Source organism: Phoxinus phoxinus (genome assembly GCF_949152265.1).
Source record: "Phoxinus phoxinus genome assembly, chromosome: 9".
Lineage (NCBI taxonomy): Eukaryota > Metazoa > Chordata > Actinopteri > Cypriniformes > Leuciscidae > Phoxinus > Phoxinus phoxinus.
The window spans coordinates 25,324,601-25,396,689 of NC_136884.1; the positions used below are offsets into that span (position 1 = coordinate 25,324,601).

Consider the following 72,089-nt stretch of genomic DNA (forward strand, 5'->3'; position numbering starts at 1 on the left):
TTCTAGTCTGGTTTCCTTAAAGTTTTTCACCTATTTAGAACCGATGTGTGCAGTGTACTGCTGTGAAGTGTGCCTCATTTGAAATAGCTCAATGAGCATGGGTGCCGTTGTTGTGCGGGCTGAGTTTGTACTGTTTGTTCTACTCTAAAGTGGTGTGCCTTTGCTCACGTGTGGTATTGAAACCAAGGCCTGGTCAAACTGGTAAATTGGTGGCCCACCCACCCATGGCTTGTTCCTATGTTAAGTGATGGATTTGTGTGTTATTTATTGACAACCAAAAGCGACTCATTGTTTTACTGAAACAAAAAAAATAAAGATTGTATTTTTTTACTTTGCTAAGCCAAGCCTGGGGGTACTTCTTTGTGAACTAGTCCCCTTGCACTTACCAGTCATTTGCAGGGGGTGGCGTAGTCAACACCGCTATAGCCAGCAGGGGCTACAATAATAAGAATAATAAGTTGAATAATAAGTTCCAAACTTTGTTGATATCTAAAAAACCAAGCTTTCTGTAAGATTTTGTTTGGACGCAGTCCCAGATTTTCCATTAGATGCAGCAAAATTCCACTGGGACACAGTACAGTAGAGTTTTTCGCTCTCAAATATTACACACACACACACAAAAGTTGTTATAAACTTTACATAAGGGATGTTTTGTCGTATACAACACAATTTAGTCATTTTCTTTTGTGACTCTTCAAACATTTGCCGCAATATTTATGTTTTGTTTGTATTAGTAGACAGAGGACTACTAACAAACAACAGAAACAAACTTTCTCTTTGGAGCTCAGTCTTGCAGCATAGAAGTAAAAACATTTTAAATATAGAACAAGAGCGGAGGGCTTTTGGTAACTGGCTGTGCTATGGACCACCTTAGTAAGACCCTGTTCAGTAGGTTAAAGAGAGAGAGTGGGGAAGCTGAGGGGTAGGGAGAGTATGATAGAAAGAGTGGGGATAAGAGGTCTGATAAACAATATGGTAAAACAAATGTAAAAACAACAGCAAACAATGTGACATGGTTTATGTCATCCCAAACTCTGTAGCCTGTAATATCCCACTGCACATGCGGTTGCAGAACTCCTCGTAGCTCCAATGTATCGGTAGCCGGAGGACTACGTCACACGTGTTAGCTTCTGAGAATTTGCGGTCTGTGTGTATAAAGTCAAGGATTGGCTGGTTCTTGAATCCCAGTGGGGCAACTCCTCCAGCCCGGAAGCAAAGGACAAGACCTCTTGCAGAGCAAGGTTTTTACTTTGATCCACTTGCATTTCTCCACCTGTGGCAAATAAGGTAAATATCTTAAATAAAAATACCCCAAACTAGATATTTGCTATATAGCTTTGCTTACTATTGACATCATACCTTCCACATCTAGCAAGAAATCACGGAACCAGGCATAGATTCTAATTTCATTGTGCCTGCGGTTGATTCCCTCCTCTGCGAAGTGTGGGCTGAAGACATCAATGAGGTCCTTGGCAGTTAGCGGGGTCCTCTTTGGCCAGGGACAGATACCTAAGATGTTTAGGATTTGCCTTCAATGCGGCATGCAACCCTAAACATCCCAGACCATCACAAAACCTACAGAGTATAACAATGAGATAATTATTTTAAAATGTCACAATTTAAGTTCACCTTACTTCATCTAAAAACTCCTACATTCAAGACAGCACAATGGATGCAATGCTCATTAATATGACATTTTTCACTCAACTGTTCCATTGCAGCATTAAGTCATCCCTCCAGGTAAAACTTTGCTGCACACTGGACAACTGTCTCCCTGTCTTGAAGAGTCCGACACTGAATGTTTAATGACCCAAGGAGAGAAAGGCTATTTGAAGCCTCTTCTAAAGCCTCCTCAATTGTTATGGCATCTTGGATCTAAAAATGAAAAGTTCTTAGTAACATATCAACTTACTTAAGCAAAAACTGTGAATTATCCAGGACTTAGCATCAGCATTAACAAAAACACATGCCTTCTGCAGCTGGCTCCTGAACTCCTCATCAACAATTTCTGTCAGGTCCATCTTCTGTAGCCTCACCCACAACAAGACTGAACAGTCGTGGGGCAAAAAAGTAGGGTGCAACGCCACCATGGATCAGGCAGATACTGATCAATTTGTAATCCCCTTTTGTGAGATAGCTGAAAAAAAAGCAAATAGAAAAAAGTTTCAAATAGACATTTGTATTCACATTTGTTAAAATTTCATTGTTGACATATTTCCAACATGGTTTGGACCCTTGAATAAATGTGAACATAACTAAATGCAAACACCACTCCCAGTGGGCTCAAACAGGCATCTAGCGAATGCACGTCGTGCAGAGCCATAAATGTCATCTCTGCATGCATTAATCATATTTGACGAGTATCGATTCTCCGAATTAATTTTGCTTGTGAGCTCTGTGAGGATCTCTATGGCATGTTGCCTGAAGGGGAGCAAATATTATAAATATTCAGTAGTGAATCAACTTTACTGAGGTATAACATTTGTGAGAAGGTTGTAAGGAATCACTAGAAGATAATTAAATGAGTAGGGGAAGCGGCTTACTTGATGTTTACTGATGAGTCTATTTGCTCAATGAGGTCCTCGTCTGGCCATTCATCCACGTTTGGTTCAGGATTTGGGGCGTTCAAATGTATTTCCTGTATTTCAGACAGTAAATTATTTCAGTAATCTTCAAATAACAGAGCTTGCATCAAGTGGAGGTAAGCTGCGACTTCGAAATCATAAAGGTCCATTATTATCTTTTACGGTAAGACTGTTTTGTAGAGCAACAGTAATACATAACTGACTGTATTAGCACTACACACAACCATAATAGGATTGTTTTTTCAACTCAAGGAAACAACACAATGAATGACTTACTTCCACCTCCTCTCCTTCCAACCACTGAACAAATAACGTGCAAGGTGTATTCAAGGTATGTTCTTCAAGGGTTCCAGTCATAGTGCTTGATAGCCTTGTGCCTTGGCATGCTCAACCAGAATATTTCACTGGCTGAATCGTCATTGCCAGCGTAATCCATAAGGTTCTGTTTAAGAAAAACAAAACAAAAAACACAGGTAACAGGAAAAACATACACAAATTTAGCCAATATATAGAGGTTCACGTACAGTGTCAGTAAAAAGTTTGGACACACTTTCCCATTCCATTGAAATTGAGAACAAATTGAGAAATAACATGCTTGTTAATCTTTAGATCTGAGAGTACAGTAGTAAACACCTGCAATGAATGTGTAGGTAGGAACCTCCATGACTTCATGGAACCATCGCAATATTTGAGTTGGATTCTGAAGCCATTTAACACTAGAACTACCGGAATTCCACAACTACTAGAACGACCATAGCGGTCATTCTGACCGTTCATACTTTGATGTTCATATGGCCGTACTGAACGTAATTTTTGTCATGTCATATCTACATTTGAACCTTTTGTTTAAGTTTTTCAATGAAGCACAAAAGAAAGATTGCCCCGACAGGTCCTGCCTCTCTGTGAGGAAAGTTTTGCGTCAAACATATTTTTTTCACCGCACTCACCACGTGAATAGACGTGCAAAAAAGTTAGGAAACGTCAAAGCTTCATGCCGTTTAGTAGCTACAGCCCTGTTTGTAAATAAGTTAAATAATCAATACAAAATCTACAAATATGATCTACAATGTTCCGATAGGTAGCCTAATAATAAAGATCTGGACAAAATTTTAATTCAAATACAAATGAATGTGAAAATGTATTTTCCAGCCTAATTGATAAATATTTTCTTATTTCCTTTGTACAATAAAAACAAATCATATGATACAATAACAAAAACACTACCTATATACATTTGAATACATTGTAAAAACGTTCATGGACACGTATGCAGCACAATACAATACACACAAAAACAGGCTAAGAAAAAACATGAACATTAGCTAAACAAGAAAACAAACTGCTTTAGAACGATTAGTTTCAGTGAACAAAAAATATTAACGAACAAAAATTAGGTTAACACGTTTTCCTCAAGTGGGCTCAATTGAACGGCGCAAACACTGACACTGCGCTTACGCACAGTCCACACAGGTAAACAGCTCCCACACACTACTTTGTGACATTTGGCTCATGTCTCCTTGGTTTTATTTTAGTTTGCAGTCCCTCCTTACTTGGCACTGCCTTCTCTCCATCTGCGTCTGCTCCTGACCGGGTCCTGGCTCTCGCACCACCAGTTGTGTGGCTTTTGATTTCATGTGGTCAGAGCGAGTTCGCTCGCCAGTCACGTGATGAAGTCTCTCCGTGAACCTTGCTCATTTATGCACTTATTGTACAATATAATATGCTATGCAACGGGGACACTCATTACCAATGGCGGGAAATGTAGCGGACTTATGATATATCTATAATGCGTGCGGTCAAAATGACCGCCATGGCCATTCTAGGTAGAAATAGTCAGAACTGTTTTGTGGTTTGTGATTTTAATAAAATAACAGTGTCAGAATCAAATATACACATATTTAGGAAAAATCAGAGTCCTACAGCCACATTGATTTTATTTTAACAAAGTTATTACACTGTACATTTTAAAAACGGTCAAAATGACCGCCTTGGAAGTTCTAGTGTTAAAGGTTCAGGGCACAGACGTCCGCGTCTTTCCATTAAGGCCTTGTGGAAACATAACAACACAGCTTTGATAATCATCAAAGAAGTACTGGTGAGATTTATATGCAGTCCCAAAAAGCTGTCAGTGGGTGGTAAGCAATGGGAGATTCGCAAGCTCTCAATTCCATTCAAATTTGATTTCGATTCCCGATTCGACTCAATGAATATGGATTTAATACAAATCCTATAATTGTAAAAAAAGAACAGTGAACATACGATTACAAGTGGTTAATTAATAAAAAGAAATTAAGACAAGCCTGTATATTAAACTCTTTTTATTTTAGGTACACTGGGGTACATTAAAACAGAACCCAACTTTATTTTACATGTAGCGCTCCCCTCAGTATGTATATTGATGAGGGCAGGGCTTTTGGGTTCTTTAAAGATATTTATCAAATGTGTCTTAACCCTGATTAACTCAGTTTTAAATGTTATCTTGGATCTCTCTTTTAAAGTACACACATGAAATGTTTTCTAACCTACCTATGAATTCACCTTTCTTAAGTTATAGTTTTAATAAAGATTTTTAACCATATGTGTCTCTCAGAATAAAATGATAAACTCTGTCCAGGTAGCTTAAGTAATAAAGTAACACAACACAAGGTGTTAGAAAAATATATCTCAATTATTTACTCAATAAAGAAATTATTATCTCCAATGAAGTAATACAATTAAATAAGAAAATAAAATACAGATATGATTGTTCTGTTTTAAACCTTCAACATAAAATGTCCCTCTTTTTAAAGGAAAATACTGTCAATACTGTACCATATATAAATGCACAGAAAACAATTTAAATCCTATTAACCTTCAACTGGATTAATTCAGAAAACATAAATGAACCAACTTCAACATCACTTAAACCAACATACTTTGTGGGCCCACACACACCTTAAAGCAATCTAAAGCCGGCAACCAAATTAATATTAAACCAAAATACCATAGCAGGCCTGATGCGGTGCTTGTGTTCGTTGTGGCCCAAAACGTAATGGCCGTTTCACTCGTCAGCGAGCAAACAAAATTAAGGATACCTTGAGTTAATGTTTCTGTCCAGTTCTTTCTCCAACAGTCACAGGAGAAGGCTCAACATCCGATCAGCGTTTCAACACGAACTCCGTTGGTTTCTCTTTTCTCCACGTTTCCAGTAAAACTCCCGAGAGAAGTCCTGGTTGCTCCAAGCTCTGTCTGAGTCTCTTTCTGTCTTCAGGTCGAAAGCAGCAGATAAACCCCTCGAACTGACTTAGGTAAAGTTGGTTTTATATTCGCACATTCACACTTTTTTGCTTAAAAAGTGTCTCAATAACATATGCAATAAAGCATATATTTGCAAAATAAAAGCAGCTACATGATCTTTAGGACAAGGATGGTGAACTACAACATTTTCCACAATCGATCAAAATGGGCAAGTATTGTTTTAATGGCATACAAACTTGCGAATGTTCACTGAATGTCCAATGTAGTGCGGTGAACAAGATAGGGACCGTCTAAAAAGTTGTCTTTTTTTTTCATTGTGTGCAAACAGACAACTACATTTTTGCAAACTACAGATGTACCAGCAAATATCTCTCACATTGTGTGTTCTAATGCTATTGATTGTACTTTAGCAACAATAAAAAGTGCATTATAATGATTGTATTTAGGAAACCTGCCTCACTGTACATAATTTACATAAGTACTTTTTAGAATAAAATTACATTAATTCACCAAAGGGATTTTTTACTATCCGAAGTTTGTAGCATGTTCCCAGTGACCAGTCTGACTTACTACAGGTGATATTTTTTACAAAAACTCCCTTACTGTACGTACAATTGACAAATATGTTTTTTTTTAAATTACAGTAATTCACAGTAAGTTTTTTTTTCGTGTTCAAAAGGCTGTAGTGCTTTCCTACGGACCAGACTGACTTACTACAGGTGAAATTTTGACAATACCTCACTTACTGTACAATTATCAAATATGTTTATGTAATAAACATATTTTTATTGCATATGTTTGTGAAATAAACTGTAATTCACCTATAGTGATTTTTTTTTAATATTCCAAAGGTTGTAGTACTTTCCTAGTGAAAGGACTGACTTACTACAGGTGAAATTGTGACAATACCTCGCTTACTGTACGTACAATTATCAAATATGTTTATGAAAGAATTACTGTAATTCACCGTAAGTATTTTTTCATGTTCCAAAGGTTGTAGTACTTTCCTAGTGACCCGACTGACTTACTACAGGTGACATTTTGACAATACCACCCTTACTGTACGTACAATTGACAAATAAGTTTATGAAAAAATTACTGTAATTCATTGTAAGTATTTTTTCGTGTTTCAAAGGTTGTAGTACTTTCCTAGTGACCAGACTGACTTACTACAGGTCAAATTGACAATACCTCCCTTACTGTACAATCATCAAATGTTTATGTAATACACATTATTACATGTTTATTACATATGTTTATGTAATAAACTGTAATTCGCCTATAATGGGTTTTTTTTTATATTCCAAAGGTTGTAGTACTTTCCTAGTGATTAGACTGACTTACTACAGTTTAAATATTGCCAATATCGGCCTTACTGTAAGTACCCTACATACATATTATTATGAAAAATTACTGTAATTTCAGCTTCCATGTTCCAAAGGTTATAGTATGTTCCTAGTGATCACTCTACTCAATTCATTTTGATAAATGTTTTAGATAAAAGTAAGTATTAGAACTGCTGTTCCTTGTACAACACATTTCTTTCATTGATTAAAATAACGGTAAAGATTTTAGCTTAATCATATTTTCAACATTATAAATAAGCAACACCCTTAGTGTAATGATTCAAGTTTAGCTTTTGTTATGAAGTCCCGAAGAAGTGGATTCTAGAATCCACTGCTGCTTCAATGTATATCTAATGAGTGATTTTAATCAAGGTGTTTATCAATAGTTTTCCTTCTAAATATCAAATGAGTTGAATGACTTCTCTAGGCTTATGAGATTTTACTTTGTTATAGAAATTACCAGTGTGATTATCGAAAATGTTATTTAATGTATCCTTTAAATGTCTGTATTTGATATCTGAGGTGTGACTGAAGGGTCTGGCCCATGCCAGGAATGCAGTAACAGTGCTTGCTCATTTAGCCCGGATTCCAGAGATGAAATATGGACTTCTTTAACAGGTGTTACTACATCCATCTGCTTTTCTAGGGTACCCTGATAGCAATGGTCTCAGCAGGGGTCATTGAAGTCTATAGTTGAGAGACCATTTCTTAGTTAAAGTCTTTACTTTACAGTTGATTTAAAGTGTTCTCTCCTTGAGAGAAAGAACATGTTATCTTGATGTTTTGAGAAGACTCTCCTGTTTATTGTTAAAGCCTGGCCAAATCCAATCTTGAAGAAACTGTGTCTGTGTGTGTTAGTATTCTTGGTTACAGGTTAAGGAACAAGTGGAAATATAGCTGCAAGCAGCGATACAGGGCCAAGCCCCTGAAGCAGCAGCAAGAGCAGGAAGAGTAAAAACAGCAGAAATTGAACATACATGAAAAAACAGCTGGTTCAGAAGTACAGGTGAAAATTAACTCAAAATGAACAGAAGTTCAGATGAGAATGAACACATAATGAACAAGACAAACTTATAGCAACTCAAAATGATACATTTTTATATACATTTGCTGCATGTTGGTATTTATTGAGTTCCTTCACATATAGACACCATATCTGGAAAAGAAGCAACTTTACCACCACTTAAGGCCACAGTACCTCTTGCGGTCTGGGCATGTGCCACACAGGATTCGAACCCACAACCAGAATGGTTCGGGGATCGTGGTACGTGGTTTAGCAGCTTGTGCCACTCAGTTGACACTGTCTTACTAAACTGCCGAGGAGAGGCTTCAATGTAAGAATGAGAACACAAAAGCATGTTAACCAGATTAGCAAGCTAAATTAGCTTAATGCTAATGTAGCTTATGGTTAGCCTGAATGTTTGTGTACTGTATGTACAGTAAGGGAGTTATTGGCAAAATTTCACCTGTAGTAAGTCAGTCAGGTCATTAGGAAAGCACTACGCCCTTAGGAACACGAAAAAATACTTTAGGTGAATTACAGTAATTTTTCACAAACATTTGTCAATTGTACGTACAGTAAGGGTGGTATTGTCACAATTTGACCTGTAGTAAGTCAGTCTGGTCACTAGGAAAGTACTACAACCTTTGAAACGCGAAAAAATACTTACAGTGAATTACAGTAATTTTTTCATAAACATATTTGTCAATTGTACGTACAGTAAGGGAGGTATTGTCAATTTGACCTGTAGTAAGTCAATCTGGTCACTAGGAAAGTACTACAACCTTTGGAACATGAAAAAATCCATTTGGTGAATTACTGTAAGTTTTACATAAAAATATTTGCGTACTGTATGTAGAATACACAAAAGTAAACTAAAGCAGTCTAGGTGAATACGCATCAAATATCAAACCTAAAACTATGTTTACCCTGTTTGGCAACTTTTTTTTTGAAAACTTGACTATGTTCGTGGCGCTGTCCACGTATGTGGTACTGAAGGTCATGATCCAGTCTGAACCTTGAGTAAATTTGGTTTTATATTCATATATTCACCGAGATGTACAGATTCAATATCTCGTGAGCTGAATATTGTTCCTACACAAATAACATTGTTTCAATATTTTAATCTTCCTCAAAACGAGCTTTCCTTCAGGTTTGCACTTTGCAGATGGTCCCTTCTTAGAAGCCTGCGCATAGAGATCAATGTATTTTGTCCACTGCGAAGGAAAGATCGTTTTGAGGAAAAATAGGTTGTAGCTTCTGGTGTTATATGTGTAGTTATATGTGATAGGTGTTTTGTGTAGCAACAACGTTTAGTTCACGAGTTATTGAACGCGGAAGTCCGCAAATGTGCGAATATAAAACCAACTTTACCTAAGTCTCGAACTGTTCAACTGAGGGAGTCCAACTTTAACTAGAAAATAACCGTTCACTTGTAATGAACGGACTCCAGCCTATATATCAAGGTGGCTAATCGCTAGCATTAGCAGTTCACAAAAGTAAACAGTGTCCGAACTTCGTGTAGAAATTCCTCCCGTTACTCAATATGCAGCGTGTCCTGGTTGTCGTGGAAACAATCATAAAACACAATTTACACACTAGTTTGTGCACTACTAATTCACAAATTAACTCAGAAAACCTCTGTGTCACGCTCACTCTTCTGCTTCACTCTCCTGCCTCGTCGGTGCTGAACAGAAAACAAAACAAAAACCCCGCCCTGACGGCCAATCGCTATTAACCCCATACATGCTGGTTTAAACAGTTTTTAGAAATACATTATCTTTTACATAAAACAATAAACCTATAATAATTTTTAAACTGCTTTTAACATTTTTATAATAACTTTTTGAATGAATTTCAACCTTTTCAAATCACACTATTTATATGCTCTGACTATTAAATGATAGACCTATTACAAGTATCACTTATAACCAAATGCTTTTTTAACCGGGTTACATACAAATGCATAAATTTGAATAGACAGGATTTTGATGCAAGATGAAAAATGTATGCTGAAAATTGGACAAGTCAGAACATATGCCTTGATCAAACAGGATCAGGTTATTTAAGATAAAAATAAAAAAAAAATCTCACAGCATTAGCTGTAACATGAACACTGAAGGAAAACTATTACTGGCTTTTGGGCAGTGACGGACTGGCCATTGGGCAATGTGGGCAAATGCCACTGCGGCCGCCTAGTCTCATCACTTGTTGTGGCCGCATCACAAACAAATAAATAGGCTAAATAAAGCGAGGAAGCGGCCGCCTATTGGCGCAATGGCTGCAAGCGGCAGCACCACCAGCGGCTCGCTCGCCGCTCATCACAACTTGTGGCGCACAACCATATAAAAAGGCTAAATAAATAAATAAAGCGGAGATGCGGCCGCCTTTTGGTGGATTGGCCACCCGCAACCGGCAGCACAGCCAGCGGCTCGCTCGGCGCTCATCACAACTATATAAAAAGGCTAAATAAATAAATAAAGTATAATATATGAACTGACAAAATGTAAAAATGTGTAGGCCTACCTTGAATGCAATGTAAGTCGCTTTGGATAAAAGCGTCTGCCAAATGCATAAATGTAAATGTAAATAAAATAATAATAAATTAAGCGGAGCTGCAGGCGGCCACAAAAAAACAAGAAAAAAAGCAAACAAACAAACACCCTGGCCTATCTCTGAAAAATAATAGTCCTATGAACTAAATAATAATAATGACTTTTTATTTCTATTTTTCCTGTGAAGTACAAATAGCCTAAATGTATGTAATCTCTCTATTTATAAGGTATTTTGAATTTAAATTAAAATGGACTCCCTCATAATGCAAATGCCTCATTCCATTTGATGAAGATGCAACAGTTGAACATTTCCAGTCTGAGTTGTGCAGTCTGGCCCTCCACTGGAACACTATTAAAAAGTCCCCTCTCAGTGAGTACACAACCAGAGAGTCACAGTCTCTTACCTCTGAGGAAGAAGACAATCAGGAGGACATGGAGGAAATTTATCTAGTTAGCAAAAGATGCACAGCCTGCAGGAACTGTGCTGTGTGTTGCTACTTCCTCCTCCAGCAGCTGAAGTTTTTTTCACATGCATACCACAAAATACAGTTGGCCTACACATTTTTGTTGACCCTGTCCTGCACACAAGTGGCATGTGAAAGAAGCTTCTCGACACTGAAGTTCATCAAGAGTCGTCTAAGGAGCAGAATGCGAGAGGAAAATTTGGAAGCCTTCATGTTGATGGCAACAGAGAAGGAGATCCTCATGAGACTGGATACAGATGATGTGATTGACAGAGTGGCAGAGAAAAGCAAATTATTGCGCAACCTGCTACTGTAACCACATGAAGGTAAAACATTTATTTTTCATGTCTTGGTTAAGCTATTATTGGAGTGTGTTGTTTGTGTAATGTTTTGTTTCTTTGTTGGTTGCAGATGACTTGAGAAGACAAATGTGGCCTCTCTGCTAAAATTGCCAGGGCCTCTTTTTGGTGCCAGTCCGCCACTGGCTGCTTTTGGGTTATGGATAAATAAATATGGAAAAAATCTATTCTTGGCCTTTGAGAATCGATTTTGAATCGACAACATTTTAAAAAACGATTATTCGAAAAATCAATTTCTTTGCCCAGAGGCCAGTCCTCAGTAATGCTGAGCCGAAACTTAAGACATCAGTGAACTTTCCTTGCCTCTTGTCCAGCTCACTGATAAATCCCCCTAAAGGATCAAATTTACTTACATTCAATCTCCTCTCTTCCATCATCTGTGCAGCTTCCTCTCTACGCTCCAAAGCCAGCCTCTGTGCTTCCTAATAAAAGAGAAGTGTATTACAGCCAGAGTTTGCTTAAAATACACTGTATTACAGTTAAACCCAAATTTACAGCCCAACTATAAATCTAAGATGGAATGGTGTCTATCCAGTAAACATAACCTCTTCATTATCTCCCTCACCTAAAAGATACGTTTAACCAAAAGGTAGTAAAACCAAAAGTAAATCTCTTAGTAAAACAAATGGTTTTGCATCATTTTGGACTTGCCCTCTCTTGGTCCCTTTGTCTGTCTCTGTTGAGGGCCTCCAGGCATTCTATGTCCTGGCTTCTCCTTAGTGCTCGTGTCTGTTATACAGTCTTTATAGCAAGACACATAACAAATTATGTGGCAACACAGACTTACGCCCGTTTCACACATACTCCGTTTGCAGTGCGTTTGCGGTGCGTATTTTTTTCCGTACCCATGTTAACAGGTTAGAGCTTTCGCACTGCACGCAGATGCAGTCCGGCGATCCGTTCCAGTTGCGGTGCGTATACAGCAGTGCAGAGATCGTTTCCGCACCGAGTCTATTTTTGCTGTGCTGCACGCGCTGAATTAAAGTGACAGCACATGTTTCGTGGTCAAAATGAACACAAATTGACATGAAAATGTAGTAATTTAATCATAAATGCACTTGATTAAATTGAATGTAGTAATCTCACCATAAATGCATTTAATTAAATACTACTATTTTTCACAGTATCTTTTTACTTAATAATTATTTCAACAAGATCATAATGAACGACACTCGTCTCATTCGTGGAGGTGGAAAAGCAAGTTCTTTGTGACATGCAAGATTTATTGTATAAGGATTTAAATTATGCAAAAGAAAAAGGTATGAGTCTGCCGTTTTTGTCAATTTTAAGTTTTAATTTAAAATGTCTGCTATTTTAATATACAAGTAAGGTTAAATATGTTACCACTTGTTTAAGCAACATATTATATAATCTATATAGAAGTAATGCATTGAATAACACGTTGTTTAAATTGTGTTTAAAAGTGAATACACCTATTAAAGAGTGTATATGTGTACAAAGAGAATCGCAATGCTGACAACTTTCTTTTGTTAAATAAAAGTTGCTGATAACTTTGAAATACAATTTGAAATACAAATAGTGTGAGACTGTGAGTAAATGTGTTTGTGGTACAGCCGCGGATCAGTTGCGCACTGCAAACTCACGCAGCATATGTGAAAGCACTATAGCGCGTGCTGCTCCCGTACTGCATACGCACCGCAACACGCACCGCATACGCACTGCACACGGAGTATGTGTGAAACGGGCGTTAGACCCAAAATTAAGTGCAGTGTGGCATTTCTGCACTGGATATGCCCAAAGCAAACTATAAAGTTCGAATGATTGCATATATACATTTATTAAATTAACATATATGAAACTAACTTCCACTATCTGTTCAAAAGATGGAACCTCTGGAACTTGCCCTCTGGCCTCTGCCAGCAGTGTGTCCTGAATTAAGGGGAAACAAATAAAATCACGAAGGCATACACAACACAAGAGTACGTTTCATTAAAAAAAAGATCCCCATAAAGAGTTGTGAACACCTGAGAAAATTATAAATCTGTTAAATTGGAACCAAAACATTGTATGCTTTTAAGGAAAAGTTTTAACCTCAGTCACCCTCCCTTGTGACTTGGAGGCTAATCTTCATCGCCTCCTTTTAAATCATGATTGGAACAGATTTGTGATTCCAAATAGTGACAATTTATCAAAAGTTCATCTTACCACCACAAACACACAGTCTGAATCCACACCACTGACATCATTATGCACCTGACGAGACAATCTGCTTGAGCTATTTCTAATCCGCTGTGCAGTGCTTAAGGGCATCCTTCCTGGTGATAGGGAAACATGTCTTTCTTCTGTGGGGGGCTGCATACGGCTGTTGTCAGGTGACAGAGAGTCTAACAGTCTCGGCATGGTAGAAGGAGGGGGATTTGGCGTTTCAAGTGAGGGTGGCTGGTTGGGCACAGTAACAGGAGGTTGGTCCTCACCCTGTGGGTATAAATGACAGGTAAGTAGTATTGCATACCAACGTCCAAATAAAGTTCAAGTTTATTGTCAAGAATAGCAAAACAAACTTGTGTGTGTGTGTGTGTGTGGGTGTGTGTGTGTGGGTGTGTGGGTGGGTGGGTGTGAGTGGGTGTGTTATGAGGGCGAAGAGTCACAGTTCAGCGCATTTAAGGGAAGGGCTAAGAGTTAAGAGGGAGGAGAATTCAACTTCCTGACAGCCTGGTGGATGAAGCTGTTAGTTCTTCAGTCTGGTAGTTCGGGCCAGCAGGCTCCAAAACCTCCTCCCAGATGGCAGAAGACTAAAGAAACTGTGTGAGGGGTGGGTCGGATAACCCACTATGCTTATAGCTTTTCTGCCTAAACAGGGATTTTGTAAATTACATAATGCTACATCTATACAAAATTGGTTACCTTGATTCTGGCAAAAACCGCAGACCTATTCAATTCAAGGCATCCTTTTATGTCACGTGGTGTGATGCCAGGCAAATTCAGGACGATGATGTTGTGCTGGGCATCCATCCGAAAGAGCTCGAATGGCCTATCACCAAGCCCTGGGAAAACACGCCTTATTTCACTGACAAACTCCTCCTCTGTCTGGTCCACAGGAACATACAGATTTACAATCCCCTGGCTCTCTGCAATTAAAATAAAAAATAAAATAACACTTAACAATCCTGTGTCACAACACCTATGGCCAAGTCAAACGCTGATTAAAAAACAACAACAATACAGCTAGCTAGTGAACTTTTTAAAACTGGCTAAAGTTTTCTACAACTTAACTCCTTATCTGTCAAACTCTCTTTTTTCGCAGAACATGAAAATGCATTATCCAAGCTTATGGTTGTAATTCAAGAATGTGTTGGAATACAGACGGTTGGTCTTGTTTGAAAGAAGACACTTGGCAGATTATTGTGTTCATAATAAATTACGATAATACTTACGTCGAGTAACTGGTCGATTGTTTCCCTCATCTATGAATCCCACGTGTACCCTTAACGTCCGTGGGGTGTGGACTACCCTCCTCCTTGGCGGCCTTGGATTTGTCTAATTTCTGAACTCTCGCAACCTACAAGTACAAAAATCACACAAAATAGGACATTTTGTTTTAGAATATCGTTATTGTCAACGCAGTAACCCTTCAGTTATGCTCACATGATTGACATTTCTTTTAGCAACAGCCAGATGTCTTGCAAAAAAGTGATCGTCCGTCAAAAACTAAAATGCCCTGGGAGTGCGTGCAGCATGTTCAATGAATTAATATAATTTACTGCTAGGTTATACATAAAATAAACTAATTATCTCTCTTGCAACTATACTTTACTTGACACCAAATTACCTTTCAACAAGACTGCCTTCTTGGTCCTCGTTTCCCATAATTGCTTGCCCTATCAATCTATCAAAATTAGCATTTATTTGAGATCTTAAACTTAAGAGACGTGATCTGTACCTCTGATCCGACATGTCTTGTAGAACAGGCTGAGCTCTGATCTTACTCCACGATGACCTATTAGCTAGCTAATGTGCTCGGTTTATGCAGAACAAGTTTTCCCATCATCCTGTTGGTTCGGTGGGGTTTCCCAGTCTCACGTAAATGTCACGTCAAACATTTAATTTGCACGCAATAATATGGTTGTTATTTTTGCTATATATTATACCTATTATAAAACATCACATTCCACTTTAGTTAATTAAAATATTATACGATGTCTATCATATTAAACCAAAGGTCTAGAAACGCATTGATGAAATCTTTATAAATGAAGTAGATCAGTAACACTTCACAATAAGGTTCATTAGTTTACATTAGTTCATATATTAACTAACATGAACTAACCATGAGCAATACATTTGTTACTGTATTTGTTAATCAGTGATAACGTTAGTAAATAACAAATAATAAAAAATGCAGTTAGTGCAGTTCATTATTAGTTCTTGCTAATTAATGTAGTTAACTAACGTTAGCTCATGGACCTTATTGTACAGTGTTACCATTGAATCTGTCATGAAACTGCTCCGAGACTCGAAGGTGAGATTCAAATGCAGCTTTATTTATGGGCAATCCAAAGGCGTAATCCAAAGTACAGGTAATGGGTCAAAACACAGGTAGGCAGTCCAAACAAACAAGCAAAGCAAAACAAAACAAAACAGTAAGGATGGCTGACGCGAAACAGTCGTTCCGAAGCTTTGCGAGATCCCGAAGCGCAGATGTTTCGAAACACTGATCCGAAGCGTGATTCAAAACACCCACATGTCACGTGACTATGGCCAAACGAAGCCTCGAAGTGTTTCACTAAGTGTTTCATCAGGTATGATCCATCGAATCAGCGTTTGATTGACACGGTCGGGAACAGACCACACAATCGCACATCTGTATAAAAGTGAAATCGACGCATATTGACCTCGTGGGTTTTTGTGAGAGGAGTTTGGTTTTGAGATAGCGGATTTTTGGTGATATAGTGACAGTGCGATTTGATTAGTATAGGCTATTTAGGCTTACATTTAAATTTACACAACACATTGACTGATAGGCTAGAGACAGACAGAGTATACATATAGTGACACATTAATAGATACATAGATATAAATATATATAGACAGCTATGAATGAATGAATACATTTTCTTTTTCTTTTCTTTTCTTTTTCCTCTTCAGAACATGATCATCATTAGTAACAGAACATATTTTAACAAAAAATAATAAGAACAAAATCTCAGCATGTTCAAAAGAAAAGAAAAAATATAGAAAAAAAAGAGAAGGAAGAAGCTAACTTATATTTGCCTTCCCCTTTTACACATCTAGCTTTGAAACGGCTACTGTTTACTCTTTACAAAATATCATAATTTATCCTTATTGAAAAAAAAACGTAATCATTTGAAGTACATTTATCTGAAAATAAATCACACAATACAATTATAAAATGAGAGAGAGAAACAACAAAAAAATAATATATATAACAATAACAATAATTTAAATATATATAAAATGGCAAGAAACAGACTGTATGGTAATTCAAATCAACCTCTTGAAGAGGAAATGAGACATTTGTCCCAAGTCCACCTTAATTCATATACTTTTCTAATATAGACATTTTAAACCTTCTTTTGAATTGCACAATATGTTTACTTTCCTTAATTGTTACAGATAAATTATTCCACGGCCCTACCCCATTGACAGATATGCACATGCTTTTGAGTGTAGTGCGTGCCATTGATTGAGAGAGATTTCCTCTCCTTCTTAAATTGTATCTACTATCTCTTTCCTTAAACCATTTTTGAATATTACTAGGGAGTACTTTGTTTTTAGCTTTGTACATAATTTGTGTGGTCTTAAGATCTACTATGTCTTTAAATTTTAATGTTTGCAATGTTAAAAATAAATAATTTGTATGTACATAATAGCCAACATTGCAGACTATTCTAATTGCCTTTTTCTGCATAGTGCATATCGTCTTAAGGGTGGTTTTATAGGTATTGCCCCACACTTCTGTACAGTAGTACAAATAAGGAAGAAAAAGCGTGCAGTATAAAATATACATTGCATCTCGGTTCAATGTGTCTCACTTTACAAAATATACCATTGATCTTTGCCAATTTAGAACTAATATAGTTGACTTGTGGTTTCCAGCTTAGCTTATGATCAATTATTACTCCTAAAAAGGAGTTTTCATAGACTCTTTCTAATCTGGTGTTATCACACAGTATTTCAATAGTTAAATCTTCAGGAATTCTACGTTTCCCAAAGATCATAAATTTAGTTTTCTTTATATTAAGAGATAATTTGTTTAAATCAAACCACAATTTAAGCTTAGCTAACTCTTCAGAGACAATCTTTAATAGATGTTGGAGATTCTCTCCTTCACAAAATATATTTGTATCATCTGCAAAGATTACAAATTTCAACAAATCGGAAGTTTTGACAATATAATTTATGTATAATATAAATAATTTTGGTCCTAGAATTGAACCTTGTGGTACACCATATATTGTATTTTGGAGCTTCGACTTTTCCTCCCCCATTTGCACATATTGTTTTATGTTCTGAATAGCTTTTTATCCAATTTAGCCCTATTCCCCTAATTCCATACATTTCCAATTTTGAAGCAAAATATGATGATCTATTGTATCAAAGGTCTTTTTAAGGTAAATAAATACACCTATAGCAAACTTCTTGTCATCAATACTAGTTGTTAATTCTTCCACCAGGTCAATTAGAGCCAGAGATGTAGAATGATTTGATCTAAAACCATATTGACTATCAGTTAAGATCCCATATTTATCAATAAAACTATCCAATCTGATGGAGAATATCTTCTCCAGAATTTTAGAGAATTGGGGAAGCAGTGAAATTGGCCTATAGTTAGTGTAAAGATTCTGTTCACCAGCTTTAAAGATAAGGACAACTTTAGCTATTTTCATATTTGTGGGAAAAGAACCCAATTTCAGAGAGAGATTGGAAATATATACTATGGGATCTACTATTACTGCAATTAATTGTTTAATTAAAAACATATCAATATCATTACAGTCTCTTGATGTTTTATTCTTAAAGTTATTAACAATATCAAGTACTTTGGTTTTATCAGTATCTCTCAAAAAAATTGTTGCTGGATTACTTTCTTCAAAAAATTGTAGGACATCGCCCTCTTGTGGAGGTATTATCTCATCAGCCAAATTAGGGCCTACGTTCACAAAAAATCAATTGAAGCCAGCCACGACTTCATCCATGTTTTTAATTATTTTACCATTATCAATAACTTAGTTTGGAAATCCAATACTTGTTGTTATCCTTCTAATAATTGAATTTAAGGTGTTCCACGTACCATTTATATTGTTTTTATTAGTTTCCAGCAATCTACTATAATAGTCTTTTTTACATTTTCTTAAGATAGCTGTTAATTTATTTTTATATGTCTTATATTTAATTTGTTTCTCTTCAGTTCTATGCTTAAAGTCTTTATATACAGTTTTTTTTTGCAAGCGTTCATCAGACCCCTTGTAACCCAGGGTTTATATGGGCGTTTAGATGTTATCTCTGATTGCTGGATTGGACAATATTTATAATACAAAGTCAAAAAGGTATTTAGAAATGAGTTATAGGCTAAGTCAACATCCCCTTCTTCATACACACTCTTCCAGTCTTGAGCTAACAAGTCATTTTTTTTATTTATTCAGGGTGTGATCTGTTCTTAATCTCCTCTGTATATTTATTTTGCTGGTATCTAAATTATAGTGTTTGCATTCATGGACTACAAATATTGGCAGATGGTCAGTGATATAATTTATTAACAATCCACTTTCTAAATTACTACTCATGTTATTTGTAAAGATAGTATCTATTACTGTTGCTGAGTGGGTGGTAATTCTGGTCGGTTTGGTTATACATGGATATAGGCCTGTACTGTACATTACGTTGCTGAGTGGGTGGTAATTCTGGTCGGTTTGGTTATACATGGATATAGGCCTGTACTGTACATTACGTCTATAAACTCTTCTATTGCAGGTGATTTACTCGGATTTAAAAAATCTATATTTTAAGCCCCACAGAAATAAGCAACCTTCTGCTTGGCATTCAAAACCATGGCCTCAAACACTTCTTTAAAGCTTTCAATGCCAGAGTTGGGTGCTCTATAAACACAACTAACGATAACATTCTTCATATTACCCATATCGATTTCCACCGTTAAACACTCACAAATGTCATCAATAACAGTCGTCATACTTTCAACAATCATATGCTTTAACCTATTATCCACAAACATTGCAACTCCCCCACCTCTTTTGTTTACTCTATTCACAAAATGTAATTGATAGCCTTCTAGTTCAAGGTGAATCCCTTTGTCATGACTGAGCCAACTCTCAGAAATAGCAACTATATTAAATAGCATGGTATTATGTTGCAAATAGTCTCTGATCTTATCAAAGTTTGCATATAGACTCCTGCTGTTAAAATGTACAATTGATATACCATTCTCCAAGTTTAATTTTTCCTTAAATTGGTGTTCAGTATAATAAAAACAATTTCTAGTAACTTGGTCAAAAAAATTACTTTCCGGGTCTATATCTCGTTCCTGCATAGTAATTGTTCAATGTGATAGCACACATTCTTCCCAATCTCACACATCCTGATCGATGCACATACACACCAATGAAAGTGATAATAGAGCAATTCATCCAAGAGAAATCCAACAACAACAAAAATAGTTGTAGAAGTTGTAATATTAAGTTCCGACAGGTAGGCATATTGTAGGAAAGTGGGTTCAATATAAGTCTCTGAAACATAAAGAAAGGCACTTGGAAAAACAGTAAGTCAACCATCAGTCTCAACCAAAAAGGGAAAAAAAATACCTTCATAATTTATAGTAGGGTTGTTCCAAGTAAGTGCTAGATCAATAGATAGATACATATATAGATAGATCAAAGATACATATATAAATACATAGATAGATTATATCTAGATACATATCTAGATACATAGATAGTTTATAGAAACATAGATTATAGATACATATCTAAATACATAGATTATAGACACATATAACTAATTACATAGATATATTATAGATACATATCTAGATGCATATAGATAGATACATAGATAGATAGATAGATAGATAGATAGATAGATAGATAGATAGATAGATAGATTTGGATAGATAGATAAAATGGAGGCTCCCCAGAAGAGGTGGTACATCTGTGGTGTGGGAGCATTTTCATTTAGAAACCCCAAATAAAGTGTGATGTGTATTGTGATTGGCAGCTCGCCTACTGCAACAATACATAATCCATAATGCGCCATTTTGCAGGGTGCAGAGGATGGCATTCCCCCTGTACCTAGGCCTGCTACTGACACTGCTGGGCCATCTAAGCAAGGTATGCATTGTTTGAAACATAATTATAATTTAAATAGTATTGCAAACTTTTGGGACCAATCACAACTGCCAATCATGTTAAAAATAGCTTCAATGTGAATATAATATAATATAATATTGTGTGAATATACATTTTATAGATCTACATATGAGTACCCAATATACTGCCAGTGACGACATAATTTTGGTTTTCCTAATTGTTGTAGTTTTACATTCCATTAAATTTTTCTCTGCATACTGAGCATAAACGTTCATAACCTAAATTTGTTTAGAAAGGTTTCCAAATAATGAACCAGTAGGCTACTTTTAATAGCTGTGCACTATTTAAAGCTGTATTTTTTCAATGTATTTGTCTGAAAGTATGTTTTATCTTCTCTTTTAAAAGGCAGACAGAGGGAATTGGATGAGGCTCTTCTAAACATGGTGGTGAAGGATCTGCAGCCCTTCACCATCGTGGAGGATGAGGGATTCAGGGCCTTTGAACAAGCTTGATCCAAGCTATGTCCTCCCATCCCGGAAGGTGCTTAAAGCAATGGTCAGCGAAAGGTACGACAAAGCCAAGGAGAAGACAATGGAGGACCTACAAAAGGCAGAATTTGTTAGCCTTACGGCTGACATGTGGTCCTCCATTAATATGGACGTATATCTTGGTGTGACTTGCCATTACATAACTCCAGAGGCAAAAATGGCAACTGTTGTACTGGGTGTAAGGAGGTTTTACCAAACCCACACAGCCCAGCATATCATGGAGGCTAAAGCCTTGCTAATGGCTGAGTGGGGAATAACCTCCATGGTTCAGTGCATGGTGACTGCAACGCATCCAACATGGTCCTAAGCACCCATTTACTCCACCTTCGCCGTGTCCCATGTTTTGCTCATAATTTAAATTTGATTGTGACAAAGGCCATAGATGAAACCCCAGTCCTCAATGAAATACGCCAGAAGGCCAGAAAGATAGTGGGGTTGTTCAGATCCAGCTGCAAAGCAAAGGACAAGCTTGTGGAGATGCAGGGCTTGATGGGAAGACCAACTCTGAAACTGATACAGGAGGTTGAGACGAGATGGAACAGCACATTCGACATGCTACAACGCTTGTATGATCAACGTGAACCAGTGGCTGCTGCACTTTCCAACTTAAACAATGATACTGCTCGCCTGACAAACAATCATTGTCACTACTGCAACCATTCAAACTCGCAACAACAGAGATGTCAGAGAAAAAGAGAGTGTCTACTTCAAAGCTAATACCACTGTACAGGATGTTGCAGCACAAGCTTGCACAGAAAAAAGGAAATGCAACGCAGGAATCAACTGTACAATTAGGTAGGCCACAATGACCATACTACCCATGTAATTGGCCATAACTGTCATATTATTGTCATTATTATATTTTTTTCCCTCCGGTTTTGGCTCATAGGCTCACATCTGCAAGAAGGTCTGCAGTCCAGATGTGGAGGTTATGAGAGTTTTAGAGCCTTGGCACTGGCTACGCTGCTGGACCCAAGGTTAAAAAAATGTGGCATTTGGAAATGCTGCCAAAGCCCAGGTCGCTGAAAAGCACATGACACTGGAGTGTGCTTCACTGATGCGTTCATGTGTATTTGCCCAGAACTCATGATCCACTAACTTACTGGAAAGAGAGAGCAGTAATCTTTCCTCATTTCACGAGTTCACACTTACAAATAAGTCAGATGGAATAAATGGTATGCATATTTGGCGTGCTGTCCGAGGAGAGGGCTCCGGGCTCGGTATTCGGCCCGAACCCAGAGTACTCCCCCCGTATTGCTGGTTTAGGAAGTAACCAGGCGAGTGTGAGGAGACGGGTGGTGGAGGGATGCTGAAAAACTGTCGAGGAACGTTGGTGAGTCAAATGAGTATGTATATAGGTCTCCACTCATGCTGATTGGATAGAAATGTTGATTACTGATTGTTGACAGCTGGTTGGAATGATGTGATAATTGGATCAATTATTTGAACGTGCTCCTCCCAAACTTTGTTTATAAAACATCATTTGTATGTCTTAGCTAAAAAATATATTTGCATGCCAGCAACAAGTGTCCCTTGTGAGAGGATTTTTTCAAAGGCTGGAGAAATTATCTGTAAAAAAAAGAAGTAGGCTAAGTCCTTCCATAGCAGAGAAATTATTATTTTTGAATAAAAATCTCTAAAAAAGTGAGACATTGTGGCTTGAGAGACGGGTGTCGGATTGATTCGAAGCCTCGAAACAATATGGCCCATTTGGTTCAGCTGTTTCATTGCTTCACGAAGCCTCGATCTGCCCACCACTACAAAACAGGCCACGGAACAGGCAAGAAATCCAAAAACCAAGCGACAGGAAACCAGGGAAAATGCTCAGAGATGCAGTGTGACACAAACTAAACTTTGCAGTGAGTGAATGAGTGAACAAGGTATAAATAGGCTGAAACTAACAGGGTAATGAGACACAGGTGAATGCAATCAGTGATGATGAGTCCGGGGAGTGAGTTATGGGAAATGTAGTTTGTGAGGGAGTGAATAATAGTCTGATGTGGAGTGCCCTCTGGTGGCTCTCAAGGGCACTCCATCTGGTGACCGTAACAGAATCTATATAAATGAATGTATTACTAATCATATGTTATATGATGGACACATCTACAAAAGAAAGCTATTCTTAATAAATTATTTTTAAATTGTAGCCTAATACTTGTCTTTTTATATATTGTATGAATAATTAACTGGTGATCAATATGCCAGAGGACAGAATAACAAAGAGAGTTCAACTGGTATAAAACACACAATTACCCTTTTAATAAGGAACTCCATACCACATCCAGAAACATATTTACAAATACGCTAATGTGCAATAGAGTCAACATCACACAAACACTAGCTAAACCTATGTAATTGACAGAAATGGCCAACTAGTTTACAGTGGCTTGTACCAAAACACAGTACTTATAAATACTGTTAAAAAAATGTGTCACAAAACTAGACATTTTATCAGAGTCTATGGATGAACGACAGACTGCAGGAACATAATTGTTATCTGAACAAGGTCAACATCCATGCCATCACTGGAGACATCCAGAGGATCCACCAAGCATTGGAGTTGATGAACATCACCTTCATTTAGATTGAGCAGGCTTTCAGGAACATAAATGGCATCTCTCCATAGAAGATCAACATTTTGGTACTCAGGTGTGGCCATGGCTCTCAAGGACCTGTTCTGCATCCGCAGGCATGCTCGGACAAACAGCTGTACTGGAGTGCTAAATCCCTCAGTGCGCAGGCCATTATTATTCTAGCGATGGCGGAAAACTCGGAGATGCCTGTTTATTCTCGGGAGGTAAACATACTGCAAAGCCCACATGTGCAGTTCATTGTCTGGATCAATGATCACCTCCGACTCCAGGAATGTAAAGAGGCCATGGTACACATTGATCATGCCAGTCCAAAGATCACCCCAAAACCTCTCAATCCTCTGATTATGTGTACTTTGACATCTGAGAACACTTCTGGTGCCCACTTTATGGAAGACATTCATGAAGAGACACATCAACGTTCTCTCCACCATAATCACAACACACTTGTGACGGCACACCATACTGGGTGACTGCTGTGTTGAAATGTTGCAAGACTGTACTGCTCCGATTGTTGTTGGATGCAACAAGGAAAACCACAAGCCGGCTGTAGCCATCAATTGATCCATGAACCACAATTCGCCACATTTGAAAACAAAATATGTTTTATGTTTTATATTACCAGGCAGCTTCCTATTCACCTTATTTTCCACGACAACAAGGGTGACGCCATTGCGTTCATTTGTCATCTTACTTCCGGCTGAGAGGGACTTCAACTTCCGGCTGATAGGGACCTACGTTAGTTGCTAGACATAATTCTATAATGTTAGCTGTAAAATATGTAGTGTATTATATCTATGCTCAGTAAGGGGCTGCCATAACAATTAGATTAAGAGGAGAGAACATTTGAACCAAAATGTGTTACGCACACAATGTGAAGCCGTCGGAGTGTTGTGGTGCACTTTGCGATTTTCGCGGCAATGGCGGAAGGCGCTAAACTTGAAGTGCCCAGCCAAGCACCCTTATGTGTGTTCGTACCGGTTCATTGACGGGAAGCCGACTGACGAACACCCTTATCCCGAGATGTTCCGGTAAAGAAGTCACGCCGGGTGCTGAACAGGTTGTCAGATTCAGGTAAGCTAACTTAAGTTACCTAACTGTTAGCTATGTGAAGTCCGTTCTATGAATACATTTCAGATCAGTAACGAGCGGTTAACAAAATACAACGAATCTTGCATGATTACCATTGCCCACCTACATATTTCTTATATTTATTTTACTTTGTGATATGAACCTGATAAGGGTCTGAAATAAAGAATGAATTAAGGAATATTCATTTATTATTATATTAACATTTCCATGAGAACAATTCAGCCTGTGTAACTATGTGGGCAGTGCAGATATAACATTACATTTCATGCAACTGCCATCATTGTGTGGTATTCTGATGAATGCATAATTATCATAACATAAAGGGAAAAAAACTGGGTGTATTTTACTCATGAAAAATGTACAATAGTACAAGATATTATGGTACATTACAGTCTTACAATAGCTCACATTATTCCTGTAAATTACAGAGATTGCCAATGCTAGCAGGCCAGCTAGCCACGTCTCTCATTCAGATATTGATATTGACCTACGTAGAGTTAGGAGATTGTGTGTATACTGTCTTGTTTTTAATGCATCTCTATCTCACACACTGTTCTGTGTAAGTATGGATGCCATCATATATTAATTCTCATGATATATTTTAAGTACTAATGTAAAAATGTTTATGGTTATATTATTTCCATAGATGCACCGATGAGCGTCAGGGATGCAGTGGACAACTGTGAGCACGATCACGTCCAGGGCTTAATTTGAGGCGGAACACGCCGGAACATGTTCCGTCACCTCCGACATTGGATCCGGAACCTTTTTTATTGGATCCGGCACCTCCTGTGTCACTAAAATTAATTGCCTAGATGAAAAAAAATTTTTTTTACTGTTTGTGTGTTCAATGTTTGTGACACATGACTTGCGCGCTTGTTGTACGAGTTGAGATTGCTGTTAGCCTCGATCGTTTCCCTCAGGGGAAAAATGTCAAAAAGACAGGAAAGTTTGCTTAACTTTTTCAAATACGCTGGACAGTCAGATCTCAAACAAGCAAAAATCGTTTCTGCTGATCAAAAAGGAGACCACGGTGGACACAGTAGCCTAGTATCGATATCTCGTTATTTCGACATAAAGGGGACATTCTAATCTGCATTAAGCCACATTAAGCGTTCTTATAGCCTAATGGTTTTCTATGGGAGGAAAATGCTTAACCGTTCATATTATGGGCTCATCTGATTTTTTGTACATAGCCTATTTGTTAGGATTTTAGTATCATAATGATTAGGCTGATAAATGCATGCACAATTATCCGTGAACTTTTTTTTTGAACAAATGCCTTTCAACTTGTGTGTGCAAAATTCCGAATTAAATTAATGTGCAGAAATTTGTACAAATAGAGAGTAGGTTATGTAGGCCTACTATACTGTTGTAGCCATTAAAAAAAGCGCGTTTCATATTTGTTAAAATATTCTAATGTTATTTTTTTTTCCATTTATGTTGATTTATGAAAAGTGAACAGCACGACCGAGATAGGATGCGCAATATGAGAAATGGAGCGGGTCAGACATGATTTTGACCGTTGAAGTTGTTATAGAAAGCCTTTCTTTAAAGTGAATTTCGTGTTGTATAAATTGTATCTTAGGCCACATTTACACATAGCCGGGTATTTAGAGAAACGAATATTTCTCCCCCTCCGTTTTCAATAATAACATCGTGCACACAACCCGCATAAATACGCCGTCGAGCGCCTTTATAACTATGCTAAACCTATGGGCGGCAGTGTAGGGAGAAGGATAAAGCCATGCAAGCCAATCAGAATCATCAGAATCGACAAGAGAGAACCTAAAACCCCGTTTCTCCCAGTTGACACGACAACATATAACCGGCGTTTTCAGAAATCTCCACTTTGGCCGGAGTTTTTAGAAATAATCGTTTTCTGGGATAAAAACGGCGTTTTCGTGTAAATGACAGGCCAAAACGCAGAGAAATATTTCTCTGCGTTTTCCCATCGTGTAAACGGGGCCTTAATTTTAATCAATTTTTCATTAACCAATTGCCTGTATTTAATGAATAGGCCGACGAAACAAATATAACGGAGGCGCCCGCGCGCTCACTTGCGCACGGTAGAGCACATCCTAACTTAACGAAACTCAGTGTATGCCTCACACAGACATGACAAATACATCAAATACACAAAGCTTGAAAAGTCTTTAAACGAAATAATTCAAAACGAAAAAAGAAAAAGGCTACTCTCTGATAATCCATTATTAGACTTATTTATGTGCATTTCTCTCTATAAGCGCGTTCACACGGAGATGGCGATCGTCAACTTCATCTTTGCAGCCGAGTCGACACTTTTAGAGAAAACACTTGTTTATTAATAAAAATCAATACACGTGTCACCGGATTTACAGATACACGCACACATATTATTTCGAAATAACGAGATGTGTTGAAATAACATTATTATTAATAATAGCCTACATCTTTTAGAATAGGCCTATTTGATTGAATGCTGAATGTTGCGCTTGTTCAATTTAATAAAATTAAAACTTTAATTGTGATCATTTAACTGAATATTAAATATTTAGTGACCAAGTTTTGCGCAGCTCCCCTCCCCGTCAATGATCTAGCAGCACCCGCTCAGCACATGCTGTCCCTGCAGAGAAGCTAGGCAGTGTAATTAAAAAAAAAATTTTTTTTTTTTTTCGTTTCCTCCAACCCCCGTTTTGAGTCGCCGGATCCACCCCCCCTCTGCGCTCCGGGACCTCCCACTTTACAAATTAAGCACTGATCACGTCCACATGCCCCAGACCTGTGATGCAGAAACACAATGGGAGGATCCATTTGTCTCTGACCACAACTACACTTCAACATCTCAACTCAACCTGAAGCCACCTACATCTGAAATGGAAACACAATGCGTTGAGCTGGTGCCATTGTACATAACTCTGCTGAGAAACGACCACCTTTGTCAGCTCTACACAGGGTTGACATCGGATGCATTACATTCAGTTGCCGAGCACCTTACCAATTCACACACCGACAGCTGTGACCAGATGTTAGCTGTTGTAAACTGTTATTTGTATAAACCTTTACAGTGTGACCAGATGCTACCTGTTGTGATTTTTATAAACCTTTCCAATGTGACCAGATTTTACCAGTTGTAAACAGTTATTTTTGTAAACCTGGACAATGTGACCAGATGTTACCTATCAGTAATTTATTATAAAACCATGATATCAAGAATTAAATTTCAGCAGGTAAAAACTATATGTAATTGTATTTTCACTAATTAAATGTCACCATAGGCTGACATTCAAATTCAATTGTTGATATCAAGAATTGATTTATTACTAGTTTCTAATTTCACTTATTAGAAATATAATTCTTACTATATGTATATTTTTACCAATATGTTTTAATTTAATCAGTAATTGCAAGTGCAAATGTCTATTCTTGATATCAACAATTGAATTGCTACTATTAAAAATGTTAATTGTCACTACTAGTGACAAAGTTCATTTCTGATATCATGCATGTGATTGTTACTGGTAAGAAAGCCATTTTAGATTGAAATTACTCTCCTAATTGTTGATATTAGAAATAGATTCCTACTGATAAGCATTTATCAAATACTATAAATTGATTTATTTATATAACACAACATAACTTGACCCTTTAATACTAACACCTGTTTTCTATCTCTATTACTGTTGTAACGTAAATGACTCGGACTCTGGGTCCATATGAATTTTAGCTCAAATGATCTATAGGGAATTTTAATAACTAATCATGAATATGATTAATATATTGCATATTACAGTTACATTCAATTATCGAAATTGAAAATAGATAGATTATATGAATATATGAATAATCAATCACTACGTCTTATAATTCCTCATTCATAAATCAATAATCTCATTTCAGATCGATTACGAGATAATCCTTAAGGGAAATTAATGTAATTATCAAATAGGTGTTTGTCCAGCAAACGACTATAAGATCTATCAATTTCTCAATAAAGTTATCCCTTCTTATAAACTCAAAGAAATATTAGCTTTCTGGCCGTGAACCTTAATTTTCCTGTGTTTATAAAATTAAAATACTCAATGTAGTACATAATAAGAGCTGGTAGCTCTTGGGTCGGAAATCTCATTGACTTCGCATTTATGAACCTTCACAGAAACAGTCATGGATATGGTTTTAATAAATGCAAAACTACAGAATATACGGCCTACACAATATACACTGATTATATGTCTATGTACATAACTTACAGTTAAACAATACAAGACAAACGGATAACAGATGAGAGAGGGAGAATGGGAGAGAGAGGATGAGTGAGAGAGAGAGAGAGAGAGAGAGAGAGAGAGAGAGAGAGAAACAGATCACGAATGATCATAGAATAGCAAAATAACAGACCTTTTTGAGAGCCAACAATGAATCAAACCTTAAACATGAAAACTCGTTGAAGTTATACTTGCATAGTTCGTTTGTGTGTGGCTGGGATTCGGAAAGGAAACGCGTGTGCGTGTGTCCTCGGAGCAGAGCGCGGGAGATTTGAAGGCCTTTTGGAAGGGAAGTTGCCGAGGGAATAATTCAGGCTAAGTTCATTTCACTCTTAGGTGGAAGCGAACAAAGGAGAATTTGAAAATGAAAACAAAAGACTAAGACTAAAGAAAATAAAAGAAGGGGACTCCTGCGGAGTTCAGGACCGTAGACTTCACATGACGAAGACGAGAGCGGAAGAGAGTTCTTCAAGAGCTGGAGAGATGGATAGTGTTGGAAAGAGTTGGACAGAGAGAGCGAGACAGGGAAGTTCCGTCTTTTGAGGGAATCCTGTCCCCGCCCCGTTTTTCGGGAAGGGCAAATCATCTGCCGAGATTTGCAAGCAGGAAGATTCCTTTGTTTGCCTGGAACATCCTTCTGGCTTGAGTTACAAAAAGTGTTTGACTTAAACCTTTCGGCTCCAGAAATATGAAATGTGTAAAACAATGTACATTACTGCATTCTGCTATCGGAATTCGACTCCGTTAGATTTAGAGAATTACACAGATATCAAACACGTCATACTAAGATTATAGGAATACAAAGTTTGATTATTATGCATTAGTATAGACATTTGCAGTTCGCTTAATGTTACACTAGGACATATATATGCTTTCCTATGGTTTATAAACACATCTTAACACAAAAATGGATATATTTAGTACATTTAAGAGTGACTATGGGTAGAAGTTCTTTTCTGGGGTCGGTTTCATTCACAGTTCACGCTGCTTCAGATGGCTGCTGGGTGAACTCGCGTTATTATGGAGCTAATATTCTGACAAAATGATTTGAATTTGAATTGTGTAAATTTGAATTATTTGCAAGTGTAATCTAACAAAATTGAATTTTAGGTGGTAGTTTAAATAGTTCTGAATTTGAATTTTTTTAAACGAATATTGAACATTTGAAATTTAACAAATTGAAATGTTTTTATGGCTGAATTTTATAGACATGTATTTTCAAACAGTAATATTCAGTTTAAAAAAATTCAGATTCAAGTTTTCAAGATGAAGAAATTCAGAACTTTAAATTCAGTTTTCTAAAATTCAATGTCAAAAATTCAAGTTCAAAAATTCAGATCTGATAGAAAGTAGGTCACAGGTCATCCACAGGGAAGAGTAGATGATCTCAGAAAAGTCGAACAGATCATTTTGGCCAATTGGGGACTGCGGAAGTTTTCCAGCGCAAACGTGGTGATAGTTCAAGAGGTTGCCACTCTCTGAGGGACATTCTAAAACGCTTAACGTGGCTCACTGTACAAAGACAGTGATATTAAAGGACCAAACCCAGTACAAATCATATTAATAAACCATACTTTGTATAAAAAATCAGATGAGCCCAGAATATTAACGCAATGCGTTTAATTACGCGTTAAGCATGTTCTTACCATAGAAAACCGTTATAAGAAAACGCTTAACGTGGCTTAATAAACCTTAAATGGTCCTTAGTATGGTTTATTAAGGACCATTTAAGGTTTTAACATGCTTAATTAAACGCGTTGCGTTCATATTCTGGGCTCATCTGATTTTTTATAGGTTTATTAATATGATTCTTACTGAGTATGGTCCTTTAATATCACTGTCTTTGTACAGTAAGCCACGTTAAGCGTTTTTTTTATAACGGTTTTCTATGGTAAGGAAATGCTTAACACGTTGCGTTCATATTCTGGGCTCATCTGATTTTTTATACATAGTATGGTTTATTAATATGATGTGTAGGCCTACTTAGTTTGGTCCTTTAATATCACTGTCTTTGTACAGTAAGCCACGTTAAGCGTTTTCTTATACCGGTTTTCTATGGTGAACATGCTTAACGCGGAAACGCATTGCGTTCATATTCTTATTTTTTACACAAAGTATGGTTTATTAATATGATTTGTACTGAGTTTGGTCCTTTAATATCACTGTCTTCGTACAGTGAGCCACGTTACGCGTTTTTTACGTTAAGCGTTTTAGAATGTCCACTCTTGTCATGAATCGCCCAGAGGTAAGTGATTCTTAAACATGAATGATTTTGGACATTTGTCTAAGCGGTCTCTGGTGTTTGTTTTAAAGTATATTTTGTGTAAAATTGATTAGAACGCCACCGTGTCTACTAGACCTAAGTTACACAGACAGGACGCGAGCGGCGCGACGCAACACAGTGCTTGAAGCGACTGTTGCAAAGAGCTGGGACTAGATCAGAAATAGGATGGGGAATTTGTGCGTCTGAAGGGGTTGCAAGCACTCCGGTTTGCATCGTATTCACGATACAGCACACCCTCTCGTAGGCTACCTTATGCTTACATGTAGCCTACGACGCAGAGACCGGACGCGACCCGTGAAATCCCCAACAGCACACGGATTCCCCATCCTATTTCTGATCTAGTCCCAGCTCTTTGCAACAGTCGCTTCAAGCACTGCGTTGCGTCGCGCCGCTCGCTTCCTGTCTGTGTAACTTAGGTCTAGTAGACAAGGTGGCGTTCTAATCAATTTTACACATATACTTTAAAACAAACACCAGAGACCGCTTAGACAAATGTCCCACGTGCTGAGAACGCTAACCTAACATATAAACACTAAATCATTCATGTTTAAGAATCACTTAGCCTACCTCCGGGCGATTCATGACAAGAGTCAGAGAGTGGCAACCTCTTGAACCACCACCACATTCGCGCTGGAAAACTTCCGCAGTCCCCAATTGGCCAAAATGCTCTGTTCGACTTTTCTGAGATCATCTACTCTTCCCTGTGGATGACCTGTGACCTACTTTCTGTCAGATCAGAATTTTTGAACTTGAATTTTTGACATTGAATTTTAGAAAACTGAATTTAAAGTTCTGAATTTCTTCATCTTGAAAACTTGAATCTGATTTTTTTTAAACTGAATATTACAGTTTGAAAATACATGTCTATAAAATTCAGCCATAAAAACATTTCAATTTGTTAAATTTCAAATGTTCAATATTCGTTTAAAAAAATTCAAATTCAGAACTATTTAAACTACCACCTAAAATTCAATTTTGTTAAATTACACTTGCAAATAATTCAAATTTACACAATTCAAATTCAAATAATTTTGTCAGAATATTAGCTCCATACGTTATCCCCCCCTCGGGGGAACATGTGTGGCCTAGACTTGATGAGTTTAACAACCAGTGGACTCTTGTGAACATCTGTTAAACAATGGTGGCTTGTTCGAAGGGCTGGTCAGCAGAACAGTTAAACAAAATGCTTTTGTTTACTCAGGAAGAGATCTGGGTTCTCAGATCAATGATTTACGCAAATGGTAGGCGTGTCACAGTCCTGGGACAACAGAGCCTGTGTTGGTTGATTGGGATTCACTGATCGAAAAGCAGTTGACCGGATGTCATTGTCATTGTTGCTACACTGTACTGCGCTAGACTAAACTGGGAAGGGTCATAGAACCGCTGTTTCTGTTCTTCTCATTTGTAAGTCGCTTTGGATAAAAGCATCTGCTAAATTATTCAATGAAAAACTTAAAGGAATTAAGTCTTCTGGTTAGAAGGAATAAGTCATTTCAAGTTTGCAAATGAATTTCATCTTGGTTTATTACTTATGAAAATTAAATGGTGAAATATTACCTCTACATGAAGGTCAGTAGAATGTGTCTCTAGCTTCCTGAAAACATCAAACACTATTTAATCATTTATATTTTCATAAATCACAAATGTATCTCTTGTTTAACACAACCGATTTAAAATACATCCCACCCAAATTGGAAAAAATACCCTATCCTTAACCCTATTTATTCTATAGTTGTCCCCATAGGTTACCTCTGGCCACTTCATATCGTCCACCCATGTAAACAATGACGATCTATGGGACAATATGAGACCACCTGATCGTCGTAGGAAGTTTTATATGTGCTCACAATTTAAAACATTAACGGTATTAACGTCATTTGTCATTTCGCTTAGGTTATAGCTAGCTTTAAACAATCTTCTAACTACTGCACTAGCTACCGGATGTGCCGTGTCAGTTTAGCCGAAGTCGGATGACAAAATGCGGAAGAACAAAGTATTAAAAGTGGGCGGGGTGGAATAAGGTGAATAGTTTAACCCTCTGGGGTCGGCAAACGCGCCGGCGTGTTTTGCTAATTTTTTTTTAATTAGCAAATTTTTGGTCATACAGACTTAAGAAATATGAAAAAATAAGCTTTTAAATGTCTACTTTTTTATGTGTCCACTTACAATCGAAATAAAACATTGTGATTTTGTAAAATAAAGAAAATAAACAGGGTGTGCTTTCTGCCTCTCTGTCTCCGTGAACTTTTTTCTGGTGCACGTCTCTAAACTTAAACTAAACTCAGCGAATACTATTCACCCAGCCATGAGCTATATATCTTTATAATCATTTAAGTGTGTACTTTTAAATGATCTAATTCAAAACTAAAAAAAATATTCTCTGTTTATGCAATCTATATAAAAAGAGCAGTTCTCATTTCAGCTCATTATAGCTCCTTGTCTTTTAATGTGACCACGCCCACGGAGAGCGCGCGTTATTCAAACGCAAATGATCTGAGGCAATTCATGCAAACATGCAAAACAGCCACATTAGCTCGATAAAACACATCAAGTTTAATCAGATGAATGTACTATGTGTCATCTTGCGAGGCTGTGAGGAATAATCCTGGGAAACTTACCTCAGAAGTGCTGGTTTCACTTCGAGGAGCAATGGATCTAGTTGAGGATTAGTAGTACGTTTTTTATTCTTATATGCTTTGTTCTAATCGCGATATGGAATAGTGTCTGTAAACCACAAAAAGACTGTGTGTGATGAATGAACGCCACATATGCGCGCTGTTGCTACTAGTTGTGACTAGTTTTGGATAGACTATAACGTTTTTACTGTAAAATAGACATCAAATAAGCTATTGTTAGCCAGTTTCTGCTCATATGTTAAATATATAGTATGTTTTGTCAAAAATAAAGTCATCAACTAAGATGGTATAGTGTTTGTTCCAATGTAACGCTAGGCTATATCAAACTAATGAATCCTTAACTTTGAAATATGTATGATATTTAAAAAAAAGAAAGATTACACTTGAAATATTGTTAAAATTGTAATTGTTGTTGATTTACATGTGAACACTTTTTAATAAAATAGCAAAAAACATATTTACAAGGTAGATGTAAAATAATCTTTATAGGTCAATATAAGCCTTCTCATTAAATTATTTATTATTGTTTTTTTATTAGTGACACATTTGGGCAGAGGATATATTCCAAAACTTTCTGAAAATACAGTATGATAATTAACTGCACAATTACTAGAAATGTTTACCTTGGATATTATACAATTTGCGTGTATGATTTATTTTTTGCCAAAAAGACAAGTTTCCAAATCTAACTTTGAACCAATTCTGTAGAATGGCCCATATAGCCTATTTGAACAGGATTTGTTTCCAGGTATATCTATGTACTAAAAATGTGCTTTTGACTTAAATTTATATTTGGATTGCATTATATATATATATATATATATATATATATATATATATATATATATATATATATATATATATATATATATATAGGCTATATATTACCTATGTGAATGATTAGGCAGGATGATTTTCATATAATTTTGAAGGATAAACTCTAGGCGACAACATCCATTACTCAAAAGTATTGTGAACACGTATGTGACCAATCACGGAGAGTAGGGACACAAGTCAGTTCTGGGGCATTTTGAGTTATTCACAGATTCTGATAGTGTAGTCTCCAAGCTTTCCAACGATGTGTAACACATGGAAATCTGATAATATTTGGAGAAGTTGTGGCCATTGGAAGGTAGGCCCTCAAAAAAGCTAAAAGTGGAGAAATCTGCCTCTGAAGATTGTGCAGTTCTCACCTCTCTCCGCTGCTGGGAGTGACAATAGGGCTCATTTATATCTCATTTAGATAAGCCATACCCCCTGTAAAGCTGTAAAGCACAGGGGGGAACAAAAAGGTCAGGAAAATGTGCCATCAAAGAAAAAAAAAAGTTAGCAAAACAGGTCATATATAAATAAATGTCTCTTAGCATCTACCGATAAAACTGTATAGGCAACTCTATTGATATCAGATAGAGCCGGCTAGAGCGCTGCATAATAAGTAGCCACGCTGTAGGGCTGGGCGATATGGACCAAAAGTCATATCCCGATATATTTAGGCTGAATATCGATGTATGATATATATCCCGATATATTTTTCCCGCAAAGTGAGAGCAAATGTTCAGTCAAAGTCAAAGCTAAATATGGACACTGTATAAATTATACATTGATTCCTATTAACAGGGCCGGCCCTGACCAATTTGCTGCCCTAGGCAAGATTTTACCTGGTGCCCCATGCATCACAGCCCATTTCACCCTATCATTGTGTTCATGATATTATTTGGTACATTTTTGTTGTAGAAAAAGTTATTAATTTAGTTCATTTATATATATAGCCTATAGCTGCTCTGGAGAAAAGCTGGAGCTGCTCTGAATGACTTCTGCGTCCAGAAGTCATTCATGCACAAACTATTCATTGAGCACTTAGCAAAAGTGTTTGTTTTCCAGTTGATGGCAGAAATCTTCCACTAAATTATGGCACGTTTCATGTTTTCACCATGAATGAAACTGAGATATTTAGATCTTCTTAAATGTGAATTTTACATAAAATGTTGTTATTTTAAATAAACCTGTGTATAAACATCATTACTAATTTCGGCAAATAGATTTAAAAAATGCCGTATATTCCCCCAAAACTGCACAACTGTTCATTACATCATTTTACCTCAGTCTTTATCTGGTTTTATCCTCTTCTCTTCTTTTTGAAACTATCTATCGCAGACTAATGCTAATTTATAATGTGTCATGTAAATTCTGCCATCCGTCACAATCAAGTAACTTTCACTGTGCCTGGCGTGAGCTGACAGGCCCGTTTCTACTGCGCTGCCCTCAAACGAAAGCAATGCTGTCTACATTGAATGCGACGCGACGCGACACAAGATTCCCAACAGTAAACTAGTTGCGCGCGCTCTGCTTCTGACGCACTTCAAGCACTCGCTGGGTGGAGAAAGATTGAAGCGGCGGACCGGGATGAGTCGGGGGATTTAGTTACGTTTTTGTGGAGGTTTTTTGCCCCTAGCATTTGCCTATTCTGCCTATGCCGTGGGCCGGCCCTGCCTATTAAAGTTACTATTAAAGTTCTCAGTCAAGAGCAGTGTGTGATTTCCTCTGTGTTTTGTTGTTTTATTAACATTAAATGGATAGTTCTCCCCAAATTTTTAATTGTCATCATTTACTCTCTCAAGTTGTTTTAAACCTGAATAAGTTTCTTTCTTCTGTTGAAGTTATTTGGAAGAATGTGGGTAACCAAAAAGTTGATGTTCCCCAGTGACTTCTATATTTATTTCCTATGGAAGTCAATGGGGACCAGCAACTGTCTGGTTACCCACATTCTTCAAAATATCTTCTTTTGTGTTCAGCACAACAAATAAATTAATACAGGTTTGGAACAACATTAGAGTGAGTAAAGAATGACAAAATGTTTATTTTTGGGTGAACAATCCCTTTAAGGACAAGCGGCATCATGTTTACTATTAGGGTTACTGTCTCTTTAAGACCTGAAAGCGACGCGTCTAATGCTGGGCGTACACCAAAGGATTTTAACAGTCCCAGACTAAAGACCGGCAGTTTTTAGGAATCTTACTGGAGTCTCGGCGCGCTCCCGTCGTCTCGATCGTTAAATGTGAGGGGATAATCTGCAGTCGGCGACCCGATTTATGCCAGTCTTTCTCTAGTCTTTCATATCAAACATGTTTGATATTATCGCAAGTCCTAGCGTAGTCATAGTGACGTAAAACAATCAACAACCAATACATTTGTTCTCAGAAAACCGGAAACAGGAAGCCATCAGTCACAACAAAGAAACATGTCAACGGACGTGGAAACACAACGAGCGCCAATGGCGCCAAGTAGGTCAAAATGGACCGTGGATAAAGAGGAGCGCCTTGTCGAGCACGCAAATGCGTCTCTATAGCACGCAGTGTGTTTATAGTGCAATTTATACGCGAAAATGAGTTTTTACGTGGATATGATACGCAGTTTTGCGCGTGCATATGATACGCACAAATTGCGTGATATACACACGCACCCCACACCACTAATCCTATTCAAGCGTATAATACACACGCACCCCACCCTAAACCTTCCCAATGTGCTATCCATGCGTATACTATGCACGTAAAAACTAATTTTCGCGTATATATTACACGATAAACACACTGCGTGCTATATAGATGCATTTGGTGTGATCGGGTTGGGGCAGAGCAGCCGTGTCTTTTTTATGTAAACTGCCATTTATACCACGACAGAGTGGAAAAAGAAAAGAAGTGGACCGATATTGCCGAAGCCATCGACATGCCTGCATTTAAAAGTATACCCTTTCAAGACATTTAGTTCAAACTATTGTTCTCATCATATAATGATATAGATTCATAACCCCCATATACAGTCATGTGAAAAAGTTAGGTCATCCCATGAAATAGGCTAGTTTTTAAGAGATGATCACATAATGTCTAATTTGATTTTTTTCATTCCAGGAAAAGAAAGTGATTTATTGTAATTAAACAACATAAATTAACATATTTTTACTCATCAAACAAAAAATATGCATAAAAAATGCCTATTTTAATGGAGGGAAAAAATTGTTGCAGTCTTGTAAATAGTGTCACTACAAGATTCAGTGTTTGTATAATCTTTAGTCTGAGACTGTGAGTCTGTGAAACCAAGTCTTTAGATGTGAGCTGATAATCTTATAAAGTCTTTTCTAAATCTTTTCAAAGTCTTCCCAGCCAACATTTGTATGTGGGGCCCATATGGGTATGAAATGGGCTGAAAAAATGGGCCACATGTAGGATTGTCCGCAGGTTACGTTATGGCCCCACGTTAATTGCCCAGATGAATTTCATGTAGGATTGCACTTGGTACTAGGTGGGACCCAAGTGGGCAACATGCACAAGACCCATCTCAGTCCCAGCTTAACCCCACGACATTTGTATGTGGGGCCAATGTGGGTTTGAAATGGGCTGAAAAATGGGCTCTATATGGGATTGTCCGTGGGTTACATTATGGCCCCATGTTAATTGCCCACATGGATTGCATGTAGGATGGCAATTATAAACAGGTGGGCCCCAACTGGGCTACATGCACAAGACCCATCTTGGTCCCAGCTTTAGTTTTTTTGTGGGTACTACATGGGCTGAAATATGGGCTGTAAGTGGGTTTGTCCACGGGTTCCATGTTGGCCCCAGCAACTTACTCATTTAGGTTTTATGCAGGATTTCACAGGGCTTTAGGTGGGGCCCAACTAGGAATCATAGGCATGTGGCCCAACTAGGGATCATCTGGGTTCCATCTAAATGAGTAGCAACACCACACAAACAAGTTTTAAAACATTAGAGCACACAGTGAGATTGAAATCTTTTCAAATTTAAACTTTATTAAAATTACCCATCATATTATGCTATATTCTGAAATTCCAGAGACAATATTTAAAGAAGCAGATTTTTGTCAGATTAAAGAGTATCTCTTTAAAGTTATATACCTAATTGTTAAAATACATATTTTTAACCTGTATTTGACCCAGTCTTTACTGAAAGCTTTGAACATTTGAACAGGAAATAAATTGGGGACAGTTAGAAGAAGCAGCAACTATACATTTATCAGTACAGCTTATACTGCAGACAGTCATTTGCGCATTCTAGACACTGTCCTCCTCCATCTCTTGTCCCAAACTATTTTGAGAGTTCCCTCTCAGTTTCTTGTCAGTTGATCTGTGTGCAGTCTTCTTAAGAGCCTCTGCAAAACAAATTTGATTATGATTTTAGAGAAATCATGTTACTTACACATGTCACAACTATTCTTACATTTCCAGGATGGCTCGACTTAAGTGTCACAGTTTTAATAACTTTAAGTTAGAATTAAGTTAAAATGAGAATCCCGATTATTTTAGCGTTTCAGACAGAGATCACGATTCTGAACAGACAACTTAACAACATAACATGTCAGTTCCCTTTCGTAGTCACTTCGAGTTACGTCGAAATGACGACGAATGGGGTTCGCTTAGAAGCCTATCATCTTCGAACAGTAATAAAACGAGCCAATGGCAAGCAAATGCCATGGGTCTGCTGAATTTGCATAGCGTAACTCCGCCCCACAGTGTGGGTATATAAGGAAGTGAGCCGGCAACATGCAGATATGTTTTCGCTTTCGGAGCCAAGAGCATTCTTCACTCCACAAGCCATTCTGAGATCATCTCTCTTCACTCTTCGAGACGAGCTACTCTTCAGAAGTGTTGGTGTGACGGCGAATTCCAGCGAGCTTCATATTGCCTGCCGATCTGCGCAGTGGTCTGCCAGTCGTGTGTCTCTCCCTGGGCGCTTCAGCACTGCTGTTTGAGTTTTATCTCTCTAAAAGAGCTGCACGCGGCGCGTCTTTTTAAAGACGGTTCGCCCGTGTGTTTCTGGGTGCGATACACAGATTAAATCAGCTGATGGGCACGGACGCTGTCTGATGTGTTTGGGCAAACGCACAGACAGCGTTCGTGGATGCGTCATGTTCTCATTGCGGGGACATGACCATCGCAATGTAACGATCGAGACTCGATGACCTCCTCGAGAGAGAGTCCCCTCATCCACACCCCGATCTATTCTCTCCGCAAGAGGGAATACTTCGGCTGGTGGCCAGGGTGATCAGAGGCTGCTGTGTGGAACCAACCCGACGATCTATCCTCGGTCCACACACTCCTCTTCACATTGCAACCCGTGTGGTATCCGGATGAGATCGCTGACCAGTCCCGGCCAGAGGTCGCGGGCTGGTCCAGCATTTCATTCGATGCCCCGGCAGATGAAATCTTGTCTATCGCCGCATCACAAGGTGGGCGTGAGTACGCTGGAGAAGACTCGGCTGTGCTGCCTCCTCCGGGTGTGCCAGCATTGCCCGAGTCTGAACCAGAACTCTGCCATGCTTCCCCGGGCAGTCGCGAGCATTTGGGCTTGTGTGGAACCCTCCGCCATGTCCCAAGTGCTTAAAGCTGATGATCGGTTTTTGGGGACGCACCGGCACACGTCGGCCCGCCCCCAATTCCTTTCTTCCTGGACGTGCATGAAGAGGTCATGAGATTACTCAGCGGCCTCTTCCGCCTTCTCTGCCCTCGATGAGGTCGCGGCCAGTGGGTACACTGGGGTTCCCCCTATGGAGTGTTCTGTGGCAACACAACTGTGTCCCCACAGCGCCTCCACTGGCGTGGCGGCCCTAAGCACCCACCCACCCCAAAGCATGTAGGTTTTTGTCTACTCCGGTGGCAGAGATCTATAGAGCTGCGGGGCTGGCTGCCACCTCACTGCATGCTATGCCCATCCTTCAGGTCTACCAGGCCAGGGGTGCTCATTGCTAATGCACGAGGGTAGGGCTGTACCAGGGCTCTTGCAAGAGCTGCGTGCCGCCACCGACCTCGCTCTACGGGCGACGAAGGTGACCACACGCTCCCTGGGTCAGGTGATGTCCACATATGTGGTCCAGAGACAAAAACTGGCTTAGTCTGGTTGATATGGGCGAGGCTGAGCGAAGCCGCTTCCTCAACTCCCCATATCCCAGACTGGCCTCCTCGGCGGCGCAGTCGAGGACTCTGCCCAGAGTTCTCGGCTGCCCAGAGCGGACTGAGGCTCTGATCCCGCGGCCAGCTGCTCAGCCGCCGGCTCAGCTGCCTCATTCCGCTCGCCGCCGAGGGCGCCCTCCTGCGACACTCCCTGCCGGCCCTAGCAGCACCCTTCACCCAGGCCGTGCCATGGAGGTAGTCGCAGGAAGGCGCCCCAGCCCGTACCAGCCCCGCAGCAATGCGGTGCTCCCGTTACGGGCAGCTCAGAGATGGGTTGCAGTTCTTTCTAGGAGGTGGTTGCAGGGCCACTCCTTCCCCCGGTGGAGGGCCGGGGGAAAACCTCTTTTTCCAAAGAACTGTCTCTCCCATCTCTGAGCACACAGAGTTCTCGGACGACAGTGCGCGCCACCCTCGGGTCCCGCCACTCTCGCCCTCCTCTGTCACAGAGTTCTCGGATGACAGTGCGCACGCTCACGGGCCTCGCCACTCTCGTCCCCCTCTGTCGCCAGACCCCTGCCAGAGCACGCCCCTGTGGAACGCTGGTCCTTCCCTGGCCTCCTCTGGCAGGACGCGGCTAATGACCGTGCCCCCACACCGGGCCGCTATGCCACCCACGTCTGGGCCGGTCATTCCGCTTCGCTGCACCCCCGGGGGGACGTCTGTCGTTCGCATGACCCCGCTGGCACAGTCCGTGGGAGCCTGGTTAGAGCTTCCCCCCTGTCCCGCTGGCTCGCGCGAACCATCAGGCTCGGCTATGCGATTCAGTTCGCACGGTCTCCTCCCCGCTTCAGGGGAGTCCGCTTCACTATGGTCGGTGGCAATGCCCCTGTCATGAGAGTGGAGGTCGCCACCCTGCTGGCGAAGGGTGCGATCGAGACTGTCCCTCCAGCCGCAATGAGGTCCGGCTTCTACAGCCCCTACTTCATTGTCCCCAGGAAATCCGGTGGGTTACGGCCAATCCTGGATCTGCGCGTCTTGAACCGTTCCCTTCACAGGCTTCCGTTCAAGAGGCTCATGGCCAAGCGCATTTTCGAATGTGTGCAGCCACAGGATTGGTTTGCAGCGATCGACCTGAAGGACGCCTACTTTATGTCTCCATTTTTTCTCGACACAGACCGTTCTTGCGGTTTGCTTTCGAGGGGCAGGCATACCAGTACGCAGTTCTCCCATTCGGGTTGGCCCTGTCTCCTCGCGTCTTCACGAAGGTCGTCGAGGCAGCCCTTGTGCCGCTACGGCAGCACAGGGTTCGCATCCTGAATTATCTCGATGACTGGCTAATCCTAGCTCACTCTCGGACCAGGGTTGCGAACACAGGGACCTAGTGCTCCGGCACCTAGCCCGTCTGGGCCTTCGGGTCAACTGGGAGAAGAGCAAACTTTGCCCCGTGCAGAGGATCTCTTTTCTCGGTAGGAAATTCGACTCGGTCGCCATGTGCGCGCAGCTTACGAGCGAGCGCGCGCAGTCACTGCCGACTTGCCTGAGACAATTTGAGGGCAAGAGTGCGGTTCCACTGAAACTTTTTCAGAGGCTCCTGGGGCATATGGCATCTGCAGCCGCGGCAACGCCGCTCGGATTGCTTCATATGAGACCGCTTCAGCACTGGCTTTGCGATCGAGTCCCGAGGTGGGCATGGCGTCAGGGCACGTTCCGAGTACCAGTTACTCCGACCTGCCATCAGACCTTCACCCCGTGGACGAATCTCAGCTTTCTCGGGCCGGAGTGCCCTTAGAACGAGTTTCCAGGCATGTTGTTGTCTCAACGGATGCCTCCTCCACGGGCTGGGGCGCCATGTGCAATGGACATGCTGCCGCGGGCTCCTGGACAGGACCCCACCGCCTATGGCATGTCAATTGCCTCGAGTTGCTGGCAGTACGTCTCGCTCTGCACCGCTTCCGGGCGCTGCTCAAGAACCAGCACGTACTAGTCCCATCAGACAATACCGCGACAGTAGCGTACATCAACCGACAAGGTGGTCTACGCTCCCGCCGTATGTCGCAACTCGCCCGCCACCTCCTCATATGGAGTCAGAAGCATCTGAGGTCGCTTCGAGCCATTTATATTCCGGGAGACCTGAACTGTGCAGCCTACGAGCTCTCACGGCTTCAGCCTCTTCCGAGAGAATGGAGACTCCATCCCCAGGCGGTCCAGCTGATTTGGGATCAGTTCGGGGACGCACAGGTAGACCTGTTTGCCTCCCACGACTCGTCCCACTGCGCCCAGTTTTACTCCCTGACCGAGGGCACGCTCGGCACGGACGCTCTGGCGCTCAGCTGGCCCCGGGGCCTCCGCAAGTATGCGTTTCCCCAGTGAGCCTTCTTGCACAGACCCTGTGCAAGATCAGGGAGGACGAGGAGCAGGTCATATTGGTTGCGCCGCACTGGCCCACCCGAACCTGGTTCTCCGAACTTGTACTCCTCGCGACAGCTCCTCCCTGGCCAATTCCTCTGAGGAAGGACCTCCTTTCTCAGGGACGGGGCACCCTTTGGCACCCTCGTCCCGATCTCTGGAACCTCCACGTGTGGCTCCTGGACGGGACGAGGCAGGTTTGAGTACCCTACCACCAGCGGTGGTGGCTACCATCACTTCCGCTAGAGCGTCGTCCACTAGGCATGCCTACGCGTCGAAGTGGAACCTCTTCGTCTCTTGGTGCTCTTCTCACTCAGAAGACCCCAGATCATGCCCGATCGGTGTCGTGCTTTCCTTCCTGCAGGATGGGTTGGAGCGAAAGCTGTCTCCCTCCACCCTGAAAGTGTATGTTGCCGCTACCGCCGCACATCACGACGCAGTCGAAGGTAAGTCCGTGGGAAAGCACGACCTGGTCATCAGGTTCCTGAGAGGAGCGAGGAGACTACATCCTCCTCGCCCTCCTCTCGTTCCCTCTTGGGACCTCTCAGTGGTTCTAACTGCCCTGCAGAGTGCTCCCTTTGAGCCTCTGCAATCAGTGGAGCTTAAGTTCCTGTCAATCAAGACAGCGCTCCTGGTTGCATTGGCCTCCATCAAGAGGGTAGGGGACCTGCACGCATTTTCTGTAGACGAAGCGTGCCTGGAATTCGGGCCGGCCTTCTCTCACGTGATCCTGAGACCCCGGTCTGGATATGTGCCCAAGGTTCCCACCGCCAGGTGGTGAACCTGCAAGCGCTGCCCCTGGAGGAGGCAGACCCAGCCTTGGCATTGCTCTGTCCAGTACGCGCCCTCCGTGCTTACGTAGACAGAACGCAGTGTTCAGGACCTCAGACCAGCTCTTTGTCTGTTTTGGTGGGAAGCTGAAGGGAAAGGCTCTCTCCAAGCAAAGGTTGTCTCACTGGATAGTGGACGCCATTGCTTTGGCTTACCAGCAGCAAGGTCGACCGTGCCCCCTTGGTGTGACGGCCCACTCCACCCGGAGTGTGGCCTCCTCTTGGGCTCTAGCGCATGGCGCCTCGCTAACAGACATCTGCAGAGCTGCAGGCTGGGCGACACCCAACACATTCGCCAGATTCTATAATCTCCGAGTGGAGCCAGTGTCCTCCCGAGTACTCGCTTCAACCAGCCGGTGCTAGGACCCGCTCAGGTGTCTTCGCTTGCTCGCCATTCCACTCCACGGACTGGATACGTGCGATATTCTCCTCAGGTGAGCCTGATAAGCCCTGAGTTCCTCCAGCGCTGTTGACGTCAACGCCAGAGTTATGCCTCCGGCAGCTTTCGCGTTGGCTAGGTGCCACCATGTGCATGGTTCCCCCGCTGGGTGACCCCCACGTGTGTATTTCCACTGTAAGCCTCCTTCGAGCATGTGTCTTTCCCTTGGCAAGCCAGTCTGCCACCCCTGGGGTTGAAATATTCCACCCTACGGGCTGGACACCCCAGTGTTCTCCGTATGCACCCCCCTCCGGGTCATATGTGTTTTCTTAAGTCCCCCCCCCCTTCGGGCGGGCACTGATTGCATATTCCACTGTGATATGCTTCCCAGTGTACCTTGGTATTCCTGTGTTAAGTAGGAGTCCTTCGTCCGTGCTAGTCTCACGACAGGGAGCTCAGACTTACGCAGGGCACTGGAAGACAGCCGAGGTGGCGTGATTGGACTGGGAACCCCATTCGTCGTCATTTCGACGTAACTCGAAGTGACTACGAAAGGGAACGTCTCGGTTACGGATGTAACCCTCGTTCCCTGAGTAGGGAACGGAGACGTTACGTCTTCCTGCCACTTCCGCTGTACCGCTGGAACAGCCTGAGTTCAGCTTGGCTCCTTCAGCGAAGAAACATATCTGCATGTTGCCGGCTCACTTCCTTATATACCCACACTGTGGGGCGGAGTTACGCTATGCAAATTCAGCAGACCCATGGCATTTGCTTGCCATTGGCTCGTTTTATTACTGTTCGAAGATGATAGGCTTCTAAGCGAACCCCATTCGTCGTCATTTCGACGTAACGTCTCCGTTCCCTACTCAGGGAACGAGGGTTACATCCGTAACCGAGACGTTACTAGAGGTTCTGACAAAATGTTAATTTCTACAGTCGATTTAAAATGTTTTATCTAAATGAAAAAAAAAGTTTGAATGAATGATTTAATGACTAAAATACTTGTTTCATTACTGGATGAATCAGCGTTTTTGAACAAATCTCTAGAATGAATGATTGAAAATGATATAGAACAGGAGAGAGGCCGCACTATGCAAATAGTTTTATTTGCACAAACGCGTTTCGGCACGTGCCTTCTTCAGTGTGCCGCCTTCAGCCTTCTTTAGCACACTGAAGAAGGCACGCGCCGAAACGCGTTTGTGCAAATAAAACTATTTATGCATAGTGCAGCCTCTCTCCTGTTCTATATATTCTAAGTATTTAGGCCAGCACTCTTAAAGTTTATTCATTGAGTGAAGCCTGCTCCTATTCCCATTTATTTAATGATTAAAAAATGACAAATACATTTGTTTACCAGTCTCGTCAGTCACCACCTGTTTGTTAACAATGTGAAATCTTTATCTTTAAGTGTCTTGCAAAAGTTGATTTACTTTTTTATTTATTTTGATTGTAACTGTAGACAGTGTTTATATCTGATTATGAACTATAAACTTACTCAGTACTTCTGTGATCATTTGAATTACGAGCTGATGTTGTTGTAATATTATATAAGAATATAATAAATTACTTTTGTGTCAATCTAAAATTATCTTCCCACTCAATCTTCCCTGAAGTGGTGCAGGACAACGTTGTCCAACAAGTGCTTGTTTCGGACTCTCATCTGCAGATGCCTTGTTTTGGGCATCTAGACATCATTTTTAAAACTGCTTGATTAATATAAGCAGCACGGCAAAGCTTTGTGTGCTCCTTGTCTCCTAATAAGGACCTGAAATGGGTAAATATAAGTCTGCTTTTTAAAACAATGGAGGATGGTTAGTTTGTGACAACAACATGAAACTGCATACCGGTATTCGTGCAGTGCGTGCACATCAAAAGATTAAATCAGATTTGATGCTTGTGACTTATAAATGCACATCAACCCGATGACTTAGCATTCATGTAAAAGCAATGTTCCGATTCATCAATCAGAATGATTTCATTCTGACCGAAAAACAAAAAACGTCTATGTAAATGTGGCTACTGACAGCATCAACGCAGATATAAATGTTCACTGTGATCTTACTTGACAAAGGTTTAAGACAAATCGTTGTCATTTAGGAAAATATTGCGTAGTATTTGAATTGAGATCAAAATCATTCAACAATTGCAGCTCTAATCTCTGATAATATATGTGGCTCTGTATATTTCTGATAAGTAGACAAACATTACACTTAGCCTAATTCAGAATCCTAACTACACATAGTATTAAAGCAGTAGTTCACTCTAAAATTAAAATTAGCCCACGATTTACTCACCCTCAAGCCATCCTAGGTGTATATGACTTTCTTCTTTCAGACAAATACGATCGGAGTTATATTAATAAACACCCTGACACTTCCGAGCTTCATAATGGCAGTGGATTGCAACAATCAGATTGAATCACAAAAAAGTGCTTCTATGCATTATATAAGAACTCCACGCGGCTCCGGGGGGTTAATAAAGGCCTTCTGAAGCAAAGCCATGTGTTTGTGTAAGAAAAATATTCAAATTTAAAACTTTATAAAGCAAAATAACTAGCTTCCGGCCAAACGAACATACGGATTGCACTTAAAGGGTAAAGCGCAACTTATGCGAGTAATGCGACGCACTGCTGATATTTACGCTACGCCATTATGCACTACGCTACTTCTGACGTCACAAGTTGCGTAAGTTGTGCTTTATACGCAAATAGACTGCGTATGGCCATAAGCTAGTTATTTTACTTTATAAAGTTTTAAATATGGATATGTTTCTTACACAAACTCATGATTTTGCTTTAGAGGGCCTTTATTATCCCCCCAGAGCCGCGTGGAGTTTGTTTATGATGGATAGCTGCACTTTTTTGAGCTTCAAACTGATGTTTGCAATCCACTGCCATTATGAAGCTTGGAAGCGTCAGGGTGTTTATTAATATAACTCAGATTGTATTTGTCTGAAAGAAGAAAGTCATATACACTTAGGATGGCTTGAGGGTGAGTAAATCATGGGGTAATTTTCATTTTAAAGTGAACTACTCTAAGTAAAGTACGTAAAATCTAATTTTGTAAATTTTATTAAATTAAGTAAAATCAAAGCACCTCACACATAACAAAAGGTTAATGAATCCATACCAGAAGTGACAGTGCAGTGTAGTAACAATCCTCCACCAAATTGCCAGTACTCATCTGGATCCTTGCTCAGTCTTGGGTGGGGTGTAGTGGGCTGATAAGTCCTTTAAAAAGAAAGATTTTCATTACCATTCCTTTAAACAATATTAAACAAAACATATTTAAATTGTACCAACATTTGCCATTATAAAACATTCAGACAACATGAACAAATAGCTCCCTGGGTGCCGCAGCAAAAACGGCTGCCCACTTCTCCGGGTGTGTGTGTTTGTGTGTGCACTTGAATGGGTGAAATGAAGAGCACAAATTCCGAGTATGGGGACACCATACTTGGCTACATGTCACGTCACATCACACAATTGTAGCTTAAAAAAAGCAAATTGGTACACCAAAATCAAACAATCTATTAATTTTACCTGTAGCCAAATTTATCCTGTTATGACACGTCTGAGGGTCTTTCCCTTGATGTTCTTCAGTGAACTAAATAAAGGACTGATGATGGTGACATGTTCTCCTTTCTTTGTCACTTTAGAGGAAGAAAGACAAAAGGATAAAAAGTTACTCAGATTTGTCACTGGTAGAGGAAATGACTTTTGACGATGATACTAATACTTTTACTATATAATATATTAATCCCAAATGTAAGGTTTAGAAGCAATGGTTAAAATTGACTGAAGTTGATCATCGTGGTGGAGTTGTCCCTCTGTTGGGTGCCTGTTCTCCCAAAAATCTTCTTCCAGTGCTTGAATAGAAGTAAACAAATCTCTTATCATTAGCAGTTACCAGTTTTTGAAGAGGTGATGTAAAAATACTCCGAAACGGCTATCTAGAAAAAGAGATTTAGACCAATAATATTTCTCAAATCTTCAGTAGATTCTAGTGTTTCAGAGTGTAAATGACTGTTTTATCAGTCACTTTACTTATTTGGATGCTCCTTCCCTAGTAAATAATAAATAAATAAAAAACCTATACAAAAACATAGGCCTACTTATTATCCTTCAAATCCATTAACATATTTATTGACACAATCACCTAAGACTTATATTTAATATATAATAAAACTATATTTGGAGCATTTCTATAGTGCACAATGTAACTTTTTTTATATTACAACAATTTGGAAAAAAAACAAAAATTGAATTTTATATATATATATACATCACTATTAATAAAGTGTACCTAACGTTTGCAATAGTTCCACAATCAAATACACTTAACCTCAGCACTTCCAGATAACTAAAGTGCATTAAGTACATAATGTGTTGTTCTTGTATATCATTTAGGATACCAAAGTACAATTGCAGGGTAAATATTAAGTACATAAATATGTTCTTCACTAGGGTTTTCTTGTGTTTGAGTTTTAAACTAGCTGACAACATTGACATCAGAGGCTTACAATATTAAACACATGCTAATCGCGATTGATGAAGCACACCTTCACAGTCAATGGTACACACAGCTGCAGGTTGTACGTTACGTCCGTTATCCGTTTATTAAACTCTCGTGTGTAACTTACACAGAACATCTGGGAAGTTAATGAACTCCATTAACACAAGATTTGTTTATCTGCATTATTCTACCATTAACTATAGCACTCTCACCTTATTTTAATGGAATACCTAAACATGACATATTTATTAATAGATCTGTTTTTCTAAAATTATAGTGGATATATAGGACATGAACACGAAACATAACTTTACGTAACAGAGACTGAAAAATGTTCTCTTACCTGATATCGCCAATATGTTTGCAGGACCTCATCCAGTCCGACCTTCCTCTGTGTTCACATATCAGCTTCTGTTCTCATCCGTTTACATGTCACAACGCAAATTAGTTCAAAATAAGAATTTAACTGCCATAAGTAAAGACTGAGTAATCTTGCCGAGCAGTAGCACTAGCAGCACACACACACACGCAGTCATCAACTCAAACTGACGTATTTTCAAACATGACCAGTAAAAAGGCGCGCACAGTTGTCATTGGCCAGTTACGTAGATGACAGTCAGATTAACCAATCATGATCAAAGTAGGTGAAACAAACAACCAATAGCGATTGTTTCAGCCTGGTAATGGAAAAGATTACTTTTCATCTATTCTTTCTTTTTTTAAAGAAATGTGTGTGTTTAGTTTTATTTGTAGACTATATTATTTGATTAGTTGGTCAAATAGTGTTTTTATGACAGTGTGTGAATAAAAATGCAATCCTGCATGGTAGCTATAAGCTTTAGGCACACACACACAAAATTGTAAATCCAAACAAAATCACACAAAGCAAAACATTTTCTGCTGCACTTCTCTCTTGAGATTGAAATATCCATTATTATTTTTATTATTGTTAATAATAAAATTATTATATTTTAACATAAATTTAGCTTTTTGAAGTGGTGTTTTGATCAAAATATACAATGCTAAAATAATAATTAGAAATAATAATAATAATTCAAAGGTTAAGTATTTCTTGAAGACATGACATTGATTCACATACAGATTTTGAAAAAGAAAAACTTTTTCACCTATATTTCAACTTTGAGGGTCAGTCATGTCGTTACGACTGAAAATAAAAGTCTGAACTGTTGGCCTCAAAAGAAAACTGAACACAAACCACAATATGCTAAATTAATGAAACTGCACTTTATTCTGTACTCCTGTATATGCTGCAAATATGATTTCTGAATTTATATTTTCCCTTCGAACCATGAATTTCCATTCTATCTTTCTTTGCTTGGACTATTTCATCATCTGAACTGATGTTCCCCTTTCAATAATCAAAACCCTAACCCTAAGCCCAATATTAAAACATCTCTAGAATTATATTGTCACTAACCGACTGACCAGAAAACACTGAGTAGCCTATCTCCATTGAATGAGGGCACATGGCTGGTGCTAGGGGTTTGATTTCTTTTACCCATCTCTAAGACATTATTTTGATAGATAATTATAGCTTCTGTAACCCGTTCTTCATATTGTACAGTGACCATTTTCTGGATATTTTGAACCATTTGTATACATTTTAAAATAACTATGGAGATAAGCATTTTGCAGTAACTCACAAAATCAGACCACTAAAAGTTGACACTTTGAATTTAATGTCAATGATTAGGGTTGGAACTAATGTCTGCTGAACACCAACTATCCAGGACTGGATTTGAAGAGCCATGGCCAATAGTACTGTACCCACAATTGCCAAAAGTGTTGGGACACCCCTCTAAATAATTGAATTCGGGTATTTCAATCACTTCCATGGCCACAGCTGAGCTGTATACACACACGCTTCTACATCTACACAGATTTATGAAAGAATAGGTCGCTTTCAGGAGCTCAGTGAATTCAAGCATGGTACCGTGATAGGTTTCCACCCGTGTAAGTCCATTTGTGAAATTTCCTCACTACCAAATATTCCACAGTCAACTGTTAGTGGCATTATAACAAAGATTATAAATTATAAATATACTGTATATAATTGTTTTAATGATTGTACAGATATGTTATTTACAAGTATATAGATTATGATGTAATCTACAGATTCACAATTTATTTTTATTACATAATTCATTATTTCAAAATTATACTCGTATTTCCCCATTCATAACCCATATAGAGATTACCTATGTCGGTACTACCATGGGCCCATGTAGGCAGCCTATATGCGATTGATTGTGTTTGCCCATGTCTGACTCATATAGTTTATCAAAGTGGGCCCCATATGTTTTTCCCATTCATAACCCATATAGTGATTACCTATGTGGGTACTACCTTGGGCTCAGGTTGTCAGCCTATATGGGATTGATTGTGTTTGCCCATGTCTGACCCATGTGGTTTGGCCAAGCGGGCCCCATATGTTTTTCCCATTCATAACCCATATAGTGATTACCTATGTGGGTACTACCTTGGGCTCAGGTTGGCAGCCTATATGGGATTGATTGTGTTTGCCCATGTCTGACCCATGTGGTTTGGTCAAGCGGGCCCCATATGTTTTTCCCATTCATAACCCATATAGAGATTACCTATGCGGGTACTACCTTGGGCTCAGGTTGTCAGCCTATATGGGATTGATTGTGTTTGCCCATGTCTGACCCATGTGGTTTGGTCAAGCGGGCCCCATATGTTTTTCCCATTCATAACCCATATAGAGATTACCTATGCGGGTACTACCTTGGGCTCAGGTTGGCAGCCTATATGGGACTGATTGTGTTTGCCCATGTCTGACCCATGTGGTTTGGCCAAGCGGGCCCCATATGTTTTTCCCATTCATAACCCATTTAGTGATTACCTATGTGGGTACTACCTTGGGCTCAGGTTGTCAGCCTATATGGGATTGATTGTGTTTGCCCATGTCTGACCCATGTGGTTTGGCCAAGCGGGCCCCATATGTTTTTCCCATTCATAACCCATTTAGTGATTACCTATGTGGGTACTACCTTGGGCTCAGGTTGGCAGCCTATATGGGACTGATTGTGTTTGCCCATGTCTTACCCATATGGTTTGGTCAAGCGGGCCCCATATGTTTTTCCCATTCATAACCCATATAGAGATTGCCTATGTGGGTACTACCTTGGGCTCAGGTTGTCAGCCTATATGGGATTGATTGTGTTTGCCCATGTCTGACCCATATGGTTTGGCCAAGCGGGCCCCATATGTTTTTCCCATTCATAACCCATATAGAGATTACCTATGCGGGTACTACCTTGGGCTCAGGTTGGCAGCCTATATGGGATTGATTGTGTTTGCCCATGTCTGACCCATGTGGTTTGGTCAAGCGGGCCCCATATGTTTTTCCCATTCATAACCCATATAGAGATTACCTATGCGGGTACTACCTTGGGCTCAGGTTGGCAGCCTATATGGGATTGATTGTGTTTGCCCATGTCTGACCCATATGGTTTGGTCAAGCGGGCCCCATATGTTTTTCCCATTCATAACCCATATAGAGATTACCTATGCGGGTACTACCTTGGGCTCAGGTTGGCAGCCTATATGGGATTGATTGTGTTTGCCCATGTCTGACCCATGTGGTTTGGTCAAGCGGGCCCCATATGTTTTTCCCATTCATAACCCATATAGAGATTACCTATGCGGGTACTACCTTGGGCTCAGGTTGGCAGCCTATATGGGACTGATTGTGTTTGCCCATGTCTGACCCATGTGGTTTGGCCAAGCGGGCCCCATATGTTTTTCCCATTCATAACCCATTTAGTGATTACCTATGTGGGTACTACCATGGGCTCAGGTTGGCAGCCTATATGGGACTGATTGTGTTTGCCCATGTCTGACCCATATGGTTTGGCCAAGTGGGCCCCATATATTTTCCCCATTCATAACCCATATAGAGATTGCCGATGTGGGTACTACCATGGGCTCAGGTTGGCAGCCTATATGGGACTGATTGTGTTTGCCCATGTCTTACCCATATGGTTTGGCCAAGCGGGCCCCATATGTTTTTCCCATTCATAACCCATATAGAGATTACCTATGTGGGTACTACCTTGGGCTCAGGTTGGCAGCCTATATGGGACTGATTGTGTTTGCCCATGTCTGACCCATATGGTTTGGCCAAGCGGGCCTCATATGTTTTTCCCATTCATAACCCATATAGAGATTGCCTATGTGGGTACTACCTTGGGCTCATGTTGGCAGCCTATATGGGACTGGTTGTGTTTGCCCATGTCTGACCCATGTGGTTTGGTCAAGCTGGCCCCATATGTTTTTCCCATTCATAACCCATACAGAGATTACCTATGTGGGTACTACCTTTGGCCCATGTGGGCAGCCTATATGGGATTGATTGTGTTTGCCAATGTCTGACCTATTTGATAAACCCAAATGGGCCCCATTTGTGTTACCCATTTTCAGCCCATGCACTCAGTTCCCATTAGTGACCCAACTAGGACCCATATAGGGAGCCCACCTGTTTTTGCCCATGTGGGACCTACTTAGATGACCCAAGTGGCCCCCAGATAAGATGCCCATTTTGGGACCATGCCCACTTGGTACCCAAGTAGCCCAAGCATAAACCATGTGGGGCCAACATATACGTGTTGGCTGGGTTTAGGTGTACAGAAGGCATAATATGTAATAATATGACACGCAGATTTCTCTCAATTTTCTTGGTTTGCTTTCAGTTTAGACATAACCAACTTTCTTTATGTAAACCTTGAGTGTATTTGACAGTATTAGCTCAAAAAGACTCGAAAGAACTTAGTCCAGTATCCAGGCGCTGTTAGACAGGCTTTTAGTGCATGTGCGCGTTGGGTGTTTGCACTCAGATAAACGCATGTTAGAACAGCGTATCAGCAGCGAATGACATGTTTAACCGGCAAGGCTTTAAAGCACATGCAAATAATGAACTTTTGAGAACTGCAGTGTCCTGTTCCTCTGCGTAAACATTTAATGTGAGTATTTGTCGCGTTGTACACTGGGCTGTTGAGACGCAGACTGCTTCAAAAGTAAGTAAGTAATAAGTAATCTTTATTTCTATAGCACTTTTCACAGACAAAAGAGTCACAAAGTGCTTCACAGAATTAAAATATACACATAACAGATATACACATAACATACAAATATACATAAGTACACCAAAAATACAAAACTATATTGCTAGCTAAATGCTTGTCTAAAAAGATGTGTCTTAAGGAGTTTTTTAAAAGTTTAAAAGTCCAAAGCTCTCAAAGCTAATGGAAGAGAGTTCCAGAGCCTTGGAGCCACCACACAGAAAGCTCGATCACCTCTTGTTTTAAAACGTGTTCTAGGAACAGTTAAAAGGTCTTGGCCAGTAGACCTCAAAGAGCGACCAGAGGAGTATACATGTAGTATTTCCTGGATATAAGAGGGCGCTTGATCATGCAAGGCTCTGTATAAGTAATGGTTAAAATTATACTTTTTTACACAAAAATCACAACATTTACATGTTGTGATTTATACTATATAAATCACAACATGTAAATAGGAAAATGTTTGCGTTATTTTGTCACTTATTTGGATTAGTATGCTAGCTGCAACCATTTACATCCAGTCTTTGTGCTAAGCTAGGCTAGCGGTGGGTGTGTCAAACAGACTTATAGCACGCACGGAGATGAAAAAGGTATGTATGGACTTATCTAACTCTGGGGGATAAGTTGAATAGGCTAAAGTCCCAAAAAGTCGGAGTGTTCCTTTAAGCTACGAATGGCGTCATTCATCCACGGTGATGTATTGACAGATAAAATTTCTCTAGTTTTAAAAGATGCCACTTTGTCCAGCAGCAGAGTACAGTGATCATTAAAAGCCTGTGCACAAGAGTCCACGTCATTCGAAATAAGAACCAAGCTTGAGTCGAATGCGGCTGAAAATTTCTCAACAGTACGCTGGTTAATCAAACGTGAGCAGGACTCTCGTTTAACAGGGAGAGGGTCCTCATCACAAAAAATATCAAATAATATGCAATTGTGATCACTAACAAGTACATCTTCGATACAGACATTATTAATATTTACACCATGAGAAAATACGAGATCGAGCGTATGTCCTTTGCTGTGCGTAGGGCCAGAGACATGCTGAATGAAATTAAAAGATTCAGTAATATTTACAAATTCAGAAGCATTTTTACAAGTATCATCATCCACATGGATATTAAAAAGTCCATGCTTTTGGAAGAAAATAAATCGCTGAGCAAAAGAGACTTGTTTGCAATTGAACGGGCATTTATCAGACCTATCCTGATCGGTGCAGGAACATCCAAAGCAGAGAAAGAGGCTCGTGACAGCGACCTCAGGTGCACCGAACACACACCACGACCAATCGAAAAGTTTCTCCGGTGCACCGGAACCAGAGCCATGGGGACATCAGGGAAGACAGAACGAAGACATGAAGGTCTGGACTCGCAGTCCAAGATCCCCAGTTTGAAGAGCTTTTTCAGATGAATCTGCCTCCCTGCCCTTTTTCCTCGCTTACTCCGCCGTCTGTTTGTAGGTCGTATTAGGCCCTCTCCATGCCGCATACAGACAGCAGTTCCAGTCGGACGTGCGAACGGGGCTCCAAGCTCGTCTATCCCACTCCAGATAAATCCGTCACCACGCAGCACCATGGAAGATCGGATTAACAGCAATATTTGGCGATCGTACACCCATGCAGTGGACACAACATTTGTTGACAAACTTAGTAGCAACATAGCACAGAAAACAAACAAAATGAGTCGGGACGAACAACCAGCCGCAGAGGCAAAGCCAAACACAGGCGCCATCGCAAGCGGTGACAGTAATGAGGCAAAAGCACTTGGACTGCTTGTATCAAGGATCACAGCGCAAATTTGAACTTTATCGATATATGCGATATGGTCAAATTATATATCCCATTTAAAAATATATCAATATATTTTTTTATATCGATATATCGCCCAGCCCTACCACGCTGTTCCCTTGGAGGGCGGGGGCAATAACAAAAGAAACAAAAGTCGGCTTATCCAGTATGGAAATAGACACAGACAATGACACGCCCCTACTGTATGCTAGAATCTTCGAAAAACAAGCCGATTTCAACCTCAAAATGTACACTTTTAAATATACCAATACTGATATCTAAAACATGGAGAGGCTTCTTTGTGATCTCAACTAACAAATTCTGCAAAAAAGCGAAAATCACCAATTTTGAAAAAAATGCTTCTTTCTCATTTTGCTTGAAAGTTGTGCTGCCGACTAGCCTGGGAAAACCCAGACCACTCTCAGTTGTAACTGAGTTAGGGTCTGGCAAAGCTCCATAGACAATTCATTTCCACAGGGGCGTCACCAACGGACGTCGGATAGATCTAAAACCAATCAGAGCGATGAATGACATGACGTAATATGCAGAGCGACGGAGCAACATCTCGAGACTCTCAGCAATTCTCTGTTTGTGTTAACGAAAATGACAATTTTAAATCGCTTGAAACAGACGCGATAGCTGATTCGAACGAGTGATGTTGTGATGTTCCACGGCCGCATCCATCTTTGTAATGTACAAAATCTGCGTCACCGTCTCTGCTCTGTCGTCATCGTGTAAAGCCCGCCCCAACGTTTCTGATTGGTGCCGCGATTTCGACGGATTGGAAATGGGTTTCAATGGGCTCTTTGCCAGACCCACTTGCAGAGCAAATCTAAATTTGCCGGAAGTGGTCTGGGTTTTCCCAGGCTAGCTGCCGACTTGTGTCCCTACTTTCCGTGATCGGTCACATATTTACTATGTGTTTTGTGACGTTGTTTCAGACACTTTATTTTTTTGTTTTTTGAATAACCATGCATAAACATTATTCTCTCAAAAATACAAACATGTACATGCACGTTGCTCACATATTGTGGTAGCCCTGTTTGTGATAAATAGAGTGTAATTATACCTTTGCCATTAATATGTTTATAAGCAACAGAAAAAAGCACAAATGTCAGGGCATGTCAGGACCCTTCAAGGACCCCAAACACATCTTAGACCCCAGAGGGTTAAGGCGAGACACTACAGATGAATAGGGTACAATTTAAAAATAATAGATATCACCATGAAACTTCCTCAGTTGATTACATACATAAGTTCATAAAAAAAATGTATTACAAGTTTTTGAAATTTGTATGTTTAATTATGCAAATTAGGTATTATCTCATTAAATATGCACACTTTTACATATATTTTCGGTAGATAGATCTGAACATTTGATAAAGCCAGGTGCAAAATTCTTTTTTCATTTTGATTACACACAAGATGAAAAGAGATGTTCAGAGGGATTTCAGAATATATGCTTTCATTACATAAGAAATCAAAATATACTGTCCATAGCCTTAAAAAATCGATTTTCGTCATATTGTTTGGATTAAAATGTCCCATAAATCAGGCCAGGAATAATTTATTAACAAATCCCTCTGAACATATCTTCAGAATACTGCTAAGTGTATAACTGGAAAGTTTGGTGTACATCGGTGCTACATAGGCTGAGATGTTTCTACTGGAGGATGACAAAAAACCCATTTTGAGAAAAAGGCATTTAAAGATCATGTAAAAAATCATACTTTTTTAGTAGAAACAACTATTTACTGACACAATATCTTATCAAATAATTAGCAACAACAATACAAACTACCTAAATCACATCAAAACTTATAAACACAGCATTTATGGCCTTTAACTGAGCAGAAAAACAGTCAAAAACACACATCTAAATGTCAGAGCGCGTCACGTGATGCATCTGAACCAATCACGTTGTCAGAAATTGACATCAGACAATGAGATTTCGCTTTTAGGGTTAAATACCCAATTTTACTTTCACGATTGGTTGCTGATTAAAAGCAAATTACCATATTTGGATCCGACAGCATTGTACAGAAGAGAGAGAGCTTTTCAGACGTGTGCGTGATTAAAGGAAGAACACAGAGATCGCGGAGCAGCGCGTTGATTTAGAACGCCAACTTTTGTTGAATTTCGGAGAAATCTACAGACGCAAATAGACAAAGTGTAGTAAAATAAAGACCTAAATGTGTATTTTGGACTTTTTTTCACCACAAGTCTGAAAGAAGACAAATAGCCCAAAATCTCAAAATTGACCAGTGAAAAAAAAACTATGTTTTTGTCTGCCGTGTCTTGCCTTAATATGAATATGAAGGAAGATTATATCGCAGTTAAAGTTAGCAAAATGGAAATCCCTGAATGTTTTCATGTGTGAGGTGTGGGAAGAGGTATAAGCCTTTTGGATTTGGAAACTTGGCTATACAACACAATACTTTGATACAAAATCTTACTATGAAACTATATAATATGGATTATGAACAATGCATCTAGTATTTGTCTACCTTATGATGTATGGCTCCAACACAATTACCACAATTTCCAGTCTAATAAACTATAAACATGATGGTTATATAAATACCATTTAAAACATCATATAAATTGAATTCCATAACTTTTTGTCGGCATGGTCTGGCAATGATCTGGTTCAATTTTCATGAAAATCGGAGCAACGGCCTAGAAGGAGTTCTAAAAGTAGGTTTTTCAGAGAATTCAAAATGGCCGACAAATTTTCATGATGGAAAATTACGTCATATGATGCAATCAAATCGCCATGAGCTATGTAATCGTATGAAAAAAAAATTTGTTTCTAGCTTTTACAGTTCAAAAGTTATTGGCATAAACATGAGTTAAACTTTGGACAGATGGTGTGCGTTACTAGCCTGGGAAAACCCAGACCACTCTCAGTTGTAACTGAGTAAGGGTCTGGCAAAGCTCCATAGACAATTCATTTCCACAGGGGCGTCACCAACGGACGTCGGATAGATCTAAAACCAATCAGAGCGATGAATGACATGACGTATGCGGAGCGACGGAGAAACATCTCGAGACTCTCAGCAATTCTCTGTTTGTGTTAACCGTTTATATACTGTCTATGGTGTTAACGAAAATGACCATTTTAAATCGCTTGAAACAGACGCGATAGCTGATTCGAACGAGTGATGTTGTGATGTTCCACGGCGGCATCCATCTTTGTAATGTACAAAATCTGCGTCACCGTCTCTGCTCTGTCGTCATCGTGTAAAGCCCGCCCCAACGTTTCTGATTGGTGCCGCGATTTCGACGGATTGGAAATGGGTTTCAATGGGCTCTTTGCCAGACCCACTTGCAGAGCAAATCTAAATTTGCCGGAAGTGGTCTGGGTTTTCCCAGGCTAGTGCGTTACAGGAGTAGTTAGAGTTAGAGACTCCAAATTTGCTATGTTGACTGTTCAGACTGTCCTCTATCAGTGTGGTAAATTTCATAACTTTCCCCAAGCGGTTCTATGGGCTGCCATATAGACTTCCATGGCGGAATAATAATAATAACAGCGCCAACTATTTCAAGAGGTGCCTATGCCACTTTCAGTGCGTGGCCCCTAATAAACGGAGCAATTTCAAGAGGGTCCTCACACCATCGGTGCTCGGGCCATAATTAATCATTACTTTATGAGCTTGTGGTAACCATCTAGGTGCAATAGAGAGTTTGGCCAGCTACGCGGTATGTTCTGCACTTTAGTCTGTATGACAATGCTCTCAAAACAGCTGCATCTGGATTTGTTCGGAGCAAACTTGCCCTCACCCTCCTCCTTTAACCCTCTGGGGTCGGCAATCACGCCGGCGTGATCTGCTCGCTTTTTTTCTTATCAGTGCAAAAGAGATTCAAAATACTCTGTTGGTTTTGATCTTACATTTAAATGCTTTACATCATTCGATCCAGTTAAGTTTCTATTTTTTTTGTGTATACTCACAATAAAAACAAAGTGTTGTGTCTTTCACCAAATAAAGAAAAATAAACATGATGCGAGTTCTGCCTTCTCTCTGTCAGTGAAGTCCATTCTGAAACGCGTCCGAAAATGAACTGTAACTCAGCGAATACTTGTCACTCAGGAACAAGAGATTTGTCTTTATGAAGCTAGAATTCTATGAAGTAGAAGTTCTAATGAAGCTAGTAATTTATATAAATGACAAATATTCTCAGTTTATGTAATCCGTTTGAAACCAAGGAAAGGCAAAGTTGTTTCGTTATCTCTTCATTATTTGACAAAGACAGGGTGATGTATGCTGCTCGTCATCAAGACAGGCTACTTACAGGACGTTTTAGGCCCCCTAAAAAGAAAGCTGTCTTCACTCCTGGTGTCGACAGCACAAAGAGATGTGTTTTGTGTTCTAGCGGCTCTCCAGCACAGTGGCCTAATTGTTGTCGCTTGTTGAAATGATTTTCATAAGGTTGTGTAGCATCCACCGAAGCCCCAAAAAACAGAGGACACAATCTCTGTCTAGATGGGATCTCATTCTTCGCGATTACAGAAGAATTCGGCAGCTAATCCTGAGCAATGGAACGGTGATGAGCGAAACAACCCTTCAGCTAGTTGAGGTAAACCAGAGGACCCTTACAACGTGGCACAATGAACGTTTAAAGGGTCAGGAGGTCTCAGTGCTCTTGCAAGGGTTGGAGCTTCCTGAGGCACGTCCAGTGGCATTGGATGCTCTGCCTCCAGCACGAGTACAGCCTGTTGTGCCTCCACAATATAGCCACCAGTTGCATAACTACCAGATGCCACCAGACACAGCTGGACAGGCAAAGACAAAGTTTAGAAAGATCCAGCCCTCAGCTGCCTGTACATCTGCCACAGCATCATCGTTTGAGCCATCAGTCTTACACCCTCAGCGTTCAGCCACGTTCAGCCAGCTAAGGACAATTTATCATCCGACAGCACCGCACCTATTGGTTCCTGACGCACCCACTGCCCCTGTTGTGTCTCAGATGTTACTGTTGCCCTGCCCAGCCCCATTTTCCACCATTAACCCTGGAGCAATTTCCTCAGACCCACCTGTAAAAGTAATTGAAGTCTTTTTGAGGAAAGAAATTAGGAAATGTATTTTGTGAAAAAAAATAATCAGCAGTTTTGGTGAGTATAATGCATTTTTTGCCCAGTTTTTTCTGTGGTGAATTTGATATTCTTATTAATTTTTCTTGTAAATTTATGATCGAAAGTTTTTTTTTCCCAAACATTAATACTATTGTAACCCTTGAAGGACAAGGTGGCTTGCCTACTTCAGGTTGGTGGAAAGTTCTTGCCACAAGTGGAGGAGTTTAAGTATCTTGGGGTTTTGTTCACGAGTGAGGGAAGGATGGAACGGGAGATTTGCAGATGGATCGGTGCAGCTTCTGCAGTAATGCGGTCGATGTACCGGTCTGTCGTGGTGAAGAAAGAGCTGAGCCGCAAAGCGAAGCTCTCGATTTACCGGTCAATCTACGTTCCTATTCTCACCTATGGTCATGAGCTTTGGGTCATGACCGAAAGGACAAGATCCTGGATATAGGCGGCCGAAATGAGCTTTCTCCGCAGGGTGGCTGGGCGATCCCTTAGAGATAGGGTGAGAGGCTCGGTCACTCGGGAGGAGCTCAGAGTAGAGCCTCTGCTCCTCCACATCGAGAGGGGTCAGCTGAGGTGGCTCGGGCATCTGTTCCGGATGCCTCCTGGACGCCTTCCCGGGAAGGTGTTCCGGGCGCGTCCCACCGGGAGGAGACCCCGGGGAAGAGTCTGGGCATCTCTGCTTAGACTGCTGCCCCCGTGAGCCGGCCCCGGATGGAAGCGGAAGAAGATGGATGGATGGACAATATAACAATATAACCTGAGCGGAATATAAATAACAGTGGAGATTGTGCTCAAGGATGGACAGAAATTGACTACGTGCGGTGATTGGTGTGTGAAAAATGGACATTGCCATTTCATTGGACTGGAAAAAATAGAATATGAGCGGAGATTGGATGAAATGTTGATCGGAGATTGGATGAAATGTGCTCAAAGATGGACAGAAATGGACTATGTGCGGTGATTGGTTTTTGAAAAACCACAGGCAGTTTTGACAGCACAGGCAGTTGCTAGGCGATAAGTTGAGCTTCCAATCAAATAAAAGTAAACGCCTGGCATTGGCCAATCCACTGTTTTACCCGTTTTTACCATGGTTTTTACCCGTTTACGGACACAGGATTGGATGTACACAACTATGAAGAAAACACAGTAACAGTAGACGGAAACGGTTTAATTTGAAACCAGGAAATTCTACTTTAGAAGTACATTTTCACAAAAAAACGGGACAATTCGTGTCCCTTGAAAGAATATGAATTGTGAATATGAATATGTTTTTTGGGACTGTCGCTCAAAAAAGAGAACAATCCCTGGAGAACCGGGACGGGTGGCATCGGGCACCCCTCCTCCTCCTCCAGCTCACGCCAGCGAGAAAGCGCTAGCCCAATGTTGATCCTCGTTCTGCCTTTAATGCGATCACTTTCTCGTTTCCTCTTTTTGCTTTCCTCCGATAAAACCTTAGCTTTCTTGCTTTTCTGTGCTGCTTCGTCCATGACTATAACATTTGGCAAACAAACGCTAGTTTGGCTCGCACGTCCGATTTTAAGGAAGTGGGGGTGGAGGTGGAAGTGACGTATATGCCGTAAAGCAGTCGAATTTTGTAGTTCTCTTTGTTCGCCGGTTACTACCCGAAACCCGAAGTTTAAAAGTACGATTAAAAACGCTATAGACCCCGTCAGGCTATGGCAGACGTGTCATTCAACCTATTGTAAGTCGATGTACCATCACAAGAGACTTGGAAATATATTATTAAGGTTGAAAAGTAACCTAGTGCTGCTTTAAAGCATATTACATGTTTATGGTTTAATAAAATAAATATAAACGTTTCTTCAAATATGTGTTTTTTGTGTGGGATTTGATTTGATTGATATGATTTATCAGATTTATTTTAATACACTTCAAATGTTTTATTAAAAATAATACACAGACTTCCTGTTAGTGACCAATGGCGTAAAGACGTGGCTCCGGGAGCTCCTGCAGACACTTTTTATAAAGTCTATCAGGGTGTTTTTTACCGACGTGGTGTGTACATATTTTGACATCTTAGAGCTTTTTTGATTGTATTAAGTGCCGCTATGCCTCCAAAACCCAGAAACACGGACAACCAGACGGAATCGAAAGCGCGGCCTAATGCAGGGGCTACATCCCCGGCCCAGCGTGATCCTGTCGGGCCGCCGCCTCACGACGGAGATGGCGTTGGTACCGTCACAGCTTCGAGTATGGCTTCTGCGGACTTTAAAGCCGAACTTCTTGTTGCTCTCCGAGAAGAGATGGTAGGCATTTTCAAGTCTGAGCTACAGATGGCGATGACTGAAAACTTATCCAAAATAAAGTCAGAATTGCAAAGTGTCAAAACGGAGCTGACGGCTAACCTAGCCGCTACAAAATCTGACGTGGGTGAGCTAAGGGGGACGGTGAATGAGATGGAGGAATCACTGTCAACTTGCACAGACGACGTGGCGTATCTCAAGAGTAAAGTGGAGATCCTGTCTAATAAAGTTCTGACTCTTGAGAACAAATGTGAAGATCTAGAAGGTAGATCTCGCCGCAATAACATCCGTATTATCGGGTTATCTGAGCAATGTGGCACGGTTACTGCGGCATCTACCTCCGCTCTGCTAAAGGAGGCGCTTAACTTGGATAAAGCACCTCTTATTGATCGTGCTCATAGATCCTTAAATCCCAAGCCCAAACCCGGAGAACGGCCATGTCCCATAATAGCGCGTTTACATTATTATGCAGACTGTGTCGACATCCTTCAACGTGCCTGGACCCAGCAGCGGATCAAGATTGGGGACTCTACAATCTCCATCTTTCCGGATCATACAGCCCGGACGGCGAAAGCACGCGCTGCCTTTAATGACGTCAGGAGACAACTCAGGGACATTCCAGGTGTACGGTATGGTCTGATATATCCTGCTCTCTTCCGGATCACAACGAGTGGAGGGGTTACAAAGGATTTCATCCTGGAGAGGCTGCTGTTTTTATCAAAACCCTTAAATAGTTAGAGCTGATTTTCAGTGCCAGCTGCCTACAAAATGTCTTTGAACGTCGATGTAACATCTAAGTACGGTAAATTTGACTTTGAGACATATGAAAATAAGTCAAAGTGGCACAAATATTGTATTATTTTGATATACAAATATTTTTCTCAGGTTCACACAAGTTCTAGTTGATTGTACACCCTGTTATTTAAGACGCATTTTTTATTATTGTTATGCAGGAGTTCCTGTTGAGTTTGGAGAAGTATGAAGATGACTGTTAGGTCTAATACACGGAGTTTAGTTGTTCTGCTAATGACTCCTAGTGGAGTCTGCACCGGTATCCTATCGTTTGGGGATGGGGTAATAGTAGGTGCGGGAGGAAGGGGGGTCTGGGATGTATCTACACATTATTATTATTATTTTTTTTTTTTTTTTTGGGAGGTCGAATTGTGGTTTCAGTTGTGATATAAACTAAACATGACAAGTATTAAAGCTTTAAATGCGAGATTTCTTAGTTGGAATATCAAGGGTTTGGGGAGTGCTGTCAAACGCTCAAAGGTGTTTTCTCATTTAAAGCGTTTAAAGCCTGATATTGTTTTTCTACAGGAGACCCACATGCGAAATAATGACCAGACACGGTTGAGATGTCCCTGGGTTTCAGAAGTATTCCATTCCAGCTTCAATTCTAAAGCCAGAGGGGTTGCCATTCTGATTAGTAAATCAGTCCCATTTACACAGACCAAAATCATTTCTGACAAGGACGGCAGGTATTTGATCATTTTAGGGACTATATACCAGGTTCCAGTTCTACTTGTCAACGTATATGCACCAAATTTTGATAATCCTAGTTTTTTTAACAATCTGTTTAAGATATTACCATCTTTAAATTACGTATTTTTTATACTTGGCGGGGACATGAATTGTGTTGTAAATTCTCAGCTAGACCGTTCCAAAACCAACTTGAATCAGTCACAAATGGCTAGAACTCTAAGTAGTTTTATGTCCAACAATGGCTGGCTACATTGACCCCTGGAGGGTTCGTAATCCAACTGGCAGGCAATACTCCTTTTATTCACATGTACACCAGACATTTTCCCGTATTGACTATTTTTTTATTGATGCCAGACTGATGCCCAAGGTGACAGATACTTCTTACCATCCGATTATTATTTCAGATCATTCGCCTTTAACCTTGGAAATTCAGTTCTCCTCTGAATCTCGTTACTCCACCCACTGGAGATTTAACATATCTCTTTTGTCTGATGATACATTTCATAAGTTTATCATAAGTACAATTGAGGATTTTGTATCTCTCAACCAATCTGAATCAGAACCCATTTCTAATACGCTCCTGTGGGAATCTTTAAAGGCCTACTTAAGGGGACAGATTATTTCATATTCCGCTCACTTGAAGAAATTAAGAATGTCAACCATTAAAAAATGATCAGCTGATCTGGAAGCGGTGGATCAACAGCTTGCCACATCCACGTCTCCTGATTTATTAAGGCGGCGTGTGGTATTAAAAACTGAATTAGACTTGATCACAACTAATGAAGCAGAGCGATTACTTCTACATTCTCGGGCCAAATATTACGAATATGGAGACAAATCTGGAAGATTGCTAGCTCACCGATTGCGTCCACAAGCAGCCTCACGTTTAATACCCCGTGTTAGAGACGAGTCTGGGATGTTGGTAGAGGAACCTGAACTTATAAATTCAGTATTTTCATCCTTTTATAAATCTTTGTATAGTTCAGAATTTCCATCGGACTTGAGTGATATGGATACGTTTTTGCAAGACCTAGATTTTCCGGATATGAACATGGATGCAATTGGTCAGTTGGACTCTCCACTGACTATGCAGAACTTACATTGGCTCTACAAAATATGCAAAATAATTTTTTTTTAATTTTTCAAGGCATTCCATAATCAACTCATTCCGCTATTACATGCTGTTTATGTAGAATCTCTGTCAAATGGCTCTCTCCCTTTCACTTTGAGACAGGCTTCCATTAGCGTTCTTCTGAAAAAGGGCAAGGATCCCGAACTCTGTACTTCTTATCGACCTATCTCTTTGATGAATGTCGATACCATGTCGTCTAGAGAAGGTGCTTCCAACAATTATATCTCAGGAACAGACTGGCTTCATAAAAGGACGTCAGCTTTTTTATAATGTCCGTACCTTATTAAATGTTATCTATTCGAAGGGAACCGCTGCCATTCCATATCATGGATACGTCTTCTTTGTGATGCTGACGCAAGGTGATGTATAAACATCACCTTGCGTCAGCATCACAACTAATAACATTCAATCTAGTTATTTTCCCTTAAATCGTGGCTGTAGACAAGGCTGTCCTCTGTCTCCCCTTCTATTTGCTCTGGCAATAGAACCTCTGTCCATTTATTTGAGGTCTTTCCCCATTTTTAACGGCATTACGCGTTCCAGGGTCGAATTCAAACTTTCTTTATACGCTGACGATCTGTTATTGTATATCACAAATCCTGTAGAGACGTGCCCTGTTATTCTTTCTTTTTTTCATAGATTTGGTTAGTTTTCGGGGTACAAGTCTTAAAGAGTGAATGTTACCCGGTCAATGACCTAGCAATGCAGCTCTCTCAATCTGATATTCCCTTCAAACTGAGTCCTTCGGGATTTAAGTATCTGGTGGTTCATGTGGCCAGGTCCTACAAAACTCTTTATGATGTAAACTTTTCTCCCCTATAGACCCTTTTACTGTTTGTACACAATGATGACGTAGCAACGTATGCCCGCGCATTTTGGCAACGGAAGTATGGCGAGAATCAGCAACATGTCAAGTGGGCGCTGCAGACGCGAGCATTTTTTATTATGTCCTCGCTCCAATCAACACGTTTAATCGCCAGCAGCCACAGGCGCTGCCGGTTCTTCTGAAACGGCCGTGATCCTGTCGGAATCCTATAAAACTTAAGCCCCTTGGTGGAATATCGATTAGTGCAACCGTAAACGCAACAACCAGACATTTTGATGCTGGGAAACAGTTTTGATAAACTTTTGGAGTTGCTAACACGTTAGAGCCAGTGGGAAACAACACCACTTCCGTTGCCAAAATGCGCACGCAACTATTTGATCACGTGGGCTGTAAAAGGGTCTATTAACTGAGATTAAGGCTGATTTCCAAAGATGGGGTTCCCTCCCCCTTTCCCTGATTGGTAGAATTAATGTGGTTAAAATGAATGTCCTCTCAAAATTCTTGTTTCTGTTCCAGTGCCTACCTATATTTTTATCTAAAAGTTTTTTCAAAAATATTGATTCAGTTAGATCTAATTTTCTGTGGAATGGTAAGACACCTAGAGTTAGGCTAAAATTACTTCAGAATTGCAAATTTGATGGTGGCCTCTCTCTACCAAATTTCAAAGTTTATTACTGGGCTACGAATATAACTAAAACTTTATTTTGGCTAAAATTGGTCAATATACCTTGGTGTCAGTTGGAAATACAATCATGTCCCTCATCCTCTTTACTGGCAATACTGTCTGGTGTGGCTTCAGTCAACCCCTCTGGCTTTACTAGCAACCCAGTGGTCTTTTCCACATTAAAGATATGGTTTCAATTTAGAAAGCATTTTAAATTTCTTACTCCCACCATATCAAGTCCACTGTTGAGGAATCATGCGTTCAAACCTGCATTTACTGATTCCATTTTCACTTTATGGCATGATAAGGGTCTGAAATGTTTTAAGGATTTTTATAAAGACGGGGTTTTTTGTTCTTTCACAGATCTAACTAGCGAGTTCGGCCTCTCACCTTCACATCTTTTTAGGTATTTTCAAATTAGGAACTGTGTAAAATGTTTATTTCCTAATTTTCCGCAAATTCCTCCTGAGCAGACATGGGACAGTCTTTTACAGTTGAATTTTTCACAAAGATCTTTAATTTCTAAAGTCTATGGTACTATCCAGTCCTATGATGATTTTTGAATCACTAGGACGAAGGAGGCTTGGGAGAAAGAGTTGGGTTTGGCCTTTGATGTTGACTGGTGGGACTCTGTTTTAAACGGTATTCATAAAGCCTCAATCTGTGCCCGCTTGACCTTAATACAATTTAAAGTAGTGTTCAGATGTCACTATTCTAAAACCCGACTATCGCAAATTTTCCCTAATACAATTGATGTCTGTGACAGATGCTCTGGTTCGCCTTGTAATCTTGTTTATGTAACCTTGACATATGTTTTTCTTTTGCCTAACCCTAGGAAATTTTTGGCAAACTTATTTTGACACCATGTCTAAAGTGCTCCTCAAGACCATTGATGTTTCTCCGCATGTAGCCATTTTTGGTACTCCTCAAGAATACCATTGTTTTTCATCAGCGCAGTTAGAGGTCCTGGCTTTCACTTCCTTGATAGTGAGACGCCATCTTCTTCTTAATTGGAAAGCAACAAATGCTCCATCCAGTACACTTTGGACGACTGATGTCATGTCTTTTCTAAAACTGGAAAAAATAAGATATTCTAAGAAAGGTAGTCTCGCTAAATTTTACAATAAGTGCCAACTATTTATGCAATTTTTCCAGGCTAACTAGGCCTAACTCTTAACACGCACTTCCCCTTTTTTTTTTTTTTTTTACTTTTTCTTTTATATATATATATATATTTTATATATATATTTTTTTTCTTCTTTTTTTTCTTTTATTTATTTTAATAAATGTGTAAAGATATATTTTGTATTTATTTGGTTATTTTTTACTTTTTATTTAACAAAAAAAACAATTTGAAAAAAGTTGTATACGAATATGTTTGTTATTGTTATCCAAGTGCCTTTACTGTTTTTGTGTGCAAATCAATAAATATATAAAACAGAAAAATAATACACACAAATATTGAAATAACACTTTAAATGTAAAATGTTTTATTAAAATGAATACACACAAATATTGAAATGAGTACACACACACACACATATATATATATATATATATATATATATATATATATATATATATATATATATATATATATATATGTACATACTATATATACAGGAAAATATGTACAGTAATATATTCCAAATATATACAGGAAATAAACAAATTTGGTGGAGTTTGTCATTTATTTTGCTGGCGCTGTTCTGATAACCAGTCATCTAAAGATTTTCCATTTGAGGCACGCAAGCAAAATGTGGCATTACCATATTGGCTATGGCCAAAGTCTTTGCTGCACATGTTAAATGTAACCCCTCGCACATACTTCCTCTTATGGACTCCACTTTCCGTCTCCTGGGCCCGCCGGCGCCTGTTCCTCTGGGTGTAACGGGACACAGGAGCAGCAGACGTAGGAGCAGGCGGAGCTGGGCCTGCACCGGATGTTGGAGCACCAGAAGGTGGAATCACCATTGACACAGTCATGCCTGGGTTAAGGACTAGTGACAATGACCCAGGTGCTAAAATGGGCTGCACAACTACTGATGCTGTGGGGGCAGGTGCGATGGGGCACTCCATGGTGGCAGCAGCAGGCCGTCGACCTGGTCGCAGAAGAGGAGCTTGTCCTTCTCGATTTGGCGGAAGGATAAATGTATGTTTTGGGCCTGAGGTCGATGCCGCTTCATCTAATTTTTCCCTCGGCGGAGGAAGCTGTGTGTCAGCCACAGCAATTGGGTCAGGTGGAGTCAGTCCCTGAGCGAGGACACTCATTTCCTGTTTCTTCTGCTGCCGTTGAAACCTGAAAATAAATTACTTGTATTATATATATGTTTAGAAGTATTCATTTAATTTGAAGCAAATAATGTGCCTTGCTTACCACTGAATGAGTGTCTTCTGGTTTAGCTCAAACAGCTGGATCATTGTTTCATCCATCAGCCTGCGACTGTTAAGCACCAGCTCTCGGATGTGGTGATAATCTGAGAGGATTTTAGACCACCTGGTGGTGGAAACTCCAGCCTTCTTGGTTGGCGACTTGTGTAAAGCACACAGCTTCGTACAAATGGCCTCAACCAAGCGGCTGGTGCTGGGCCACTGTGCTGGACCCCCAGGATGTCCAATCAGACACCGTTTCACACTCTCCACACCCGGTGTGACTCCAGACCACTTCGGTGCCTTAAAGCGTCCATGTGTCAGCTGAGGCTGATGTCGAGGCTGATAGTTGACCCGCTGTTTGTCGTTATCAGGGAGAGCTGTCCACAGCTGAATGGCCTCTGTCACCTGCAGGTCAGTTAGGTAAGGAGCCTCACGAAGACCAACCAGGTACCCAGCCAGATCCTGGACCTTGTCCCACCCAGCGATGCCATCGGGTCCAATGACTGCTCCCTAGTAAATGCAGATTAATGTTAATATATGTGGAATAAAACTATATTGAAATCAAATAAAGCCCTTAAAGTATCTTACCTGAGCCTCGTCAGAGAAACTGCTTCCAGTGTCAGATGGCTGTAACAACACGGAAGGGGCAGGGGCAAGATGCTGTCCTTCTCCAGATGATGTTGATGGCTCAGCCAGTGACACGTCAGCCAGTGATGCTGGGGACTGAGGCTGAGGCAAAGATGAGGGGCTTTTTGCGAGATCACGGCAGGGGTCATCCTCATACAGCACTGGAACTGTGATGTCCTCCGTGATCTCTTCCTCAAACCCCTCATCTTGCAGGACTTGGTCATCAATTTCCTCCACCAGCCTGTCTTCCTCCTCTGAGTTCTGGAGCGCTGGACTCAGTGTTTTGCCAGTCTGGCTGTAAAGATACTCAATTCCGAGTAATTCACCTACAAGGATAAAAAAAAAAAAAAAAAAAGTTTTCTTAATATTGTGTCTAGTACATTAAAGGCTAAATAGCATAACTTAGTAGAATATAAGAAATAACAAATTAATTAATTTCTTGCCTGTATATGCTCCAGGAGGGCGATAGCGCTCATCCCAGGGCTTCCCAAAGACTGTTCGGCTCAGCTGGTCCACAGCCTCTCTCATGGCACTGCCATATGACCGGATGGAGGATGCTCCTTTTATGGCGTCTTCCATCCGGTCATCATTCCAATACATCAAGCCCTCAAGGAGATAGGCCTAAAAATGCACATCACTGGCACTGGTTCCTAAAAGTTAAATAAACAAAAAAGGGTTTTATATGTAACATATGTACAAGATATGTACTACACATGAGGTGCTATGAAATAACTGGTTACATGTAATAGAGTTATGTAATTACATACAAAATTATTGTCGTTATAACCAGAGTTACTAGTGACTTGTCAGGCACGACAGCTTTGTCAATGCTTATGACATCAGAAAAGAACTGAAATATTACAGTAAAGTGTGTGTGACATTTATTAATGTGGCATTACTTTAACGTGATGGAAAAAGTTACAGTGCAATAACAGTGTAGAAAAATTAATAATCCATATGAATGTAATACCTGGAATAAAACGGTTCAGATGGAGGTGGAATGACTGAACCGTTCATGGTTTAGCAGTGGAACTCACAGAGTGTCCTTCCCGTCCGCACTGTCAAACAGATCAATCAGTGACCCAATCAATCTGGTGGTCTCCTCCTCCCCCCTGGTCCCTCCGGACCGCCTTTTCTGAGATGTAGCCAGTCTTCTTAGCCGCCAGCTCACCCTCCTTTGCACGGCGAAGAGCAGCCACATCCTCTGGATCCCACTGGAAGATGCACACGGACAGACGTGCCATGAAGATCCCGTAGAGTGGATGAGCCTCTGTCGTGACACCTGCAGCAAATCGCCGCATGAAATGCCAGATGTCGAGGCGCACTTCAAACTCATCCCACTCCGAAAACATGGCCTTCACCGGAGACTGGCCGCGCTGACTGCAGCAATCTCTGTCCACGTACATCACTTTTGGTGATGCCTCTCCTGCCTCCCGGTCAGGGTTCGAATTACAAAGTGGCTTTCGGGGGAGCCCTA

At 40.2% G+C, this 72,089-nt stretch overlaps 3 long non-coding RNA genes across 4 annotated transcripts; all 3 read right to left on the reverse strand.

Annotated features, from left to right (window-relative positions):
* Window positions 1-426: 426 nt before the first annotated feature.
* On the reverse strand, window positions 427-1,841 carry LOC307004384. Its single transcript, XR_013799021.1, has 3 exons — window positions 1,709-1,841; window positions 1,360-1,575; window positions 427-1,273 (listed from the first exon to the last, which is right to left on the reverse strand). It is a non-coding gene; the product is annotated as an uncharacterized lncRNA (long non-coding RNA).
* A 135-nt stretch (window positions 1,842-1,976) lies between these two features.
* Window positions 1,977-11,962, reverse strand: LOC307004088. Its single transcript, XR_013798908.1, has 4 exons — window positions 11,900-11,962; window positions 2,862-3,027; window positions 2,544-2,638; window positions 1,977-2,137 (listed from the first exon to the last, which is right to left on the reverse strand). It is a non-coding gene; the product is annotated as an uncharacterized lncRNA (long non-coding RNA).
* Window positions 11,963-39,062: 27,100 nt separating this feature from the next.
* LOC307004487 lies at window positions 39,063-49,711 on the reverse strand. Of its 2 annotated transcripts, XR_013799052.1 has the most exons (4): window positions 49,617-49,711; window positions 48,301-48,410; window positions 47,888-47,988; window positions 39,063-39,406 (listed from the first exon to the last, which is right to left on the reverse strand). It is a non-coding gene; the product is annotated as an uncharacterized lncRNA (long non-coding RNA). The 2 variants fall into 2 exon arrangements; XR_013799053.1 differs by lacking the exon at window positions 49,617-49,711 and having other exon boundaries at window positions 48,301-48,598.
* Window positions 49,712-72,089: the final 22,378 nt, after the last annotated feature.